Genomic DNA, 72,089 nt, shown 5'->3' with positions numbered 1-72,089 from the left:
ATACTAGAATATATAATGTATGTACTGGATACTAGAATATATAATGTAGGTGCTGAATACTAGAATATATAATGTATGTGCTGAATACTAGAATATATAATGTATGTGCTGAATACTAGAATATATAATGTATGTACTGGATACTAGAATATATAATGTAGGTGCTGAATACTAGAATATATAATGTATGTGCTGAATACTAGAATATAAAATGTATGTGCTGAATACTAGAATATATAATGTATGTACTGAATACTAGAATATATAATGTATGTGCTGAATACTAGAATATATAATGTACGTGCTGAATATTAGAATATATAATGTATGTGCTGAATACTAGAATATATAATGTATGTACTGAATACTAGAATATATAAAGTATGTGCTGAATACTAGAATATATAATGTATGTACTAAATACTAGAATATATAATGTATGTACTGGATACTAGAATATATAATGTATGTGCTGAATACTAGAATATATATTGTATGTGCTGAATACTAGAATATAAAATGTATGTGCTGAATACTAGAATATATAATATATGTACTGGATACTAGAATATATAATGTATGTGCTGAATATTAGTATATATAATGTAGGTGCTGAATACTAGAATATAAAATGTATGTGCTGAATACTAGAATATATAATGTATGTGCTGAATACTAGAATATATAATGTATGTGCTGAATACTAGAATATATAATGTATGTACTGAATACTAGAACATAAAATTATGTGCTGAATATTAGAATATAAAATGTATGTGCTGAATACTAGAACATATAATGCATGTGCTGAATATTAGAATATAAAATGTATGTGCTGAATACTAGAATATATAATGTATGTGCTGAATACTAGAATATAAAATGTATGTGCTGAATACTAGAATATATAATGTATGTGCTGAATACTAGAATATATAATGTATGTGCTGAATACTAGAATATATAATGTATGTACTGAATACTAGAACATAAAATTATGTGCTGAATATTAGAATATAAAAAGTATGTGCTGAATACTAGAATATAAAATGTATGTGCTGAATACTAGAATATATAATATATGTTTTGAATACTACAATATATAATGTATGTGTTATAAACTTATGTATTTCTCTATATGGATAAAATTACCTGACCGCATACCTGCAAACAAATGTGTAATAGTATAGATACATCCATATTAATAGACCCCATCCCCCGTCCACATGAAATATAGATTTTAAGTACTTAGTTAATAATAATCTAAAAACGATTTGTTTTTATTTCAATTATTTTCTATTTTATTAGTCTCTTATTCAATACTTGAACAGATAATATTATGCATAATACATTATATAATGTAATATATGCTATATAACATATATTCTGTAAACTTATGTATTTCCTATGGGGATAGAATTACCTGACTACATATTCGTAAACAAATACACAATAGTATAGATACGTCCATATTAGTAGATATTCCCAGTTCACATGAAACATCGAATAGAAGTACCTAATTAAAGCGCGAAATTAGTCATGCGCTTAGCTTCATTATGCACCGCTGTTTTACGATAACTATTCTCGTTAGTATATATCAACGTTTAATATTTTATTTATAAACATACAGGGTGACCCAGAAAAAAACAAAAGAGGCTATCTAGAAGTACGTCCAATGGTGGAATACTGTTGCCACATCTGGGCAGGAGCTGCTAGAAGCAGCTTATCCTGCCTTGACAGAGTTCAAAATAGACTTTGTAGCTTAGTGGATGGGGTGACCTTTTCTCTTCCCTGCAACCTCTTTAGCACAGAAGAGACGTTGCGAGCCTGTCTCTTCTGTATCGTTATTTCCATGGCAAGTGCTCGTCTGAGCTCCAATCTATGTCCCCCTTGTCAATCTTTCACGAAAAACACCCGTCTAGCTAAAACCATTGTCAATAATTTCCCCTACTCTTTATCTGTGCCTAAACCGAAACGTAGATTCCATGGACAAAGCTTCTTTCTCAGAACTACACGCCTGTGGAACTCTCTTCCGTAAGTCTGTTTTCCAACTGACTACAATTTGGTTATCTTCGAGTTCAACGTAACCAAATTCTTGATGAACCGTCCCATTAAATAATCCAATTTACCAATTTTCTACTAGTAAGAATTACTAAGAAATTATCCCATTATCTACTGTACGCTCAATAACCTTTATCCTCGAGGGGCTCCGGGCCTTGATAAGTAGTGACCCATTTGTAAAAAAATAAATAAACAAATGGACGAAAACGATTTTATATAGATCAATAAAAAGAGATTATTTATTATGTTTCTAAGATTTTGAGGTGAGGATTTGTATTATTTAGATTATTTAAACTACTGTTCTCATCTTGAGTGTTATTCTCACAACGTTTCGGTTGATGTAACATTGACAAGGTCTCGTGGCGTAACGGATAAAGTACTAAGTCCAATTTGGTTCTAAGTGACCCTCTTTTGGTTCAAGCGGGCGATACTAAAAATATAATTGCGAATTGCTTAAAAGATCTACTCGGTCATGGCTGGCGGAACGAGAGATGCTATTTTCGTGGATTAAATAAAGGGTTCCGTTCTAAATTCCGTGCATATTACCGAGTTTGACTGAATGATTCCCGAGTTCGATAGGGTACATCTGAATAAGGTCAGACGTTACATCGACCGAAACTTTGTACGAATAATGCTCAACATAAAAACGGTAGTTCAAATAATCCAAATACATTAGTTACTAACAATTTATAACTGAAAAAAAATTGTTATGAAAATGAGGCAAGTCATACGCGTCTCCATTGAATTTCCCTGTTTGTTGTCGCCCGGCCAAATCAGTAGTAGATAACCCATGCTTCAAATGCTTGGCAAGGGAGATAACTTCAGCAATTTTCCTTTAAACATTAATTTTTTTTTTTCTTAAAAGGATTTTGTTAACCATCTAATACTCCTAATTGAAAAAAAAATGCACAAAAATCAAATAATTTTTAGTATTTATTATTCAATAAATGAATGTTCATATAAATTACCGGTTTTGTTTATTTTTCATTACAAATGTTAAGTTCGCTGAAATTATGTTACGGCCGCCTTTCATTTCAAAGACGAAATGCTACTATCCTACTATACTATACCCATAGTTAAAACTCAGTGACCACCTAAAGCGATAACAGCCTTCAAGTGGAAACAAAGAAAAGTAATTTATGGCAGGTAGAAAATGATTATATATATATTATATTATATATATACGGTAGTGTTTAATGATATCTATCTATCTATTTCTCTCTCTCTTTCTCTTTCTCTCTCTCTCTCTCTCTCTCTCTCTCTCTCTCTATATATATATATATATATATATATATATATATATATATATATATATATGTTTACCTAACATTATTTACCATTTACCATTAACTGGTTCCCCCTTATGTTGGGCTTGAAACCGACGGTACCAATGTTTTTCTGGTTTTCTGATCTTCTGTACATTCATATATATATATATATATATATATATATATATATATATATATATATATATATATATTAAATTTGTCTTTACATAAGAAGTAGTTTGTTGTTACACAGTCATGAGCATGTTTCGGTCTACTAGTATCTATTAACTAGAGACTTCTTCAGGCAACAACCATTATTTTCGAAAACGGAATTCTAAATGAGGAGCAAAAATTAACTTTCAACAAAAGAAGGCTTTTTTTTAACGGGTTATGAGGGCGATGATTCAGCTTCGCGGAGAACAGGGTTGAATTGGGTGCGAATTTGTTAGTTTATTAAAAATATTATAAAAATAAACTAACAAATTCGCATCCAATTCAACCCTGTTCTCCGCGAAGCTGAATCTTCACCCTCATGACCCGTTTTAAAAAAAAAAAGCCTTCTTTTGCTGAAAGTTAATTTTCGCTCTTCATTTTCCGTTTTCGAAAATAAAGGTTGTTGCCTGAAGAGGTCTCTAGTTAGTAAATACTAGTAGACCAAAACATGCTCATGACTGTGTAGCAACAAACTACTGCTTATGTAAAGACAAATTTACTTTATTTCTTCCTTTGCAAGAGTAGTGTAGTATATTTCTATCCATTAAATTACATCCCTACTAGGCAATACCTCCTCTTTGAGGAAGAGGGCAAGTATAGTATATGTTCGTTCCTCACAAAACACTCCTCCCAGAACTACCTTCTCCTTTTGTTTGGCGAGGATAATGTATTAACTATTCTTTTGTCATGATATCATCCTCCCAGGCACTAACTCCTTCTTTGCGAGGTTGTCATATTTGTTCATCCTCTCAGCTTAGCAAAACTATGCTCTCCCTAAAGTGCTCTCCGTAACCATGGTTATTTGTCTTTCTAGCTTTTGATTCCAACTTTAATCATAACCAGATTGCGTAAGTGCAATATCTATTGTTGTTTATATAATTGCACTGTTATTTGTGTCATTAACTGCATTATTCGTCGATTGAGATTATCAGTTTCAACGTTCTTTTCGTTGGTTGTCTTACGTTTCAATTAGACGTATATTTACGTCACTCGCGGACAGCCACAGTCGCCCACGCAATGAGTCTCGATGTACAAATCTAAAGGGGGCATGGATGAATGTTTCATGCGAAGTAAAGCAATTTGTCTTTTTAGAAGCCAAGCTGGTTTAGAATCAGCGTGGAAGCTCATTTGATCAGCGCCCGATATTGGAATTTCCAGAAGGAACCCTGCAGAGAAACTGAAAATTCCCAGAAACGATTCTTATAATATAAATAAGAAACGCGGAAATATCCCGCCATCTTAATGCAATCAAAAGATCTTCATACGCATCGCATCGCCTTCTGCTAATGATTTTCTCTTAAATCATCCCTTATTTCTTTGCCAACTACAGAGTGATTCCAAAATAAATGCTGTTCATTGAATTGTTAATAAAATCCACAATTTCTACTTTGATTCAATCAAATTTGGTACAATTAACTTTCAGTCTATGCCTGACTTGCCTGCCAAGTTTCAGATAGGAATATTCAACAGTCATTGTTTTATTGTCGTTCAATTGCAAGCATACCTGTATCCGACATGCAAAATTGTCAAAAGCTGATACGCGTTTCTTTTGACACTGCTTTCATTTTGGCTATGATCGCCCTTGTGGCTTGTTTTGATAAATATTATATTTAAGATAACATGATTTCCAGACACCCTTGAATTCAGTTTGCTACTGGAATCAGATAGCGCTGACTCACTGCGCAATCTGTGCTTCACGATTACACTTGCAGGTGTCCTTTTTAAATCCTCTCATAATAGCATTCATGATTCAACTGACGATCTATTCATCTCCTTAATCCTTATCCTTCAGTAATTTTGTTACATAGCAGGGGAATGATATCTATGGAAAAAGAATAAGAATATATACTTCATACTTTTTTTTTATCCAGGAGTTTTCACTGCTGGACTCTGTGATGAAACATGCAACGACCAACACCATAACCGATTGAGACACCTGTTTTTTTTCTTTTGTGAAACCACTGAACAACATTTCATATTTTCAAAATATAAATTTATTTCAGCTGTCGTAATGGTAATCACCAGGAGTCTGCATTACGTGTCTACATGCTTGTTCCTTCCAGTCCCGCTTCCCAGCTTTAAAGTACGTCTGTTCACTGTGGTGACCAAACTCAAACTCCTCAATCTAATCTTCTTGACCTCTTGACCGGTCAGTTCCGTTCCGTCATCATCAAAAGCACTCGTCTCCTAACGTTTGACCACTATCGCGTACGCAACTGTTGAAGGTCATTTTGTTTATATTTAACTAAGCTAATTTACGTAAACATCTTCAGCTAGGGCCCATTGTTACATTCCAGACCAATTCTATTCTCTAAACAATAAATAACTTCTAATATAAGCTATTTTAACGATATCACTGGATAGCTAGATAAATAGATAGATAGACAGATAGATCGATAATTGGTAATTTAACTTTTAACCATGTTATTATCTAACGACTTTTGATTACTAGTTAATAAAATATATGTCGGTAAATCCTGGGTGCCTAAAATGGACAAAAATAGGTTTTCAAAATGTTCTGCGCTAGATGTCTCAGAATTTTTGTAGGAATTTTTGACACCCCTAACACAAAACAGCGAATAAAATATAAAAAAAAAAAACTCGTAATTTCTCTTTTAAAAGTGGGTTGTTTATTTTCTTTATGGATTATACTTCCAAAATAAACTATTAAAGTTGTATAAAAAGTGATAGAAATATTATTTTTTTTATTTTTTAAAAAACAGTAATGAAATTAATTCAATTTTACGAGTCCAGTATTTTTCAATTTATAAAATTTAAAAATCTATCAAAATTTTTCTATTGACTCTATTTTTACGATATTTTCAGGGTCAGTGTGAAATTTTATGTTCTTTTCAATAAAACTAATATAATATTTTAGACAAACGTTTATTTTTAAATTCACGCCTCCCCCCCCCCATTTTCAAATGTCTATTAAAAAGTAAATAATTAATTTACTCACCAAAGTTTTATATATCACAAATTGAAGATAAAAGATCGATAAATAATATATTCAAATTTAAAACAAAAAAAGTAGTGTTTTTTTTTTAAATTTACCTGTAAAGTCCGAAGTTTAAAACGTTTTTTTTAAACCACGTTGTTTGTTTGTTTTTGTTTTGTTTTGTTTTTTTGTTTGTTTTTGTTTTTTCTTAAATGAAACCTTGATCCTTGCTCCTTTAATTGAAAAAAATTAGGATTTGAATTACATTTTTCGAGTAGTTATAAGCTTGGAAAGACAGGGGGTCGAATTAATTCACCCCCTCCCCATTTTGAAATGTCTATTAAAAAGTAAATAATTAATTTACTCACCAAAGTTTTATATATCACAAATTGAAGATAAAAGATTTTTCTAAGCAAAGTGTAACACAAGGTCGTTTAAATGTGGGGAAAAACAGCTCCCTGAAAAGGGGCATTCTGGAAATAGGCAAAAATAAAATTGCCTTAGCATAGAAAGGTTTCCCCTTCCAATTGACTAAGGACAACTTAACTTGGGTGTAACATCAGAACATGTACTACTTTCAACCTGGCCTGTGCCAGGTAAGTATCATTTTCAGTCTTTGCTTTGACTCGACTGAGTATGGAATCCCAGTCTCCCGGCCCATTTTTTTTGCCAAATGGGTCGCTTATGAGACACAAACAGATGAAACCATTCTTAGGAGGTCAACAGTTTTAACTGATTTATTTAAATAATTTACAATTAATTATCCAGCTATGATGACATTAAATTTTATTTGTGTGACTAGACCGTGATCGTTAGCTTCCATCTTGTATGTATGTATCACGTATATATATATGCGTATGTATGTATCACGTATATATATATGCGTGTGTATGTATCACGTATATATATGCGTATGTATGTATCACGTATATATATATATGCGTATGTATGTATCACGTATATATATATATGCGTGTGTATGTATCACGTATATATATATGCGTGTGTATGTATCACGTATATATATATGCGTATGTATGTATCACGTATATATATATGCGTGTGTATCGTGTATATATATGCGTGTGTATGTATGCATCATGTATATATGCGTGTGTATATATGTATCATGTATGTGTATATGTGTGTGTATATATATATATATATGTATCATGTATATATGTATATGTGTGTATCATGTATGCATATATTTGTATATGTATGTATCATGCATTTATATATATGTGTATCATGTATATATATATATGTATTATGTGTGTTTATATATGTATGTACATATATATGCATATGCAAAGGGCGAATGAACCCTTTTTCGGGGTCAACAGCCAACTAGCACCGTGTGTGTTTGTGTGTATGTATGCGTGTGTTGGGGTGGAGAGGGCTCCCATAAGCCGTGGTGAAGACAACCTTTCGAGGAGAAGCAAATCTCTGATTTAAAAAAAAAACAAAGAAGGAGACCAGTACCTGAATTAAGCTGGTCTACAGTATAACTTGTTCCTGGCTACCTTGCTATTGCTTGTTGCTGGATCTCAACATTTTGAACCGAGAGAGAGAGATATATCTGTCGTACAAAGCTAAGACTCTGTAACATCATCTATGTATAGATACTCCCTCAGGTATTTGTCTATTAAAATGGTCCTGTGGCGATGGAAGTCATTTTGGGGGGCTCGTGGACTTTTAAGTGTCTGAGGGAGTGGTACTCGTCTGACAAGACGTAACAATAATCATATGGATATACATCTCTCTCTCTCTCTCTCTCTCTCTCTCTCTATATATATATATATATATATATATATATATATATATATAATCCTCTTTAAAAGTGCCATGTTTCTGGGGTAGATAATTTTAAAGCACAAGAAGAATTAGCTCCTTTGTTGTATTTGTATTATGGCGATGAATGAGTGTGGATTATGTAAAAGGAGGACTCATACACAGGAATCCGCAGGGTCATTTTCTCAGACCAGATCACCAATTCCTTATCGATCTCAGTTTTGTTTTAGTTTTTATAATAATTTGTGACATCCATACTTCCGCTTATAAGTGCTTATTACAGGATTCCGTCTCTGCTGTCAATGTAGCCACGCATATGTCTGCTGCATTTTCGTCAGTCTTATTCTCAATTCCTTATCCATTTAATGTTTTATCCTGCCACTCTGGAATACAGGGTGTAACCCTAAAATTGTCGCCCCAGAAAAGACAACATGATTCCATTTCCTATTTGATAAAACTGGTTTTCTTTTCTTTTTCTTTTTTGTTGCAGACCATCTACTAGTAAGGCAGTTGTGTACGACATCGAAGAGTGATAGGAGCCTTCTATCACGTCTGAAGGGGATACAATGTTCAACGAGCGAGATCGGAGATGCACCGCTGTACAACACATGCTCTCTACCGATCCGAGTTATGACAACAAGATCATTGCCGGCACTCTCAAAATGCATCGCTGGATTGCCACGAATAACAGGTACGTGCGCAGAGTGATGAAAACAAAGTTTCCGGTCAAGGTTATGATCTTTCGAGTGGTTTCAAGTGAGTGCCACATTAGGCCACTTCACATCTTCAAAGTCGGCTTGAAAATCAACACCCAAGTGAACCTGGATGTGTTGAAGAGTGTAGTGATCCCCTGGTGCAATCAGGTCGCTGTTTGTAGACCCTGGGTGTGGCAGTAGGATTTGGTGCTGGCCCGTCTTTTTCGTATGCTTATTCTTTATTTTGTGGCCCACAAGTCCAAAGAGATCCAGGCTTGGCTACGACTTTGTACTCTTCTCTCACTGGTCCCTCCTCCTCCCCAGACCTGAACCCACTGGACTACTTTGTTTGGGTATACGTTAAGAACATCACCAACATGACCTCTCACAACACTAAAGCCAGCCTGATCACTGCCATCTGCCGAGAATTCAACAAGCTCCCGCCTGCGCTTATGGAAAAGGCATGCTCCTATTTCTGGACTCGTATCGAGGTGGTGATTGAGGTTGAAGGTGGCTACATTAAATAGATGTCAGCTCTGCCCAGAATCAAGTTACCCGATTTGATTTTTTGATAAAAGTTTCGAAATAAAGCTGTAGTGTTGTTTTCTTTAGGCCGACAACTTTATCGTTCCGACCTGTAGTCTCCATGCAAAGATATCTATAATCGCATTCGATTTCCAGATACAATAAATGATGAGTGATTGTTCTCATTTAATAGAACATTTGTATTTTCATCCTTAGATAACGGAGCTGTTATAGTGATGTGGGATAAGAGGGAGAAAGTAGCAACCCTAGTTGAAGTAAGTGTCCTTAACGATGTTGGCCTTAATAGAGCTGAGGAACAGAAGATGACGATATACAAAGGCCTGATGTACGATATGAAAAGAAACTGGAATCTTAAGAAGATTTCCATCATTCAAATAATTATAGGAGCAACCGGACTCATGAAAAAGAATTTAAAAAACTATGTGTCCAATATACCCGGTGAACCAAGTGCAAGAGAAATACAAACAATTGCTCTCAAGGGAACGGTTAGAATCTTAAAAAGATCTCTCGCTTGGGGTGACCTAAATTGTGGGTGATTGTCTGGCATTTATGGGGATGCTCCATCCCCACGAAAAACAAAATGATAAGAAAATTAAAACAAGAGGGAAACATTAACTTTACCATTTCTACACAATGTTTGTTATCCTTACTATTGTTATCTGTCTGCGTCTTATTATACATGCATATTTGTACATGGCATTTGGGATCATACTTCGTTACTGTTGTGGTGGCACCCACTCATTTACATATGTGGATAATATTACACATAAATAACAAGACTCGGTTAGTCTGAGTGTGTGTTAACCAGAAGCCACCGAAGGCCGAGCCGAGAGCAGATATGTTCTCCAGCCAAGACTCTCTTACCTGACATTATGTAAATATACTGTAAATATACTTTTCCTAATACACTTCTTATTCATCTACCTTTGTTTTGTTGAGTCTTCATTTGTATTGCCTTATACGTCATTTGCAAACATAACAGTTACTAACAAGTTAAATACAAGTCCTATGGAAAATGTTTTGTTAAAATTAGGAACATTTTTTTGTGAAATGAGATTTCATAATTGTTTTGTCTCTAAATCCAAAGATACCCCCAATTTTCTATATCACATCTTTTAGCTTCTCTTTGCTCAAGTGCAAGGGACTCTACTACTCCTATGATGAAAATATATTGAGTGTTATTTTTTTTATATATTAATGACATAAGCAGATTTTTATTTTAAGGCGATTGGTGAAGATTGTTCCCATAATATCCGTTCTCTGGGCTGGGATGAAAATTGTTTGAACCAAGTTGTAGCAAAGTACATTGTTTTATTGCCAATAACATAGTAGAACGATAACAAATAAAAATTTGTTTGTAGAATCTAAATTTGATTTATCACGTGACTATTATTTAGGTTCAGCTTTTAATATCTGATATAATAACTTTATATGTTAGACTAGACTGTGTGCCCAGTGTTGCCTGGGTGTTTGAAGGTGTGTGTTGAGCAAAAAAATTAAAAAAGTAGTTTTTTGGGGGATTTTTTGAAGGTGTGTGTTGAGCAAAAAAATTAAAAAAGTAGTTTTGGGGGGGATTTTTTGAAGGTGTGTGTTGAGCAAAAAAATTAAAAAAGTAGTTTTTTGGGGGATTTTTTGAAGGTGTGTGTTGAGCAAAAAAAAAAAAAAGTAGTAGTTTTTCTTTGGGTTTTTTTTTTACATTTTCACCCCAAACAAGGCACATTGCCACTTTGGTGTAGCGGGCTACTATCAGGGGCAATAACTACTGGGGTACTATTTTGGGATTTGGGCAACAAGATGTCGGTTCACGTTACACTTGAACTTCTGCATGTCAGTACAGTTGGGGAAGTCTAACAGTTCTGAGGAACAAACTACTGGAGTAGAAAGATCTTTTACATCTAGGGAGCTCTACTGTGTGGGGGTGGGATTTAGCTGCCTGTCCGGTTTGTCGAGGGTGTCTACATCATGGGGCCACAAGTGTCTGCAGTTCGCCAGAGCATTCACCATTAAAATACTTGTAGAACAGGCAGAGGGATGCAACATTTCGTCGATGGGACAAAGGCTGAAGCTTAAATGCCAGTTCAGGGCCTATCAGATTGGCGAATCTCTTTTGAACCTTGTCTAGGAGCAAGAGACTAGTAGCAGATGCACCAGCCCAAATAAGGCGAATGGTGGCCTTATAGAGGTACAGGATACTTTCAGGTGTTAGTAATTTTCTAGCACGTTAGAGAGAGCCTACCTTCTTCGCAGCGGCCCTGGCTATGCTTTCAATGTAATTGTTCAAACTCATGTTTCCTGTGAACGTTAGGCCAAGCAGTTTGAAAGATGTACTCTCACATAAAGAGTCACTGGCCATTGCTATTGGTGGCAGAGAAGGTTTCTTGTAATTATTGAAGGAAACCAGTTTAGTCTTGGCAGCATTGAATGTGACCAGTAGACAGGCTCAAACCCATACCACGAATGAGAAAAAGAACATGAAAAAATAAGGCTAGACAATCGAAAAGAGGAGATGACTTTCGAAAATATTGGCGCAAAAAGCGACCCCTCCCTGTAGAAAAGTGCCCAGTTGAGAGTGAAAGAATGAATGTTTTAGCTAATAGTTCGATATTTATTGTTCGAAGAGTCGAGCTTCAAAATGATACCGATCTCGTGAAAATCCGTCGCCTCTGTCGAGAGTTTTAGGCAGACATACATACATACATTTAAACAGACAGGTGAGATTTATATTATAGCCTAGCGGGAGTACCCGGCGTTGCCCGGGTGTTTGGAGGTGTGGGGACGTAAATCAAAACAAAATGGAAATTAAAGAATAAGCGAACGTAATAACTCTGTAAAATATTATAACTTTTTTAAATCAAGAGGAACAAAAACAAAACAAAAAAACAATGAACGTGATGCAAAATAAAGAATAAGCATACGAAAAAAGAAATAGCATAAATAACCCTGTTATATATATATATATATATATATATATATATATATATATTTTTAATATTAAATTAATTAAAACTTTTTTTAAAAATCGGAAAAAACAAAAAACAGCAAACGTGATGGAAAAAACGAAGGTAAAAATGGCATAAATAACCCTATTTCAATATTAAGGTTTTAAAAATCGAAATATATATATATAGAGAGAGAGAGAGAGAGATATAGATATATATATGATATCTAGGCTCGAACGTGCAATCTTAAGATAACGACGCTGCCACTATAATGACTGATCTATGATCGTGTGAGTTAAGTTAAGTCGTTTTTTTATAGTTAAATTAATTCAAGAAAGAACTTTTTTGTGTATGCATGTTTGGCTAAATTGTCATGAAGGAACGATTTTTTGCTACCCTTCCTGTAAAAAAGTGCCCAGTTGAGGATGAAGGAATTACTGTTTTTACCTAAGTTTTCGATATTTGTCGTCCGAAGGGTCGTGCTTCAAAACGATACCGATCTTGTGAAAATCCGTCGCCTCGGTCGAAAGTTTTAGGCAGACATGCAAACATACATACATTTAAACGGATATTTGCTCTTTATATTATAGATGAAAGAAGTTAGACAAGATATATGTTTGTGTGTGTGTTTGTTTATTGTTTGTTTATTGTTTGTTTATTGAATATGTAATATTCTCATGTACATAATCCAAAGCTGCACCATGAAATTCATTTTTTTATCAAGTTGTCCATTAGCTATGGCGGTCACATTAAAGCAGTTTTAAAATAATTGCAAAGACTTAGATAATCTTCCACATGAGATACGAAACATTTTACTGATGTGATTTTCAGTGAATGATTCCACACAGAAGATGATGTCCGTTGGTATTATTTCAACTTTGATCTATGTACTTGCAAACATGACCAAGATGGTTATATTGCTAATAACATGGTAGAACAATAACAAATGAAAATTGGTTTCTCTAAAACAAAGTTTTACTTATCACCCAAATTTTATTAAGACCCAATTTTTATTTAACTTTTTTCAAGTTGCATTTATTTGAATCCGACAAGATAGCTATATATGTTAGACAAAAGACGTTAGATTATGTATATGTGTGTGTGTGTGTGTGTGTGTGTGTGTGTGTGTGTGTGTGTGTGTGTGTGTGTTTCCTGGATATGTCGTATTCGCATGCACGTTAAGAATGCAAATGTGCTTATCACAAAGACGTGCATGTCAATTATTCTAGTCATCATTGCTAATGGATTTACAGGATGGAGGTGGGGTCTTGGGTTTTTGAGGAGTGCCTCGGCTAACCGAGATAGACAGTGTCCGAGTTCCTGAAGCAAATGTCATAACGAGGCAGGTTTCAACTGTCACACTGATTAAACGGTGCGTCCAAATGTGAAGAGCTGCACCAGTCACCAATACAACAACATCTGCATTTTTATGACCTCTGACCGCCATCAATGCAGCCTCCCTTTCTTTCCAAAGACAATTTATGCTTCCATAGTTTACAATATATGGAAGTGAAGCATCTCTATCATCATCATCTTTATCATTATCATCATCATGAGCAGCAGTAGCAGCAGCAGCTCTTTCTCACATACATACAGGGTGAGTCACGGGAAACGGATATTTGTAAGGAAAACAAAACTCTGCAAATATTTCAACAAAAGTTTTATAATGTACATAAAAACATTTATAACAATAAATAACTAAAACCAAATATAACGTAAAAGATAAACAAATAACAACAAACTAAACGGCATCTTAAGCAGGGTAAAAGAGTACCTTTCTCATATTCGAAATGTTATGATCACATTAAAATTAGTGATATTTTTTGCGATACAGATACACTTACCGATTTAGTTTTAAATTCTCGATTCCGATACAGTAAACGATTCCGATGCTTTTAAAACCTCTAAATAGTTAATAATAGAGATTTTTTTTCGTTTTTCGGATTATCGTAAAAATCCATGTGGTGTATACATAATATTTTTGCAAATACAAAACGAGTCACGAGAAAAGGATGTTTTTAATGAATAACAACAAACTAAACAGCATCTTAAGTAGGTTTAAAGACTACCTTCTTCACTCCCCATCCCTTACTCCAGGAGAGCAAGGAGCATTCTAAAAACATCCGTTTTCCGTGACTCACCCTGAATTAATACTTATTGTACCCTATGGAAATTCCATGGTGCTTTCTATATTAACCTATATAATAATGTACTGTTTACAATAATAATCCATTAAAAATGATAAATGTCTGTAAAGGTTAAATTCTGTTATAAAGCATTGATTCCTTTTTTTCATAAAAATAAGTCATCATTGTCGGCTAAATTGTCTTCAAATAATAAAACGTATGTGTCTCTTCTTTATAAATGTAAAACTTGTAGCAACTTGATTCTTTTTAAAACATTGAATATTTAATCGTTCTTAAAATAATAAATATTTTCTGTCTTCTTACCATAAAAATAACTGCCCCCCCCCCCGATTAGACACGATCCCAAATAGTAGCCCCTTACGTTCCAAGGTGCAATATGACTTGTTTGGAGTCAAAAAGACAAAAAAGATATGATACATCTGAACAACATAAACATTTTGATAGATATTTACCTCCTTTTCACTGCGGGAAGGTGTGACACAAGGTTAGAAGATGCGGATTAAAATAACATGCATAAGTATAACAGAGTGCAGACGTGCGTATGGTAGCTATATGCAAACGAAAACCTTTATTTAAACTACGGGGAGGTTAGCACGCTCCTGTTCGGACAGCTATGAGAAAGTAGTAGACTTAAGTAATTCACAATTACATTCTTAATATTACCTGAGAATTGAACCTTCAGCCTCCAGAAGTGTGCCACCAAGAATTGAATTTTACCTAGTACATTATCTGTTATGCCGTAGGTCATTACAGAAAATACTTATATAAGTTTGGTGGGGAAGAAGCCTTAAACCTATTCTTGTTTTTAGATATACAATCTTACTTCCAAAATGCATATTAGAATGATCTGCAAGACCGGTGCTGTAACAGATAAAGTACTTGGTAAAATTCAGTTTATATATATATATATATATATATATATATATATATATATATAAAATAAATATATAAAAATATATATATAAATATATATAAAATCCCACAAATTTATTGGAGTGTGTATATATATATATATATATATATATATATATATATATATATATATATACACACTCCAATAAATTTGTGGGATTTTTTTTTTTTTTTTTTTTGTGTATTGATATTCATATTAAAAACCATTTTTTCTATTTATTTAAAAAGAAAATACAACTTTATTATATAAGGGTCATGGAATTACATTCACTAGCAAAAGATCTATTTGTATATTCTTTTAAACATTCATTTTAATTAATTCCCTATTAGTTTTTTTCGCTTTTCTTATGGGACTAGCCTGGGTGCCCGGCGTTGCCCGGGTGTTTGGAGGTGGGTTTTGAGAAAAAAAAAAAGTGGTAGTATGCAAGCAGGTTCGAATATGTACCGTGAAGGGGGAAAAGAACATGAAAAAAAACGTGACGTCTTTGCTGTTACGACTACTGCCAAACCGGAAGTGACATAGGTTTAAATTAAGGCTAGTCAATCAAAAAGAGAGGATGACTTTCGAAAATATCGGCTAAAATAATGACTTCTCCCTATAGAAAAGTGTCAAGTTGAGGGTGAAGGAATTAATGTTTTTAGCCAATTTTTTTATATTTGTCATCCAAAGGGTCGAGCTTCAAAACGATACTGATCTTGTGAAAATTCGTAGTCTCTGTCAAAAGTTTTAGGCATACAAACAGACATACATACATACATACATTTAAACAGACAGGTGATATTTATATTACCCAGGATAGTTAAACAAAAATTATTTGATCTCTCAACTGCTCAAAATATCCTCTTTCAACATTTCAACATTCTTCAAATCTCATCAGGACACATTGACACAGTGTGGCACAAATTTCCATTTTTATCAATTTTTGTGAATGTATCATAAATGCAATCTTTTAATTCATCTCCTGTTTTTAGTTTCTTCTTATAGACTTTGTTTTCTACAACACCTCCAAAAAAGAGACTCATTGGTCAGGTGAATATGGTGGCCATTCAATGCTGCCTCTTTTTCCTGATCAACCATGTGCCAAAAACCTTGTTAAGGTAGTCTCTTACTCTAAACACATTACATGATGGTGCTCAATTCAACTTAGATTTATACTAATTAGGAATGTTTTATAATAGCTGTACTTAAGAAGTAACTTCAAGGATATAAACAATAGTTTAATAACCGTAAACCTACTGTTGAGTCATCACATATATATATATATATATATATATATATATATATATATATATATATTAGACAATAAAAAGAACATATTAATCTGATAATGAAGACAGGGCCTTGTTAATTTCACTTTTCCCAAGAAATTGGGAAATAAAAATTGGTTGACGTTTTGATTAAAAAAAAAAAGTAATGGCGTTTATCCAGGTGGGTTAAATATTTTTCACTGAGGGTGGTCATATCAGAGATTCATTGGACAAGACCTTTTAACACCCAGGGTGTTTGCCAGTGTGACCAGCAAGTACCAAGTAACCAACCGGGACCCAGAACAGACTAATTTTGTGACGCCATCATTGGACATTGTTGGAGGTTAGGGGAGAAAGAGATACAGTAGCAGGACCAACCAAATATCAACAGTTCACATATTAAAACCAGAAAAAAAATAAAAACAACTTAATTCTTGAATTACAGATTTTTGATTTTTGATTTTTCTTCACTCATGTGTCTTAATCGAAAAAAAAATGGCGAAGCAAAATTATGCAAGTCCTCACAATAACTCAATCCAAAAAGCAAGAGAGACTAATCTTTTTTTTTTTTTTTGTTGACGAGAGTTACTTTCTGTTATTTGACACCAATTCCTGAAAAACAACTTACAAATATTCTAGGTAAAATGATTAAATTTGTGTTAAGATCTAATTTTCTTTGTCGCATAAAAGAAATCAGCAGCAAGACCCTTCACTTGTTCAAAATCTGCAAACACATTGTAAACATGCACTAGATGGTCGCATGTTTAGTGGGCTGAAATGCATATAGAATAACAGACTTGTTGCATATATATATTATTCCTTAATTGGAATTCATTTTTGAGATGAGCATTATATATATTAATTTATTTTTATTTCGGACTATTAGTCTCATCTTTATTAGTTGTTGTTTTTTATCTTTTTATTGGATTGTTTATTCACAGCGTTTCGGCCATCTAATTCCTCTGGCCTTCGTCAGGTGGTAACCGCGACGGATAGGAACTTCGAATATCCTAACTGCATTCTCAGCCATCACTGCCATTGTCTGAAGATAGCGGTTTCAATCCCACCCAAAGCGTGCCAGAGGTTAATTGGCAAAAAATGTGGTGAGACGACAACAACTACGGATGGCAGTGATGGCTGAGAATGCAGTTAGGAGATGATAAAGATGAGATTAATAGTCCGAAATAAAAATAAATTAATAGACTTGTTGCAATTGAAAACTATTTGTCTAAGAAGCCAGTTAAGGAAACATATCTGATTTAGGAGTGGAGCACTTAGAACTCAATTCGTCTACTTGAGAAAATAATGTTTCTTCAGATATTAGGTTTCCTGCTGTGGTTCATAACTAGGGCTATGACCACAGCATATTCTTTTCATTGTTTTAACTCTCGAGTATATATCCGACACAGTTAGACAAATTTAATCAATCGAGAACCTCATCACTCTATATAAAAGCATATAAGATATCAACGGTTGGTTGGTTGTTTTTGTTTTACGGCATATCAACCTTTTTCGGGTTATTTAATGCCGAATCTAGTTATTTTGAGGAAAGATTTTTAATGGAGTATATTTTTTTTTACGTCAGATTCTATTTAACCCATAGTTGGGACCCTAACAGGTACTACCACTCCGGGTCAGAGTGGACCTGGAAGCAATGACAATTAAAGGGTGGCTCCACACTCCCCAAAGCCCACAAGGTGGGGCCTCACCATCAGATATAGTTTTAGGTCATATCCAGGACTAAGATATCAACGGATACACACTCAGGAGTCAAAACAATAAAAAGAACATGCTGTTGTCCTAGCCCTAATTATGACCGACTTCGTTTTTTGCCAAGTAATTGTCAAAAGATATATAACATTGTCAGCATTAGATTTTTGATATTCATAAATTAGAAGCAAATTAGCATTTCCAAATGGATATCTGTGTGGTTTACTCTAAATGACACGAATATCTCTACATATTCCAGTAAATTTTCCGTGATCTAGCAAACCTTCTGGCCTTCTGATAGGCAATTAGGGTTATGTGCCCCTCAGAGAGAGATGAGCCATTAAGCTCTGAGGTATTGGATTTGTGTTTTGAATAAGTCGGCCTAAGAATTCTCATTTGCAAATCTGTTATTTAGTCGGGGAAAATGAATCATTATAACCTTTCAAAAAAAATAAACCTGTTTTTACTTATTTGAAACTGAAGTTGTGATTTTTATTTGGAGGAAGAATTCTTCCGTTACAGAACTGACATAAACCAAATTGACACTGCGACCAATGTCAGAATTAACACAAGTAAGTTAGAGAGTTTGTTTGTTTAGTTTAATGGCTTTTCAACATCTGTGGGTCATTTAATGCCAAGAAAAAGCCGTTTTATTTTAGGCTATGGGTTTTTTTTTATCTAGTATATCTATAAAAGTGAGAATATGTGTGTGAGAACAATTCTTAACCTATATGCTCAACAAATCTATCTACAGACTTGAAATTTAGTATATAGGGTACTCAGACATGTGGAAAACTTTTTAATCAGTTTTTATCCAGATAAAAGGGCTGCTAAGGGGTTAAAATTGAAAAATTGGTATGTGGAGGTCATCTGATTTTTATCTGTTTGCTGTTTCATGATTGAGCATGCATGAATGGTTCATTTACAGATTCCTTATGTTAAGAATCAGTAGGTTTGAAAACACTTGTTAAAGATTGTGTCAAGCTGGCCTAATGATTATCACTGTCTTTAGGTTTTGGTTTCCATCTCAGCTTGAGCTTTTTTTTTTTTTTTACTTACAAAAAGTGAACTGTTTAGAAAAAATGTAATACTCACATATACGTCTCAGTTTCTGTATGAATTAAAATATAATATTTATGCGTATTTTATGACCAGGCAATGCCAAGCAGCCTGCTAGTCTTCTATATAAACAGAATAGAAAGAATTATTCCCATCTATACAAAACACATTATAGCAAAAGAAACACTGGGTCCTCACATCAATTTTAAACCGCAGTGCTCAATATCTATATCCGATGTGTGTTTTCCAACTACTACCTACCGCCTTTATTTTTTCTAATTAATTCCTACAAAACGTTTGAGAAGAAACACTCTTCCAAACACGTATGATGATGAGGTGCTAGCATAATACTTCCCCACTCACTTTCATCTATTTCCACCCCCAGCTAACATTGCTACCAAATATTTCTTAGGGTCCAGCTTGTTTACCAGATTTTGTTGAGGAGGTTAGGAAACTTATTATTTCTTTTTGCCTTGAAAAGGTTTTTAAGTTACTTGCCTGGTCGTATTTGAGGCTTATTTGTTTGAATTTGGCAGATTTTGTTTCACTGTAATGGGATCTTTATATGTTGGACATTTTGGAGACAGGGAGGACTGATGTGAATAAGTAATGTATGTGTGTGTGTGTGTGTGTGTGTATGTGTCTCTAATATCCCATCTTCGATGGCATTTTAGCTTCCGTTTTTTTTTTTTTTTTTTTTTTTTGACATAGGCGTCACCACTTATCAAGGCCGATAGGCCACTCAAGGATAAGGGTTAAAGAGTGTAGAGTAGTCAAAAGGACAATATAGTAATCGATAGTAATGGAAGTTCGGTAAATTTGTTAACTAAAGTGGAACGGCTCATCAGAAACTTGTTCACGTTGGACTTGAAGACAACCATATTATAGACAGCTGGAAAGCAGGAAAACGGAAGACAATTCTACAGGCGTGCAGTTCTAAGAAAGAAGCTTTGATCATGGAATCTATGTTTAGGTTTAGGTACAGATAAAGAGTGGGGAAAATTATTGATAATGTTTTCATGTTGGTGCTTGTAGGTTTATTAATGTAGTCATCCATAGGCAGTAGTCAGAAACTCATAGTTTTAATGCTGACGTGCCTCACAGGTTTATCCTAGGCCGAACTCTCTTCATTATACGGCATAATCACATTGACATACCAATTCTCGTTAGAACACCACCGTTAAGCAACGTTGAGCCTGGTGAGTACCATTTAAAAATAGGCACTGTATGTAGGACGTTGACACTTCTGTGCAAGAGTTGCAAAAACCTAACATAATCATCTCCCTTAATAGGGATACACATGCAACCAGGGACTGTTTATAAATTTCACACACCCATGAAACTTCCTCCTGTAAAGGAAGCCAGTTCAACCCACCTACAGTGAGCGCTGCTTTAGTATAGTAGTACAACTCTCTTCCTGATCTTCATCAACGATCTCCAAAAGCATAGTCTAAGATCATTTATAAACATTTATGCAAACGACACTAGACTGGTAGACAGCACAAGAGAATGGCAACAGACAGAAGTTAGAAGTCATTTACGGAACTTCTAACCTCAGAATGAAGTAAGATAAAAAATAATAATAAATAGAATATGCATAATAAAAATAATGATACCATGGAACATTTCATAAGTAATCAAATTTCACTTCATAGCATAGCTTTTCTTCATCTTCTGGCTGGCAATCATTCAAGTTTCATTAACCCTTATTCTCAAGTGTCTTTTGGCCTTGATATGTAATCTTAATAGTAAAAAGTAAAAAGATGTGAAAAACTAAATGAACATTGGAATACTGACAGTCACAAACCAAAAAGAGCTCCTCGATCTTTTATCTAAGAGCAAAGTGTCTTGGTTCTGGTGTGGCACACATCCTGGGCAGGCTCAGCTAGATTCCTCCGAAGGAAGAAGTTTCTAGTTAATGTTCATTTTTGCAGTTGTTTGCTGCCCTTCCACATACAGCACCTGGTATTCTGTTCTATAATTACACTTCATTTTTTCTGTCTTCGGTCAATGAAGGAGAAATCCTTCTAGAATGAAGTAATTTTAATTCTTGTTCCAATCCAGAATTACCCTTTCTGGGCAGCTGCATTAAAAACTGACCTTTTTGTGTTCAACTCTACCCTCATAGGCGAGCAAGTAAACAATCCGAATAAAGACAATTTAATTTTACTTTTCTTTTTTTTTTTAAATATTTTATTTCGATAAAACATTGGATCATTCATGACATGTACAAAAAAAATGGTTTGGTTAATGCCGCCTTTGTCATCCATCAATGTAATATCACACTTTATGACATAAAACCTTAGCTAGGATTCTTTTTCTGTGTCTGCAGATGCTGGCTCACAATCTGACTGCTTTTTACCGTCTGCAAATGCCTCTAGATTATGACTGTAAACGCAACTGTCTCCGTGTTCGCAATGGCCAGCTTTGAACTGCTTACACGGATACATCTTTAAATCACGATCATTCTGAAATATCAAGAAAAATAAACGATTAAGCAACAGACATTGAACGCTACAAAGATATGTATTGGGAGTCATTACTAATACTAGTAACTATTATACTATAGGGATGTTAGTACTGGTTCACATTGTGAACCAGACGTATCTCACCATTCGCTCGGTTTTGGCTGGAACATGATGTCAACAGCCAGATTATGCAGAGTGTTGACAATAAAATCATAACAACGCTACAGAAAAGAAAAAATAGCGAAATAAATAAATGTAAAATGTAGTAATCAAATTAAAAAAAAATCGACCTCCCATAATTTGATGTTTTATTATTTTTTTTTTTTTTAATAATAATAATAACTGTCAAGAAAAGGTTAGAAGTAAAAGTTAATTTTTGGGGGACCAAATAATTTTAAGGGAATGTTTTTAAAAAAAGGGTTCAAAAGAAAATTTTTTTTTTTTGTTTTTCCAAATATATTTTGCCATTTCTTTTTATGTTTTAAAGTTCGTTTTTGTCAAGCAAAACTGGAAACAAAATTTTTTGCTTTTTTTTTTTTCCAAGTATTATTTTAAGTATGTTTTGTAAAAAATATTTTCTTTTTGTTTTTTTTTTTTTAAATTGAAAGAGGTTTTAAAGATTCATTATGTTGGTATTGTTCATAATTTGCATGTAACAACTGTTTTTTTTTTCTTCTTCCAATATTTATCTAAAAGTCGTCTGCTAGGCGTGCATGTAATTGACTGATCAGCATGTTACATCAGATAGTAGTTAAGCCTGAGCTGTTACTCAGCATAATCCAACTGTTGATGTCATGTTCCGGCCAAAACCGAGCGAACGCTGAGACACATCTGGTTCACAATATGCACCAGTACTGAGATATCTATAGGGAGTCATTGTTAATACTAGTAACAATATTACACTGCAACTCCCCCACTCGTCCAAGGAGGAGGTTATGCCTGGGAGAATGTTACCATAATGAACAAATAGATATACCAACACTAGAAAAAAAGAGAATGCAATCCCTAGGAGGATAGTCTTATGACAACGGAACAGATATTACACTAACTCTCATTCCAACAAAGAAAGGAAATAATGCTTGGGAGAACAGTATCGTAATGAACAAACAAATACATCAACACCCCACCCACAAAAAAAAAAAAAAAAAATGCAATATGAGAATGTCTCATGACAACAAAACAGATGTTATACTATCTTCTCTCCTGAACTGAACACTGAAACTAATTATATTAGGCTGAAACGGTATAGTAATTTCTGGCCTTTGGGCTGAGATCCAAATGTAGTATCTGTTCTGATGCTACATTTAAGTTAATTTGTCCTTAGTTAATGTAGGGGAAACCCTTCTATACTAAGGCAATTTTTATTTTTGCCTATTGCCAGAATGCCCCTTTTAGGGGAGCTGGTGTTCCCCCACATTAAAAACGACCTTATTTCACATATTGCTCTTGTGGGGAAACAATTAAATGCCAACAGTATGTGTGTGAAACGGCACTAACACTATTTGGGTTTAACCGACTTCCTCTAAAGGAGGAAGTTCCATGAGAGTATGAAATTCACAAGCAATCTCCAGTCGCATGTATATCCTAGTCAGGCGAGATGACAACGTTACGTTTTTGCAACTCTTGCTGGGGGGGTGTTGACGTCCTCCTACATACAGCGCCTGGAATTCCAAAATTGGTCACCCATTTTAGTAATGACCAGGCTCAGTGTTGCTTAACTTCAATGACCTGACGGGAACCGGTGTGGTCAACATAATTATGCCATATACAACAGTATACTAAACTAAATTGAACATTAAAAGATAGTAATAGTTTAGTTTGCCTTCAGAGTGATACAAATTCTTCATTATTATCTGATGTAATTGTATAGTTCAGCTTCTGACAGATACATAATCTCCATTATCAATAGATAATTATTTGGAGAGAAAGGATCAAATGGCACAATGATACATATTATATTTTTTTCCTTCATGGTACGAAAACAAATCTCTGTTTATTGTTATTGTTATTATCGTCTAACTCCAAAGAAAGAAAAGAAAATAAAGTTGTTTCATTGTTTTATTTATGTAAACTGGAACAGAAAAATTATTCTCCCAGTTCATTCATGCCTTAGTGTAAAGTCTGTTGCACGCTATGTCTATCTCAATACCTGGCTGATGTATAAATTCATCTATCCTGACATTCTCTCTCCAGGTTTTGTTTCTCTCACTTTCTGTCTGTCTTTTCTTCCGTTTATAAGTAAAAGAAAAAAAAAAACTCACTTGATCCATTTTTGACAAACTTATTTGTTTACTAGGTTCTAATTGTTCATTGCCCATTGACTGGTGTCATTAACATTCCAGCTATGCTTAGATGTTGCAACAAAAAAAAAACAATCCTAAATGAATTTTGTTTTAACTATTATTTCAACATTTAATCTTTTAATGATTTTGAGTGTTCATCAGAGATTTATTTTACATTATCTATCTCTCGTTTCAATCTTGTTACACAAATATGTGTTAGTTAACAAATAAATTTTCATACAAACTACCAAAGACAAATGAAACCAATAATCAAACTGTTAGGTTAAAAATAAAATTTTTAAATTTCGGGTTCTTCATTATTTTAGCAAAGTTTAAAAAATCAAAATGTTGAATTTTAAGTGAAACCAATGATATCTACTGAATTGTCATGTTGCAGTAATAAACATATCCAAAAATTATGAGAAACGATAAGGTAGAAAATTAATTATGAATGAAAATAGTTTTTGAAGACAATTAGCAAAAATTGAATTTAAAAAAAAAAAAAATAAATAAACCGGACAGTTCTAATTGTAACAAAAAGGAGGTAAATATTTTCTTAAAACTGAAAATATTCAGCAAAACTTAATTTTCACTAATTGTCTACGAAAACTGTTTTCATTAATAATTAATCATCATGTCACACTAATTGTCATGCCGCACTAATGAAAATATCTAAAAATTAGGAGAAATGATAAGGTAGAAACCTCGTTTTTCGTAATTTTTAGATATTTGCATTAGTGCGGCATGACAATTCAGTAGAGACTATTGGTTTCACTTGAAAATCAATATTTAATTTATGAATTTGGATCAAGTAAAGATTAGATACCCCATAGCAGAAGATGAATACTCGCGAACATTTCAAGTGACACCGGTTGTTCAATATTGACATTGCCGTTCGTTGTTTGTAAACACGTCAAATAGCAGACATGTTTGAATGTTCGCGAGCAAGATTTTTTAAAAAATATATTTACAAAACTTTTTAAGATTTAAAAGAAAAAATATATATTTACAAACATTTTCTTTAATATTAAATATTTACAAAACTTTTAAGTATTTAAAAAAAAACTTTTTTTCTATTTACACAAAACTTTTTAATGTAAGTAAAAAAATGAACGTAAATTTTACAAAATATCTTTAAATAAATGGGTGTCTCTCTGAGTGTGTTTTTTAATATATTTACAGAACGTTTTAATAAAACTAATAATTATTATAACAAAAATTAAAAAAATAAAATAAAAAGAATGAACTATATCAATTACAAAACATTAGAAACTGAGAATTTCAGACGCTAAACAACTTGTATTTAATTTGCCCTTGTGGAGAAGTAAGCAAATAGCAAGTTTTTTTTGGGGGGGGGAGTTTGGTTTTAAATAAAAATCAAAATTATAAAAAGATTTGTATCTTGTGATACTACACTTCATCGTTGCAAAAATAAAAGTTATAAAAGATATGTAGATAAAATATATTTTTTAAATCTCGATTGTTTATACTTGTTGCTTATACTTGTGATTTTATTATGCAAAAAAATTGCCTCGGTCTAGAAGGATTTCTCCTTCAATGACCACCTACATACATCGCACTTTTAAATATTGAATTGTATTAAAAACGCACAAAGAAAGATTTAAAAAAAAAAAAAAATTTAAAAAAAAACACACTGTACATAAAATTAATCTTGGTCGCAAAAGTCCGAACAAGTCAGTTATTTTATATTTGTTTCTGCCATTAAAAAGTTTGGTTATAAAAATTTTATTTAAATTTTTTTTTTAATTATGTATTTTTTAATTGACATCATCCGAAATTCTCCGTTATAATGTCGGTTTATTTATTTGTTTGGTATTATTTTACGACCTGCCCCAGCATAGTATAAACACCCCCAACCACCCCATGTTAAGAACAGCTTTTGAGGTTGGGAGTGTTTATTCTGAAAGCCGTTCTTAACATAGGGAGGTTAGGATGTTTATAATACGCTGGGGCACATTGTAAAAATTTGTCATTTATATTATTATCATTATCATTATTAGTTTTATTAAAAAGTCCTGTAAATTTAAAAAAAAAAGACACCCATTTATTTAAACATATTTTGTTTAAATACGTTTGTTTTATGACTTACATTAAAAAGTTTTGTGTAAATAGAAAAAGGGTTTTTTTTTTAATCCTTAAAAGTTTTGTAAATATTTAATATTAAAAAACATGTTTTGTAAATATATATTTTTCCTTTTAAATCTTAAAAAGTTTTGTAAATATATTTTCAAAAACTCTTGCTCGCGAACATGCGACCATGTCTGCTATTTGACATGTTTACAAACAACCAATGGCAATGTCAAGGTCAAACAACTGGTGTCACTTGAAATGTTCGCCAGTATTCATCTTCTGCTACAGAGCATCTAATCTTTACTTGATCCATGAATTTGACTAACGAAGAAGAACTAAAATCGATTCAGGATGGGAGGTAAATCTTTTATTTAGCTTGTGTCTTTAACATGTATTCCACTAGGTGTGTCAAAAATTTCGTGAAAAATATTGAATAATTCCATCCCCTGTCTTTCCAAGCTTATAACTCCTCGAAAAATGTAATTCAAGCCCTAATTCTTTTTAATTAAAGGAGCAAGGACCAAGGTTTCATTTAAAAAAAAAAAAAAAAAAAAAAAAACGTGTTTTTTAAAAAAAAAAGGTTTTAAACTTCGGACTTTACGGGTAAATTTCTAAAAAAACACTACTTTTTTTTTGCTTTAAATTTAAATATATTATTTATTGATCTTTTATCCTCAATTTGTGATACATAACACTTTGTTGAGTAAATTAATTATTTACTTTTTAATAGACATTTCAAAATGGGAGGCGTGAATTAATTCAACGGCCCTCTTTCATTTTAAGTAAATGGAAATTAGGAAGATAAAAAAGGAACAGCAGTCGTTTGACACCAGTTGAAAGAATGCAATTTGATTGGATAGAGAAATATTGACGTCAATACTATGAAATATTGATAAAATTGAAATTGTTGAAAAAGAATTGGAAAAGAATTTAATAACTAAGTATTTAATAATTAATAGTATTTTTAGAATTAAATTTTTTAAGTTAAGATAAATTTAATTGAAATTATTGTAAAAGAATTTAATAAGTATTTAATGATAGTATAAAAATAATTAATGTAGAAGCATTTTTAAAAGAGTTAAAGTCATTTAAGTAACAATTCAATCGCTGATTTATAGTGAACTATTTTACTTTTATTTTAAATTAAAAAATGTTGCGTAAACAGTTTTCTTTTAATGGTTGCTTCCTGAAATGCGCAAAAAAATTTTTTCACTTTCTTCATATTTATCTCATGGACCTTTTTTTTATCATCTGTGTATTTATTTATTTCTAAAATAATCATTTATTAAAAAAAAAATTTGTTTTCTAATATTGTCAATTTCAATATCGTTTCTTTTTATTATTTCTAATTAATTAAAATTATGCTTAAAAAATTGTTTTTAAAAAATCCTGCATTAATAAAAATCATCTATTAAAAAAAAATTCTGTTTTCTAATATTGTCAATCCATTTTATTTATAAAATGACGTCATAATTTCTCTATCCAATCAATGGCATTCTTTCAATTGGTGTAAGACGACTGCTGTTCCTTTTTTATCTTCCTAATTTCCATTTACTTAAAGTGCAGGAGGGCTAATTCGACCCCCTGTCTTTCCAAGCTTATAACTACTCGAAAAATGTAATTCAAACCCTAATATTTTTTTTTTAAATTTAAGGAGCAAGGACCAAGGTTTCATTTAAAAAAAAAAAACAAAAAAAACAAACATGGTTTTTTAAATAAAAAGGTTTTAAACTTCGGACTTCACAGGTAAATTTCTAAAAAACACTACTTTTTTTTGTTTTAAATTTGAATATATTATTTATTGATCTTCTATCTTCAATTTGTGATATATAAAACTTTGGTGAGTAAATTAATTATTTACTTTTTAATAGACATTTGAAAATGGGAGGCATGGATTTAAAAAAAAAAACGTTTGTCTAAAATATTATATATTCAGTTTATTGGGAAGAGCATAAAATTTCACATTGACCCTGAAAATATCGTATAGAATCAATAGAAAAATTTTGATAGATTTTTAAAGTTTAAAAATTGAAAAATACTGAGCTCGTAAAATTCAATTAATTTCATTACTGTTTTTTTTTTTAAATAAAAAAATAATATTTCTATTACTTTTATACAACTTTAATAGTTTATTTTGGAAGTATAATCCATAAAGAAAATAAACAACCCACTTTTAAAAGAGAAATTATGAGTTTTTTATATTTTATTCGCAGTTTCGTGTTAGGGGTGTCAAAAATTCCTACAAAAATTCTGATACACCTAGTATTCCACTAAGAAACAAGAACATAAATCAGTCATGAGTCGGTATACCTCTCCTAAGAACGTAAGGATTATCCAAAGTATTATCTGGGCTTTACTTTTCCATAGTGTATGAAATAAAGTTATTTGATGGAAATATAGATAACTCGAAAACAATTTATCTTATGCTTAAATTTTGCATAGTGGTTTCTGTCACCAAAGCACATCAGATTTATACATTAAATTTGGAAAAATCAGAGACTGAAATTCAGTCAACATTTTGATCGTGTCTAAAAATTTCAAAGTTATGGTCATATAAAATGCAAAACTTCATTTGCTACAATATGGACCAAGCCACGAATCTACACAATGCAAGAACTGAAGTTCTTGCTGAAAATTACTTTCACTTTTTGTGAACTTGACTTTTGAAAAATCGAAAATTAAAATTTTGACTATGACCAAACTTTTCAAAATCAAGAATCATGGTTATATATGATGTGGAAATTCATTGGTTATAATACGTGGACTAATTTGCAAGTCCCTGTGATGAACAGAAATGAAGTTTAACTTTCATCTTTTCCATGACTTGTACCTAAACATTCCAAAATTAAATCAGTTCTAAGTTAGACCAGAAGTGATATTTTGGCCAAATTTGGTGACAATTTCTTAAGTGATGTGGACACTAGGCTGTATACAAACAGTGACAAGCAAACTCAACCAAGATAAAACCTGTAAAACCAGAGAAATCAAAAAAAGGAACTGAAGAATGCAATCTTGGAAATTGAATTCGATGATACAACAATTATATTTAAAATAAATACGTTGAATTTGATAATATTTAATGACTTTGATGATATTTAAAATAAATATGTTGAATTTGATGAGATTTAATGAATTTGATGATATTTAAAATAAATACGTTGAATTTGATAATCTTTAATGAATTTGATGATATTTAAAATAAATATGTTGAATTTGATATTTAATGAATTTGATGATATTTAAAATAAATACATTGAATTTGATAATATTTAATGAATTTGATGATATTTAAAATAAATACGTTGAATTTGATGATATTTAATGAATTTGATGATATTTAAAATAAATATGTTGAATTTGATGATATTTAATGAATTTGATAATATTTAATGAATTTGATGATATTTAAAATAAATACGTTGAATTTGATGATACAACAATTATATTTAAAATAAATATGTTTTAGATACGTTTGAAGCCAAAACAACGCATTATTACAAAATAAACAAATATTTATTTTGTTTGAAATTCATACTGAAATTTATAAATATATTTCAAAGATACACTTCATCGTCAGTATTTTTTTTTTTTTTGCCATGTTGTTGTTGGAGCATAGAATCAGTAGAATTCCGTTTGTTGTTTTTCCGGCATTTGAAAAGATTACCATAAAAACAACAAACAGACTTCTACTGATTCTATGCTCCAACAACAACACGGCAAAAAAAAAGAAAGACAGACATACTGATGATGAAGTGTATCTTCGAAATATATTTATAAATTTCAATATAAATTTCAAACAAAATAAATGTTTATGTTGTAATAATGCATTGTTTTGGCTTCAAACGTATCTAAAACATATTTATTTTATTCAAACTCAACCAGCGCTTCTATAAAGGAACATAAACCCTAACAATTATATTTGTTGTCTCAAGAGAAAATGGAATGATTGTGTGGATGATGAGAAATATTATTTTAAAGGAATTGAATGTTTTAAGGCCTCGTATTAAGTATTGCACCAAAGTGTTTGCTATAATATGTTGATATGGAAATAATGAGATTGAAAAGATAAATAGTGACAAAATTAGTAAAAAGAGTAAAATAGTGTTACAGCAAAAACTAGAAAAATTAATATTTACTTTTATTAGAAATGAATTACTTGGAAATTTTTTAAATAATGACATTTTTAACTATGGTCCACATTTCTTTCAATATTTCGATTGATCCATCCATCCAGCGCACCCATAGCCGAGATTGAACTCACTACACGAGTTTGTAGCACAATTCAAATCTTGTCGGTAGCTGAATACTTGATGCTTTACTAGGGCTATTAAGGGTATTTTTTTTATGGTAACACGATCACTAGACAGGGTGCCTACCACAGCTTAAGAGAAGGATAGACTACACCAGTTTCTGAACCTGGTATTTTACCTTGCGGTACATACAGCACCTCACCTTCCCGAATGGTCACCTATCTGGTACTGGCCAGGCTCAACATTGCTTAACTTTGGTGATCTGGCAAGAACCGGTGTGTCAACATGATTGTGGCATATAATATTTTGATACATGTTGAAAATACAATTGAATCATTGAAAAAATGAAAATATCAAAATTGAGAAACATTTTTGTGGTATATGTACCTATAATGGAAAGAAAATATCATACACCAAAAATCACATAAATTGATGAAGTCGCTTTATTTTAAGAAAAGGGACATCTATTTTCATGGTTAAATAACAATTTCTTTCTTCTGCCATATTTTGCAAGACAAGGGAGATAATTTCAAATAATTCAAAGATATTATTAATATCGGGGGTGGAGGCGCTACGAATTCTTATTAATTACTTAATGATGTTTTTATTTATAAAAATAAAACTACTTGATCCATTCACTTGATTTTTATGCACAATGTTTTCTTTAGATATCGGGTATGTAAATACTAAAGATTTTGATTTTGATTAGGGGTAGCATGGGGGTGGGGGGTATGGATGAGCACCAATAGATAAGATCCTAGATTTGGATGTGTATTTCCAAGACAGATTTCAAAACAATTCTATTAAGTTTCAGAATTTTTTAGATGATAATTCATAATTTGTATCATTCGAGTTATTTGGACTGCTATTTATATTATGGTTGTTATTTTCACGTTTCAGTTTATATAACCCGCCCCCCCCCCAACTTTCTTCGGGTGCACATTTTCAAAATTGGGAATCTTTGCTTTTGAACTGAACCTTTTACTCAATTCACAAAAGGTAGATTCTTCTCTTTCCATCAGTCATGAACAGGTAGATATTTTTTTTTAGATTAGACTAATTTGTTTTAGGGCATATCAACTGTTTTGGGTTATTTTAATACTGACACCATTAGTTTTTTTTTTTTTTTTGGTAAATGGTTTTTGTATTTGAGGTTCTTGACATTTCCAAATATTTAATAAATACTACTTTTTATATAAATTACTTGACTGAAAACCTGGGTGTGCCAAGTTTGAATCCAGTTTGTTCCACAGTAACACCAAAATACCATCCTGGTTCAACACATTACATCAGTAAATAAATAATTTATAATGCTTGATAACTTTTATTACTTCAAGTTATTTTGCTTGTTATGTTTATTCTATATTACATTCATTTACCTTGTCTTGAATTCAACAGTGTTTTTCTACAAAACTGCATTGCCATGATTTTCAAACAAAACTTGTCAATTATTAATTGCTTGAGAAAATCATTGATAACAGACATATAATACTTAAGACATGGGTCATCCCCTCATCGTATCACAGTGCCAGATATCTCACATTAAATGTATGCAGTGTCAAATTTGCTCTCAAAGATGAGAAAAAAATAACTAAAACCGATTAACAAATTTGAAAATAATTTTTCTAATAGGGGCAGATAACTCTTTTTTATTCAATTTATTTTCCTTATTATATTTATTACTTGCTTAATTTTAATTAACGATGCTTTTTAATAAGAATAACCATCCCAGAAATGGTTTGGCAATACTTTTGTGTCTCCTTATGAAAATTAAAATCAATGAATGATGAAAATGAAGCTTGAGCTTAAAATCTTTATTCCAATTTCAATCAAAATCCATGATCTGGATTTTAGAAAATATCTGAAATTTAAGGCTTTAAACTCAAATTGTCCTAAGATGAAATTGAAATTCAATAAGTTTTATTTATAGGTATTTAATGACTATAGATCAAAATCAATACAAAGCTGAATTTTCACAGAGTGAAACATTCCAATATTATGCCCTTCTCACTAAGAACCCTTTAAAATACTCTAAAGAAACTGAATTTAGGGGAATATTTATTAATTGATGTCTAATACCTATCGTTAAAATTTTAGAAACATCAGGTCTCTGAATTTTCATTAAGAGTTTCCATTCCGTTTTTATCTCTTTGCAGAAAACTAAATTAACTAAATATAGCCCACATTACCATTTCTTATGCCTAAATATGTTCCAAAATTTCATAATGATCAGTTAATTAGTTTAGAAATTAATCCAGTATATATAAATACATAAACATACTTAACCCTTTATGACCTGGTGGTACTAATTTGTTCAGTCGTAAATAAATGAATATAACAGCATAAAGTGGAAATTGAATCAAACACGCCTTGTATATATTAGTTCAGTATCTGGGTAGATGCCAGATACCTCCAGATTACAACTGTCCATTGCTTATATTCAGTATGCAGCCATCTAAAATTAACAATAAATATATTTTTAATCATCTACATCGTAATTCAGGCCATAAAGGCTTAACTATATACAAATAGAAGTCATTGCAGAAATTTAATAGCAACAAAGACAATGCTTAACTTTGTTTTATTTATAACTTATAAAATTATAAAAATTAAAAATAATGTTATGTTGTGGTCATGTTATGTTCCTGGTCACGGCACCAAAAAGATGTATGTACGTTGTGAGGTGGTGTTCATATATGTTGTGACTGTATGTCGTTTTACTAAATGTCTATATAGTAGTGGCTTCTTCACTATCTGAACTCTGTTATCGTCTTGCAGTCTATGTCCAGTAATCGTCTAATTGTGTTGCGTGCATGTGTGCATGTTGCATAACAAACACATGTATTTCGACATACCTCAACTTTTTAAGTGCGTCATTGTTCTTTTGATCCACCTGGGAATTTCACCCTTCTTAGAAGGAGGCTGAAAACTGAACGAATGCATTTCAACTCCAGGACAATAGTTGGTTTTATATAGTTTTTTTTTATAACTTCCAAGGTGTCGATCACAGAAGAATGGAAAGTGAATATCTTTGCTTGAGTGGTTAATTCTTGTCTCCAATTTTGAGACATGTCAGTTCCCTCCCAAGAGGAAGGGAAGGAGACAACCATTAACCCATCCGCTCTTCTCAACGCCCGAATTCCAACTTGACTATGTCCAGCCAACCTGAAGACGTAATAATAAACACATCCTTCTGGTCAGCTATTTTTAGAGCTTCTGGTGCAACTTGTCTATTTTACACCTCAATATGTTTTGACAACTTTTATCAAAATATAGCTCCACATCTCATCTCGTTTACCTCGCCAGTTAGATAGATAGCTAGATTGAGATAAATAGATAGATAGCTACATCGATAAATAGACATGCAACAGATAATTTCTCTTCTGTTCAACAACTATATAACAATAATATAAATGTTAATATGTAGATATCCTCATTCATTCCCAGATAACATTGGATGTGTTTGCTAGTTCATACATTTACTGAAGGTTTCAAAAAGATGTAGACAAACTTTGAACAATTGTACAATTATATAATAATCATAAGTATATACATTCACTACATTCATTGCTCAACACAATTTTGAGGAGATTATGCTTACATCTGTAGTACAAATGTAAACAAAGATCTATCATAAAGTTGAAGAATGAATTATTTGTCCAAATTCAGCTTTCTCTAACTGTACAGCTCAGTAGTCAAAGACAAAACCCACACTAAAGGGATCCTCTTTTGGAGATACCAGTTTGAATTTAGCATGAGACCCATTTTCCCTTTGTGGTTTTCTTTCTTTATTCTCAGCTGCATACATTAAATCAGTGTTTTCCAAAATGAATGACATTGCTTTGGTTTGGAGGTGAGTGGGGAAGAGCAGTGTAGTGTTAAGAGAATTTCAAGTTCTCTTCGGGAAAATTTCAAAAAACAAAAAGAATTTTTAAGATAATGATATACATACGTCTTGTTTTTTCTACCTACAAACTCTAATAACATAAGCTTTATTAATAAACTAATACCTTAATATAATAAATGGCATTTATTAAAAAGGTATGAATACATTAATAATTGTAAGTACCTACTTTAATCTTTAATTTATAAATAGCTTTTCAGAAATTTTACCCAACTTAATCAGCTTTATTTCTTAGAAATTACAGTTATTTCCCTTAGACTTTTGTTTCCTCACATCAGTTAAACTTAATAGATGATGAGATGTTGATGTAATTATCTCCCCTTGAATTAGAATCTCTTCAAACAATGAAACAATTTGGAAAATTCCGAAATCATTTTATTCACTGGAAAGTTGTTGAAAGATATGAATTTTGATTTTCCTTAAATATACCTTCACTCATTTATTTTGCTTAATCCCAGCAAATTTATTCAATTGACAAACTTTTGGGCATTTTTTTTTAAATCTATTTTAAATGTGCTTTCCTGGTGAGAGGGAAACTGTATTTCTTTCTTTAATCTGCTTTATTATTGAGAGCAGGTTAATTTGCTTTTTGTCGACCCATTGAAATAGTTGTAAAGATCAGGTTTCATTGGAAGCATTTACTTTTAAAGTTTGGCTTAAATATTATTTAAATATTTGACTTCATATAGATATTGTAGTGAAACTAAACCATAATAGTGAAATTCGAAATTTATTAATATTGAATTTCAAGGCAAACCAATGGTCTCTACATAATTGTTATGTTACAGTAATTAACATATTCAAAAATTACCAAAAAATGATAACATAGAAAAAAAAAATTATTAAAGAAAACATTTTTTGAAGAAAATTAGCGAAAATAAAATATTTGGTTAAAAAGAAATCACCAGAAATTTCAAAAGGGAGGTAAGTAGCTATTGCGAATTTTGTAATAAATTATGCATTTTGCCTTGTTTTTAATATAACTGAGTTACTTACCTTGTTATTATGTCACATCTTCTTAAAGAAATATGGTGACGGGTTTTTACGATTAAAATTGAAAGCTCATGATTTTTGTTTTAATAATGTGGTAATATTTAAATACTTCTGACATGCCATTTGGGTAGACATCATTGCTTTTAAATGAACTTTTAAATGAACTTAACAAAAAAAATCAGGAGATAGCATCATTTTTGTTAAATCAAATTTTTTTTTTCCAAATTTCTCTATTATAGTGTAGTTTCGCCGATATTGCTTACCTTTTCTCGTTTACGTTTTTTGTTCTTCTCTTTCTTCGATTCTGGAGATGACTCCTTGGTTTGCACAGCTCGGGCTCGAGGCCGCGGACCCCAACATGGTTCAGGATTGATTTGCCAACGAAGCATACCTTGCTTACGAGAAGGAGGGTTGGCATCTGGATGAATCTCAAACGAAATGTTATGTTTCGGTTCTCGGGCTATTATGGCTTTGACGACACTCCCTTCCTGCAAACGGGATTCCTTCAGCGGGTGATCTTTAATCCATGCACGCATAACATCCTGTGGAAAAAAGACGGATACCAAATCTCCATCAGTAATAGAAGTACAAATAGTCTATTAATAAAAGTAATAGTATAGTTTTGAGTTTCGGCTTTAGGCAAACGTGCCAATTCTTCAAAAGTAATAGAGTTGTTTGTTATGCTTTTTCTGAACTCTCTTTTTTTCCTATCTTGTCAATTTCATCATTAAAAAAACAAATCAAACTTATATTTCATCATTAGACAAAACAAAATACAAAAAGTATTTTTTAAATATTTCTCCTTGGAAGTGGTTACTTTATCATTAAGTTATAATTTTTTAAGTTTTTAACTACTAGACTGCCCAATCTTGCCCAGTCATAAAATATGCTTAAATATATTTTAATTCATGCACATTTATTATTTACTAGCTGGACCCGTAAAAATTTCACGTTTTCTTTTCTTTTTTTTTTTTCATACACATTATCCCATCACATATCCGTACCTTGAAACATTTACATTAACCCTTTACTGCCCTGGCCGACGAATTCACCCTGTGTACTATTTTTTTAAAATAGTAAATGAAGAGTACGGTAGGTAAAATGTATGTAAATATGTATATACCAAAATCACGATATTAGTGCTCCAAATATTCTCAATAAATACATCTTACATTGGGGACAAAAATTGAACATTTATTTGTTTTTTTTCATTGTTTATTTTTCTTTACATTTGTTTGAGAGAGAGAGAGAGAGAGGATAGATAGATAGATAGATAGATAGACACACAGAGTGTGAGAGAGATAGAGAGAGAGAGAGGGAGAGAGAGAGAGAAACGCAGTTTTCGTTAATTAAAAATATTCTCGCAACTACGACTGATTGCTGTTAGATATAAACAAAGCCAAGAGGATAGAGAGGGAGGGGGAGAGAGGGGGGAGATAGAGGAGTGAGAGGGGAAGAGAGAGAGAGGGGGGAGATAGATGGGGGGAGGGAAGAGAAAAAAAAAAAAAAAGTAGTTTGGCCATCAGAGTTTCTGTTTGGCTTTTTTTTTCAAGTTCGGCCCTTTTCTGTACGCACGCTCAGGCAGAGAGAGAGATAGATAGATAGATAGATAGAGAGAGAGAGAGAGAGAGAGAGAGAGAGAGAAACGCGGTCTTCGTTAATTAAAAATATTTTAAAATCTGTTTACACAGTTACTTACTAAATGTTTATATTTGAAAGTCAACAACTTCGATATAGTCAATTTTCCTTTAATTTCCAATTTGGCTTTTTGTTAGCCTTTTTTACTTCAAAAATGTGCCTGCGCTTTTAAATTTGGCCTTCTTTGCTTTTTTTTCTGAAAAATTTGGCTTCAAATAATTATAATAATAATAATAAGAGAGAGAGACAGCAGACAGAGAGAGAGGGGGAGAAAGAGAGACCGCCGTATGCTACTACTAAATTTTCATTTGTGTATGTGCTTATACATTTGTTTAATGATATAGAGGGAGACAGAGACAGCGAGCGAGAGAGAGAGCGAATGATGGTTTCACAATATATCTTTACTCCTACTACATTTAACGTTTTTCTTTTTTTCTCTCTCTCCCTTGAGCGTTCTCTTTTTTTCTCTGCCTGCCTTCAGCGTTTTACATTAGCCTTCGTTTGATGTGTATTCCGCTAATCCAGGAACGAAACATGAAATATTTTTCTAAAAATATATGTTTACTCCTACAACATTAAATTTCATGAAAAAAAACCTCCCACTCTCTCCTCTAGGCGTTGTTTATATTTAAGAGAGAGACAGACAGAGAGAGAATGATGGTTTCGCAATATATTTGTACTACTACTACTACAGTAAATTTCATGAAAAAAAGTTTTAATAGGAGAAAGGTATATATTTACATGTGTGGTTAAATTATCTCCACCGGCACGGTTTTCGGCGGATCTAGGTGGACCCGTGTAAATTTCACGGTTTTTTTGTTTCTTTTGTTTTTCTCTCTCTCCCTTGAGCGTTCACTTTTTTTCTCTCTCTGCCTTGAGGGTTCCATTTTTCTCTCTCTGCCAGGGTTGGCAGACGATAATAATTATTCGAAGCCAAATTTTTTCAGAAAAAAAAGCCAAAAAGGCCAAATCCAAAAGCGCAGGCACATTTTTTTAAGTAAAAAAGGCCAACAGAAAGCCAAATTGAAAACTACAGAAAAATTGACTATATTGAAGTTGTTGACTTTTAAATATAAACATTTAGTAAATAACTGTGGAAACAGATTTTTAAATATTTTTAATTAACGAAGACTCTCTAAGTATGAGGATCGAACCCAAATCGTTGAGGCAAAGTTGTAAATTAAAGTGTGAAAAAAAAAAAGTGCAACGTTAACGATTGCCCCACCGCGAGATGCTAACGGAAACACGTTTGAATTTATTTAATTACTTGGATTTAGCAGGTGCCCGTTTTAAGGAGTTAATGAGGTCAAGTTTGACTGCGGGATAGTATTCATTTACTGCTGAACGCTCCCCCCCCCCAAGATGTTATAGGAAAAAGACTAACCCACATGCGGCGAGCGACAAATATTGAATATTTATCTTCCCAAAATCGAGCAAATTAAATAGACAGGCGAGCTTCGTTGTTAACTGTGAGATATTACGATTTATATGTGATATATAAAGTTTTAAAAAGTCATGAAGCGAGCGACCGCTTCTCTGAAAAAAGCCTTTTGTTGACATACAGAAAAAGCAGACACACACACATACATACATTTTCGCTTTTATATTTATAGATCACACTCCACTTCTTATGGTTCAGTCTTTTCAATCTGTGCAGACTTATCTATTCACTTTTTTCTTAAAATTTAAGGCATCTATGTTTCTGCAATGGTTTATCCACATGACCATACCAGTGTAATTGATTCATTCGTATGATAAACTATGCTGGAGAAGTGTTTCAGCAAATCCTCTATACTGATGTGTTGGGTTTGGTCAGCTTTCACAGTGCTGATCTATCTGATCATGGATATGTAGGTTAGGCAAGAGAAGGCTGAGTGAGAGCTCAGCATACACAAGCACATATCATGACACAATACTTACCCAAATGAATTCAGCTGGGGCATCAGTCTTGTGAGAGTTTTTAGCGCAATGCGACAAGGAAACTCTGTAGCCTCCATTTAGAATTGCTGACCTGAAAACAAGAAACAAACATTTTTTTTTTTAATAAATTTTCATATAAACAGTGTAAAAAGTTAATCCAAGAAAAGTTATAAAGTCATCCCTTTTTTTTTTTTGTTTGCTTGTTTTTTTTTTATTTTCATTTTTAAAATTAAACTTGAGGCATGCTTCTTTTTCTCATATCAACCCTTTGTGGGTTATTTAATGCCGAATCCAGTTATTTTGGGAATAGTATCGATGTTGTATCCAGTAATTTTATAAGATTTTTATTCTTCAAGCTCCTTGTATTTTCAATCATTAGTTCGTAGCTTTTGATTTGGTTGTTTTATAGTGGATTTTGTCATTTTTATTCTCTGCCTTGCAGAATATAATTGGGTTTTGCAATGGGAGGGGGAAAAGGGTTACAGTATTATTAAGTCCTGTATTATGAATGTAGTTATATTGTTGATAGTGTTTTATATTCAAATTGTCCTCATTCTTAAGGAAGGTTTCTTGGAGATAAATAACCAAAGGATTAAATTTGATTTGCAATAATAAAATTTCATTGTAATTTGCCTTCAAACCACTGCAATTCCATTGGATTTTCTTGTAATTCATGAGGATTTTTTTTTTGGTTTGAGGAGTAATTTCAGTTTCCATGCCTTCTAATTCCGTAAATCTATTTGTAGTAGTATGAGTGGCTTCTGTTTGTGGTAATTTCTTTATATTATTTTGTTTTTTGGTAGATGTATTTTTTGTTTGTTTTTCAAGTGTTTGCTTTTCAAATGGTGACCTGTGTGGTCTTTCTTTTAACTGATTTTGTTTTACCTTAGTTTCATCTTTTTCAGCATCTGCATGACGTACTGGTGATTTTTGTGGTCTTTCTTTTGATCGACTTTATTTTCTTGGATGTTCTGATTTTGGTTGAGAATTTGTTTTATTGGTAACATTAGTTGATGATTTAATGGGATGATTAATTTTTGATGATATGTTCAGTTTGATTTCATTTATAAATTTGGGCCAGTCGTTTGGTCCCAATTGTAACAATTTGTTTATTAGTATTTCATATTTGGAGTCTTAGTGATGTTGGATGATATAAAACTTGAGGTGATATGAGAGTACGTCTTTTCCTTCATGTATCCCTCTACTATTTTCCTGGCTTCGAGGAAGGAGATGTTTTTGGTATGTTTTATTGACACTACTTCCTTTTCTTTCTTCCAGATTCAGTATGCTCTAGCATAAGCAGGATGTTTTTTTCCACAATTTGCACATTTGCAATCAAGATTGCAGTCATTGACAGTGTGGTCTGGATCTTTCTGGCCACATCTGCCGCACACTGCTCTTCCCCTACATGCATCCTCATGGTGCCCAAACTTCTGGCATTTAAAGTACCAAAGTGGGTTTGGTATAAATGGTTCTACTTTTTCAACGTTGAACCCAATTTTGATTTCTTTGGAGATAGTGGCTCTATCGAACTGCATAATATAAGTGTTCGTATGTATAGTCTGATTCTCTTTTTTTTATTGTAATTCTTTTAACGTTTATTACTCCTTGGTTTTTAAGTTCTTTTGTTATCTCTTCAGTAGTGCACATTGATAGGTCTTTCGATTTTACTACACCTTTGAATGTATTCAGATTCTTGTGTGGATAAGTTTTGATATTTATGTTGTGGAAAGTTTTCATTCCTAGGAGAAAAGTGGCATGTTTTTCTCTTTCTACTTCCACCAGTAGGGTTTTATTTTTTAAAGTTTTTACATTTTTGGGGGTAATACATGCTGATATAATTTTATGTATATTAAACGGTGATAAGTCAGTTATTTTGGTTTCTTTGGTGGATTCCAATACAATAAATTTTGAGGATGTTTGATGTAGTTCATTATCTGAACTATCCGAATTGACGTGTTGGCGCTTGGAGTTTTTATACTTGGCCATATATATATATATATATATATATTATATTAAATTCATTGTTTATGCTCCTCACCCACCTCGGAGTCCAATATTGGGGCATGTTAAGGGGGAAACCCATTCGCCTTGTCATGCCAGGGCTACATAAACAGTATACATGTTCCAAATGGGAGCCCTGAGCACCCATAATTCTTTAGTTACACAATCCAAGTCATCTGTGGTATCTTCCGGCACTATACAGCCATGTCATGACTTTAATCATTTGGCACATTTGACCCTAGCCACCGCCTTCTAATACATGGAAAAGAGGGGAAAATATGCATATAGTTTATAGTGGTACAGGGTAGAACTGTATTTGTTACGATTTAGAGGAAATTGATAGAAAAGTAGATGTGTTAGGGCTTGACGTAACTAGCTGATTGATTGGATCAAGCCCCTCCGACCGCCCATCTAGCCTTGTACGAGGCCAAAGTGGAGTGTTGCAACTGATATCTTTAATTTCCCTAGATATCAGTTGCTCAGCCACCAGGATCCTTTTTCGAGTCATTACAGGTCGCCACCCATGGTCAACAGGTGGCCACTTTGAGAGGCTTTTACTCTCTGCAGGGGGACAGTCGGTGTATTTTAATGCCCCACTGACGGGGTTGGGAAGTAGGGAAGGGAAAAAAAAAAAGGAAACGGAAGGAGAAAGGGGAAGGGGGCTGTTGTTTTTGTTTTTTGGTTTATGCAGAACATAATTAAGTTACAAAAGAGAATAGAAAACAAAAACAAAACTTTAATGTAGGTGCATTTCGTCTCAGGAAGCCAATAGACAGCCTGATCTGGTAGCACCAGAGTCGTGATTTCAAAAGTAAAAAAAAAGTATTTGGGTGCCATCAGCTAGAATCAAAACTGGAAGCAAAACTGTAGCATTCAAAGTTGGTGACGTTACCACTGTATCAACGTGACATGCATATGAACTGATTAAAAATAAACTCAGATAAATGTACAAAATATATAACGATTTTTTTCAATTTTAACCCAACTTGGACCCCTCAAAAACTATTTTAACCAGCTAAAGACACAGAAAAGAACGGTCTATAAAAAAAAAAAAAACAATTATTTGAGGCCCCTAGCGCCTCTGCAACTTTTAATCTCGGAAGTGATAGAGTTTGAAAATATGGAGACAGACAGACATAGCAAGTTTTATAAATTAGATTAAGCCCTTACAAAATTGCTTCCCTGTGAGCTACAGCAGGGTGAGTTTTAAATTAAAGGCCAACAAATACTTTTCCTAATAAATAATCAAATTTTGTTCATTCCATTCATTATTTTTCAATCCTTTCATCATATTCTTCCTCGCTCAACTGACAATCAATTCATCTCATCAACCCTTATTCTCGAGTAATAATAATAATAATAATAATATAACCCATTTAATATAAAAAATTTAAAAATAAAAAGTAATAGATTTCTAAGATAACATTTATGTCAAAGATATTGTCAATCATTCAGCTATGATGTTGATGCACTAGTTTTCATAAAATAACCAATTGGAGTCGGGAAAGTATTTATGTGATTAACCATTTGATGGTTGGTTGGTTGGTTGTTTTACGGCATATCAACCCTTTTCGGGTTATTTAATGCCGAATCCAAAGATTTTGAAGAAAATTTTTTTTAATAGAATATATTTGTTGTTTTCATGTCGGTTTCTATTATAACCCATAGTTGGGACCCTAACAGGTACTACCACTCCGGGTCAGAGTGGACCTGGGAGCAATGGTAATTAAAGGGTGGCTCCACACTCCCCAAAGCCCACAAGCTGGGGCCCTCACCACTGGATATAGTTTAAGGTCATATCCAGGACCCCCATTGAGGGACTTTTACCCTCTGCAGGGGGGCAGTCGGCGTATTCTAATGCCCCACCGACAGGGCCATTAACCATTTGAGAATACCAGGTGATGTATGTAAAAACCGGTCCTTATGATCTTGAAAGTTGAGGACAGACTAGCAACCTGAAAGTATAACAAAGAGTACTGTGGCATTTACTGTAATGTGCACTAACAAGACACTGACCGGTGATGACAGATTGATTTCATATTTCCAGAGTTCATGCAGATTTTCAATGTTCATTTTCAAGGACTTTTCAAGTCTTTTTTCAAACAAAATTCAAGTTTCAAAAACAAAATTTGATACATAAAGAATAACATAATAAATAAAAATACTAATATTTTAATTAATATTTAAAAATTATTTTAATAGTATTTACTTTGATTTTGAATTTAAGTTCAGCTCTATCCTTAAAATACATGAATAATGTCGAGTAGTTGTATGATAAAAGGGCGTAACTCTTGTACCGACAATACCGGAAATAATAATATGCAATTTCAGAATTATTTTGATTTTATTCTTAATTTTTAATATAGGGTGACTCCTAAAAAAACGGGCCCCAACTCTAATTAGGCCCCGTTTCTTAGTGTTTTGTCTGAATGAAATAAAACTTTGGTCATAACTAGTTTATTATATTCAAAACATCACATCAAAACACTAGGGTCTTTGGCCTTTTTTTCCCCCGTTAACTGTAAAATACTCACAAAAACAATTGAATGTCCTGTTTTTTTTGGGGTCACCCTGTATTAAAAAACAATATTTTTATAGTATTCTAATTAATATTTTAAAAATAATAATTTAATAGTATTTATTTCAATTTTATTATTTAATTTTTTTAAATTTTATTATTTATTAATTTTTTTTTTGTTTGTTTAAATTTTATGGCATCCGACTTATTCACTTCTTCAATTTGCATGGACATTTTGAACATCTGCGAGTGCATTATAATAATTAATCTTTTAAAAATTTATTGTAACGTAGTACACATGCTTACACATGAAGACCCAACACGTTGTAGCAGAGTATGTAACAAGGAACAACGGACAAGTAATAACTTCTTTTTTATTTTTTGGAACAATGACATTTATTTTCTTATTCTCCCGCCATGTGCGACTTCCCGTTATGTGACTGACATTTTTTTTTTTTTTTTTTTCTTACACAGTGATCACCACTTATCAAGGCCCGGAAGCCACTCAGGGATAAGGGTTATTGCAAGTACATTATGTTAGTGTGAAGATTTGATGAAGTGTTTACTTAAGGGGGCGGTTCATTAGGAATTTGTTAACGTTTTTCATCACCCACGTATCCTCTAATGTGCTCTCTCTTCTTTTTATAATCTTTTTCTTTATCCTTACGGCGACGTCATTTCACATTTTGTATGCATTTGCACATCCGCACACTCTTGCATATGAAAGTTATTCTTTGTAAAAAATAAATCACCATTTGACAATTTTCTCATTTTCTAGCGACCACCCTAGAATATATCAACAGACGTAATAATTAAGGCTAGGACAACAGCATATTCTTTTCATTGTTTTGACCCTCGAGTGTGTATCCGTTGATATCGTATATGCTTTTATATAGAGTGATGTGGTTCTCGATTGATTAACTGTGCCGGATATATAATCGTGAGTCAAAACAATGAAAAGAATATGCTGTTGTCATAGCCCTAGTGATACTACAGTTTAAGCTTCAGACACACAGATACCAAATCTCCATTAAAAATAGAGATGCTCATAAGATGAAAGATAAAAGATCAGCTACATATATTTATTTTTGCACTGGAATAAGATTAGACATTCTTATGAGTAGATAACATATCAGTGTAGTAGTTTAAAAAAAGGGAGCCTTTGGGTTGCCTTTCACTATGATTTAACTTACTTTCTGCTATGACTAAAGAAGAATTCAAGGGAAAAGAAACTATATCTTTGGTCGTTAAGTAGCATCTGTTAAGAACAATTTACCATATAATTTCTGTGTTCGCCAATGAGGCAAACAGGTTTTAAATGAGCCTCAGCTTGGTGTCATGACAACAGAAAAAAATACCATACTACTTTCTCCTCCTCCTTAAAACCGAGCATTGAAAGATAGCACAATAGTACATTTACAGAAGTCATAGTATAGTTCGGCTTCAGACAGATGCCAAACCTCCATTAGTAATCGCTATTTATATAAAGTTAGGTATCTGTAAATGTGCTATGTAGGGTGGAAAGATAAAATTGTCGCCATAGAAAAGACTACATGATTCCATTTCCATTTGATGAAAACCGGTTTTCTGTTTTTGTTGCAGACCATCTACTAGTTGGCCAGTTGTGTACAAATCCCAACAGCAATAGGAACCTTCTATCATATCTGAAAGTGACACAATGTTCAACAAGAAAGATCGGAAATACGCCACTGAAAACAGGCGTTGTAACTCATGCTTCCTAACGATCCAAGTTATGACAACAGGACCATTGCCAGCACCCTCAAAATGTATCACTGGATTGCCACAAATAACAGGGACATGCCCAAGATGATGAAAACAAAGTTACCGGTCTTGAGTGTGGTTTCAAGTGAGGGTCACATCACGCCACCTCACATCTTCAAAGTCGGCTTGAAAGTCAACACCAAAATGTATCTGGATGTGCTAAAGAGTGTGATGATTCCTTATTGTAATCAGGTGTCCGCTGGCAGATTCTGGGTGTGGCAGCAGAACTCAGTGCTAGCCTACAAGTCCAAAGAGACCCAGGCTTGGATTCAGTAGGAGTGATAAGATATTGTACCCTTCTCTCACTGCCCCCCCCCCTTACTCCCCCGATCCAAACCCACTGAACTACTTTGTTTGGTCATACTTCACCAACATGACCTCCCACAACACCAAAGCCATCCTGATCGCAGCCATCCGCCAAGTATTTGCATAGCTTCCACCAGCACTTGCGGAAAAGGCACACTCCCAGTTCCATACCTGTATCAAGGCAGTGATTGAGTCTGAAGGCGGCTACATTGAATAAATGTCAGCTCTACTACATAATCAAGTTACACGAATTAATTTTTTTCAATAAAAACTTTAAAATAAAGCTGTAGTGTTGTTTTCTTTAGAGCGACAACTTTATCGTTCCACCCTGTATGTACTAAACGAATTGGTCATTAAAGATTTTTGAACAAAACTAGACAAACGTACTAAATAAGCACATGAATATTATAAACAACCTACCTTAATTGCAGCAAACTTGGTGCAACACAATGAAGTCTATCACAAATCCCATCACCAATATAGTAGAGCGGAACGTCAGGGAGTTCTTCGTAAGCCATAGAGAGCATACCCAAGAGGCGGTCCTTTGTGTTCAGTTTCAAATCCTCATTCTCCAGCGATGAAATAACTTTATGCAAGAAATCCTTATCATGTAATGAATCAGCCCAAATTGGTCCCCCAACATTGAGACGCGACCCACAGTGATCACACACTTGCCCAACAGGGGGACCTGTTGCTGGTACATATTTGAAATTATTTCCCTTTGTTGGCACTTTTTCTCCAAGTGGCTGCAGAGAGAAGCTGCCGCAGCCAACACAATGGTAGACGAGTGCTAGCTTTGTAACAGACTCCTTCACCTTGCTCTGACCCTTAAAGATGCGTACGAAGACACGCATGTAAAAGTCTGCACTGATCGAGACGAGGGGCTGGATGTAGCGAGAATAGGCATTGGCATGCGTCTCGATGGCCTGAAGAATAATCCGAAGGCCCATCTCATGGCAGAAGTTAGCCCGTAGAGACATACCCCGATATTTGGAGAAACAGGTTTCGGGAGCATTGCCGCAGAGGATGGCAGTGTCGGTACAGGTGATACATAAAAGGCCTCCATCCGACACCGACTGAACAGCCCCATCAAGAAATCGGGCGGGGCTTCCGTAAGGGTCAAGATCAATCACATCAAACCGATCTTCATAGTTACGATTTGAGTACATTACCATTGATACATCACCATAATTAGCCGTCACCAAACCTTCCAATTTGTTCTTTTCAATGTTTTTCTGAATATACATGACAGCATTTCTATCAAAATCGTTGGCAATTATCTCCCTTACACCAGGAACTTCCAATCCAAAACGGACAGAGCGGAGACCGGATGCTGACAAGCCTTCAAGAATACGAATACCATTCTTACACATCTTTCCAGCTTCCAGGGTCACCGGTTCTTCAGTAAAACCGTTTTCAACTGGAAGCTGATTAGAAACAGTGTTGGGAGGATTGGTGCTATCGTCTTTGATATCTTCTGGGGCAGTGTCAGCACTAGCCGTAGTCGTATCTTTCTGGAGACGAAGATGCACAGCCCGAACCTGTTTCTGGTGCAGCGGTTCATGATAGTACTGTCGGGAAAATTCAGATATCACAGCAACAGTCAAGTCTCTGTTGAATTCTTGGACTGGATTATAGAAAACCGATTTGGGTTGTAAGACTTGAGCTTTTCCTTCCAATACAATATTAACGTCTTGTGGGGATTCCTCACAAGCCTGGGCTGACATGCACTCTTGTGGTGTGACAGGAGTTAAGGATGATGATGCCATTCTATACAATTTTGGTAAAAACACAATGAGGTTGGTAATGCGATGATGAGGACTACTAGATGCTAATTGGAATAATCTGTACAAGGCAACCATCAAACTGAAATACATAGAAAAAAAAAGAGAGAGAATTGTTATTAATATCTATAATGTTTTTCAAAATCTTTTTTTTTTTTCTTACAAACTTGAACCTACATTTAAATCTTTGTGGCACATTTAATTATCTATATACTACAGAGTAGTACGTAGAAAAGCAGGAAATTTGATGGTAACAAATTTTAGGTTATCTGGCATATTTCTCAAGGCATTTCATTGTTGCATTACTTCCGTCATTTTCCAGACAGTGACAGCTGATTTAGTGTCCCCGACGAAACATATTTCAACAGGTATTTTAATTAAAGGAATTTATCACATATTTAATTATGGAGACATTCTTAGACGAATTATTAGTACCAGTATATTTTCATATGTTTTCGTATTTACAAAATTTTATTGGAGGAGGGGTTGTATTTGGAGAGTCTTGTCCGTACAAAGATAGTTTTTTTTTTTTATGACAATCCCCTTCATCTAGCACTATAAATAAATAACTTTTCTTGTGCGGACGGGACTATTCAATGGCGATCCTTCACCTCCCAAAATATAAATAAAAAAATAAGGTTGACTTTTCAAAAACGAGGCAGGATGGACTTGTTTTTCTTGTAAACAACAATATTCAAAAGTGAATTTCTAAGCAAAACATCAGAAAATGAAGGTCTCAATATGAGACAATTTACCGGCGACAATTTTAAATGTTACATTCATTCAAAACAGACCCGAATACCACTAAAGATCAATTTTTTAATTGTAAGTCTTCATTTGGTCTGCTAGGCCACAAATACATATTTTGGTTTATAGAAGAACCAAATTGAATAATATGGGGATGAACTTATGGATACTAAAGTGTATCAGTACTTATTCACTTTTGATTACTGTACTGAAGTAATAACGTTATTTTGAAAGCCATTCTTAATATGGAGAGGGGAGGGTGTTTTGTAACTATTGTGCTTCCACCTAATAATTTAATTTTAAAAAAGGGGGGAAATGCATTGGGGGGGGCAAGACAGTCAATGTGCCCTGGTTGTCTAACCTGCAAAGGGTATTTATTCCGAAAGCCGTTCTTAACATGGGGAGGTTGGGGGGTGTTTATTCCGAAAGGCTTTTTTTTATTATTTTCAACCTCCTCGTAATCTAAGTCTTTGGGTGGTCCCCCAGTGCACTTTCACAAAAAAAGGGGGGGGGGGGTACTTGTGCACTTTTGCCACCATGCTGAAATAATAACGTTGTTATCTTGAAAGTCATTTTTAACATGGGAGGGGAGGATGTTTTGTAACTATCGTGCTTCCATCTAACAATTTAATAGAAAAAAGATCGTGAAACTTGAATTCAATCTGAAAAAAAAAAAAAACTATTTAAAAATAGCGCGGTAACAAAAGTGCATAAGCACCAGTATATCGTGACCAACAAATTGACTGGGTCGAGTCTTAGTCCAGTTTTGCAACGGAAGAAATCTTCCTTGAAATAAAATCTCAACTCCAGTTTAAAAACAATATAGGTTTATTTTTTACCCTTGTAAGGTTAAGCCGTAGCGAAATACAGATAGTAGTCATAAAAAAGATAATATCTGTCATTAAAAGAGCCCTTGGATATAAATTTAAATCGAAATGAAATCAAGTCTTCAAAAATAAGAAACCAAACATGGACAAACAGATCAAATATATAATGCTGTCATATATCGAAGAAGCGATAACCAGTTTGATGATTAATATAAAATAATAATGAGAATAAAAACAAGACAAATGGTGGGGAGGGAGCAAACGATATGAAAATAAAAGAAATTAAATAAAGATTACCTCGTTCATAATTCAGTAAACACATGGCGTATTCGATCGGTGCCATGATATTAAGTAGCCGGTGTAAAGCCAAAACAGTTATCCTAGATTTGTTATTCCGTATTCACTAGCGAACAAGGATTATAAATGTTAGTAGAAAAAATACAAAATTGAAATTTCTCTTTATTAATGACTAGACCACCTGTGACCCGTTGAGTCAGTATATGTTATAGCTAGCTATGGAATAATTAGTATACGGAATTAATGTATAAGCGTGATACTTGTGATGGAAAGAAAATATTTGGTGCACGTAGCACGTTCACGAGCAATATCCCCCCGATATTTTTATTTTTGTTTTTTTTGGGGGGGGAGGTCAATTTTTTCTGCGGATTATTATCGAATAGACACTAACCTACCCGATTATAAAAAAAAAGTCAATGTTAAAATATTTGTAGAAGGTGCTCAGTTCCTAATGCAACTTACAAGTAAATTGGTTGGATGGTTTTATTTTTATTTGTTTTTTGTTTTTTCTTCCTTTGAAGATTGTAATGCTGGGTATGGGGCAGCCAAACCAGCTGCCAACATTGCCCCGCTTTTTTATTGAAACCAACCGAGAGCTCTTTTTAATATCTTCGCTGTTCCCTTAAGTGCAATTGTCTGAATCTGTTTTGCACTTGGTTCACCAGGAATATTAGTTAGGTAGGACTTCAGGTTCTTCTTTGTAAGTCCTGTGGCACCTATAACAACTGGTATGATTGATATCCCTTTTAGGTTCCAGTTTCTTTTCATATCATACATGAGACATTGGTATTTGGCCTGTTTCTCTCTTTCAGCTCTGTTAAGACCGCCATCATTAGGAACACTCACTTCAATCAAGGTTGCAACTCTCTCTGACTTATTCCATATAACTATGTCAGGTTTCACAGCAGCATTTTCAAGGTAGGGATTACATGGTCGTAATGTATGGTATATAAGTCATTTCCAACTGTTCTTTAAGGTTGATGTTCCCAGGACTTGCTGCTACACTGGATGTTTAAATTTTTACAGATGGTCCAGTGGAGGTACTTGCATACTCCATCATGTCTCGCTGTATAGTAGCCGTCCCCTAGAAGAACTTTGCAACTTGATATCAGATGACCAACACTTTCCAATTCTGTATGGCAGAACCTGCATTTATTGTCATTACTGATCCCTGCCATCTTCTTGAATGCATTGGTCATCAATCCCTGGTCTTGGGCAGCCATTGTGACCCTTTCCTGATCGTGGTGGAGGGATCCTCTTTTGAGCCAGTCCAAAGAACCTTCTTTATCTATGTATTCCTGAGAGAGTTCCCCCAGAAAATACTTTGCACGCTGATGTTGTTCCCATTCTTTAAGGTTCATCTGTTGAAAGGTTTCAGCATATTTCTGCCGGCTCTTTCTTGCTATTTCTGTGGCACACTTGTTTGGTGTTTTACAGTATATCAACCTTAGTGGTCATTTAATGAGGAAATCTTTTTTTTTTAATTTTGTTTATATAACTATATGCATTATAAATTATAAGTTTTATGCATCCAGGTATATGGGGTTAAGTGTCTATGTTTATATGGTTAAATAGGATACTTTTTAAAAATTTTATTGAGTAACCCCGTTATCTTCAGATATTTGAGGAGAGTAGTTGGGTCTACAGAAGTGAATATGTCCTTTAAAGTTGTTTTCGTTCTATAGATTTAGGCGGCTTATTTTCAGGTCTTCACATCTTGTCAGTATGTGATTGACTGTCTATGACTCCTGTCAGAATATGCAAGGTGGGGCTTCCCCTATTTTGAGTAGGTGACTGCTTGTTTTCAGTTTCCATCAAGCCAGAAAACAGTGGATCATCTACCATTAAGGAAAGGTTAGAAGAGTCTTACTAACATCTGTTTGTATTTTGTTTGTTTGTCTGTATTTTGTTTGTTTGTTTGTTTGTTTGTTCATATTTAATTTTAAAAAAAAGTATTTAAAAATCTTAAGTAGGACGACCCCAGGAATGAATATAGTATTAGGGTGATTGAAGATTTTAGCTAGGAAAATGGTAGACATATGTAAGGTACAGTGACAAGGATTACTATAGACTCTACTCTTCAACACTTTTGAATAGCTTAGTGCCTAATTTATTTTTTGCATTTTTCAGAAATAAATAAATTTTTCAAAGATATTTTTCAAAGATATTTGTGATTCGTGTTCAATTTGCCAAAGACTTAGAAGACACCTCCCCTCCTCAATCAGTTGTAGGATTGAATATTGGTAACAGGTTTCATTAGATTGTATGTTTTGATTTAAAAAAACATTATCAATCATAATCAATCATAATCAATGCTGGATTCTGCACATAAATGATACATCCACTAGATTATCTGCTGCCAGATTTATTAAAACCAAAAAGATCAAAGAAATTATTCGCAACATATTTTTAATGTGGATGGCTTTTTTTTTCTTTTTTTTTTTTTTTTTTTTTTTGAGCTCACAAGCGACTTTTAAATGAAAATGAAGGAGAGTTTAATAATGAGGGTCACTGAAAAAGGAACGAAAAGATGAATATCGAAACATGCATCACAGCTGCAGAAAATCCATTCAGCAATTATTATATTGTGGAATGCCACAAATATAATAATTGCTGACACAATGGAAAAACATTATGTGATGAAAAAAGAAATACCAGAAATAGTTTGGGCTTGGACTAGTAACAAAAATGCATTTCAGAATTATTTTGAAAATAGTTCAAATGAGCTTCTTTTTGGGGCCAAATATTAACACCTCTACAGTTTTGAATGTTCAATTACCATCATTAAAAACCACAACAACCAGTGATATGATTAAAATAAATTTAAATACCTACAGTTTTTCCCAGATGTGATGACAATACTTCATCCTTGGACGTACCTGGCTCTTATATAGGTAGAGAATTGCAGCAGCAGGTAGATATCTACTGGATCGATAGAAGGATCCCACCATTTTTCCAGCAACCTTGGCAACGGATTTGATGTACGTGTTCCAGTTTAGATCAGGAGTAAAGGTCAATCCCAGAAGTTTGTCAAAACATGGAGCCTCTCCAAGACGAAAGCCATTCATTTCAATTGATACCAGATGGGGATCAGGGCATTGATAGAAGCTTGATTTTAGATGCCTTAAAAATAACCAGCCACTTTTTTCTCCATTGTACCACATGCTCAAGATAAGAGTAGAGAGAATCACAGAAAACTTGGTCGTTTACAGCCTTTGATGTGCTGCCATAGATGGTAGTGTCATCAGCATAAATGTCTGCAAATGATCTAAGGATGTGGTTTGGAAGATCATTGATGTAGATCAGGAAGAGGACACATTCTTTTTGAACATGGAACGCAGAGGTAGATCTGATACAAATGTACAGAAACTATCCTAGCCAGTCCTAGAGTACGATGGAGAGGTACGTCTGAGGACTTATTACATTTATTTTCCCGTTTTAATTTGTTACTATTATTTGGGCGATAATTTTAACTTTGTCATTCCATTCGATAGAATTAATTCTTTAATAGTCTCTCAACTAGAGCTCCTTTTTTTTTTTATTTATTTTCTTTTTTTTTTATCTTTTTGCAATTCATACTTAAAGTCAAATTTTAACTCTTTCTTTGGGAAATAAAAGCAATTCAGCATTTTATTTCTTTTAATAAAACTTGACTAAATTGAAATGCTTTTTTGGATCTGGCTTTCGTTTGCCCCTTTTGTTTGTTGTTACTTTGTTTTTATACATGAGCCTTTGCTTTATTTCTTTTCTTATATTTTTTATATTTGTTTTGACAAAAAACATATTTTGGTAACCACATTACAAAATATGTCAACTTTTTATTTGTTTTACATAAGCATTTATATGGCACTACACATTCATGATGTGCGAGCCTTTCCTAGTCTTACACACAAACACGTTCACATTTCAAGCTATATTACTTGTCGCATACATACAGGCACACAAACATACGCACCCACGTCCACACACGTACATATAATCACGTTCGCGTACATACACTCACATTCATGTGTATATACACACACGCTAACGTACACACGTGCTCACACACGCGCACACATACACACACACATGGACGACGTCCCTTCCAATCTAAGGAAATACACACATGTGCAAAAGACCACCGAAAACGAGTATAAAAGAGAGAGCAATAAACGGCTTCTTCCTTTTAGGACCAACTCTCGGGCTGAGAGGTTCGACGAACCGTCGCCTCCCTTTCGGGAGGCGCGTATCTCACACCACTTGCTACTATGTGGGACAAAAAGCTAACAGACCGTATGTACACATTTACATTATTTCTCTCTCTATCTACTACTGGTCCCTGAGAACACCTTCGCGTAGCTGATTGCTAACTGACGTCAACCCTCTATCCTCTTCTTTGTCTACATGCTGGACTATCATTCCAATTTCCACTACATCACTCACTTCTTTTCCCACACGCAAACAAACGATAGTGACCCGAACGTGAGATGAAAACACATTTCCTTTTTCCTTCTATAATACCAATCCCGCAACAAACGATGGCTACACCCGCGCGGACATGACCACGTTATATTTAAAACATTCTTTCAACAGTAAATAAACGACGTTTATTTTATCCAACAATTGAGTTTTTGTTTCCTTCAATTCCATTCATTTCATTATTCTTTTGTAATGGGATTAGGATTTATATATCCTAGTCCCCTACAATGAGCATGTTCCGATCAGTCAATTACAAGTAACTAGACATCTCTTCAGGTGACATTGCTTATACAAAAGTAAAGTCTTAAGTATATTGCTGATCTTGTGTAGTTCTAGGAGGTTTGCCTTCTCCCTTTGAAAAGGAGTTAGTTCATTGCTAATCACCTGAGACTTCCCTACTGAAGAATACCCAGGCATTTTTGCAGGCCAGCCTGCTCTTCCTCTAAAGTGCTGGCTCTTAAATCCCATTTTCTGACTCTTGTGTCACTTCATCCCGCCGTGGGAGAGAGAGAGATAAATAAGTCAATATTTCAACTAAAGTATCAGAATAGCTACTACACTTTATTGCTAAGCAAAAGTATTGTTATCACCCTTGAAAATTATACAAATCATGATTTTAATATAAGTGTTTGGGAGTCATGCCGAACCGCATTTCATTGTAAATAATTAATGATTTTCGACTAGTAAATTATCTTTTGTTTTTTCATCGTAACATTATCGCCTAAAAAAAGGGGGGGGGGAAAGACAATTTGCCGCAAGACACAAATGCGGGTTAAAATCGGCAGGGAATTATTTGGTGAACACCGTTAAAAATGATTTTCTATTTCAAACCTTCAAACATCGGAGAGTTACGTTTCTCTCATGGCCGCTTCTCCGGAGTTTGTTTTTGTTTTTAGCGGCAAACGAAAATCAGGAAAAGACTATGTCGCTAATTTACTACAACAAAAGTAAGAAGGGCCGTTTCTCCATCTTCCTTGTCTTCTATTTAAGATATATTTACATAATACAACCTAAGTAGGTTTTGTTGATATCAGTCGAGGATACGTCCTCGACAGTCAAATGGACTGAGTTTATTAGTTTGATGTCACTACTAGAGCATTCGGGGATTTAGCAAAGAAACTAACAAGCGAAAAAAAAGGGGTGGGCGGAGACAATCTTGACTAAAGTCATACGCAAGATGGCGGACGGGTGTAAAAATGGAGCGGAACGTAAATTTTAGCGAAACGAAATTAACAAGTCGACTGTACAGCCTGGAAAAAAAAAACAATAACTCGACTGCTGATGTCAACATTAATAAGCATAGTTACTGGGTTAAAGTTCACCGTTACGTCAACTGAAGACGCCTCCACATTTTTTTTTTTTTTTTGATAAATCGATAACTTATATAGGTTTTCGGCTATGCTGAACACGACTATCGCAGGGAAAATTAGCGCGGTGCAAGTCTATAAATGGTCCACAAGTAATATTTTTTACTATAAAGATCTGAAAAAAAATCTTTATAATGTACGTACTTGTCACTGCATGAAAATGTCATATTCCAAAAATTATGTAAATCGATCAAGTAGTTTTTTTTTTATTTAAGAAAATCAAATATGAGACATTTTATCGAAGAAAAACTTCATGCCATCTTGTTTTTGAATGATACTGCTAGCGACACCTGTTGGCAATGTTTGGAAGATAAGACCAGAAGGGGGCAGACAATCGACTTTTCACACTATAGGAAAAAAACTTGGAAAATTAAGACATAAGTTTTTGAGGATATTGAAAACGAAAATAATTTTAAAATTCCAGCAAACGAGTAGTTTCCAAGATATGAAGAAATGTTGGTTTAAAGAAAGTGGGGTATCACTTTTCTATAATAATTTAACGTATAATGATCACCCACTTTATGGCCACCACTAGTGTAAAACTTGAATTTACGCCACTGGGATACACATTCGCCGAATTTTTGTTGGAGGAGCGTCAACGTGTGGGTGCTCAATTTACGTAAAATTCTTCATATCTTGGAAACTACTCATTTGCTGTAATTTTAAACGTTATTTTCGTTTTCAATATCCTCAAAAACTTATAAATGTCTTAATTTTCCAAGTTTTTTTTTCTACAGTGTGGAAAGTCGATTGTCTGCCCCTTTCTGGTCTTATATTCCAAACATTCCCAATAAGTGTCGCTAGCAGTGAATCATTCAAAAACAAGATGGCGTGAAGTTTTTCTTTGATATAATGTCTCATAATATTTGATTTTCTTAAATAAAAAAAAACTACTTGATCGATTTATGTGATTTTTGGAATATGACATCTTCATGCAGTGACAAGTACGTACATTATAAAGATTTTTTTCAGATTTTTATAGTAAAAAAGATTACTTGTGGACCATTAGCGCTGACAAATAGTTTTCGAGATATAAATACCTGTATTATACATGGTAATTTCTAGTAGTTTGAATTGGCCGCCATCTTTGTTGTTTCAATGAAATGGAATAGTGAGCATGCGATGTGTGTAGTTAAGTCTACAAGATGCAAACGTTTATTAAATGTCATTTCTTTTGGAATAAACACCCTCCCCATGTTAAGAACAGCTTTCGGAATAAATATCTCCTCATATTAAGAATGGCTTTCGGAATTGCGTTAACTACACAGATCGTTTGCTCACTGCAGCGTGAGCGCGCACGCTCAGTATACCATTTCATTGAAACAACGATGGCGGCCAAATAAAGCTACTAGAAATTACATAACAAAATACAGTTATTTATATCTCGAACTTTTTATCTGCGTTAATTTTCCTTACAATATTTGTTTTCAGCATAATCGAAAACCTTATGAAGTCATCTTTTTTTTAAGAAATTGTTTAGGCGTCTTCAGTTGGCGTAACGGTAGCAGTGTCAGATGTCACCATTAAAAATAAGTGTTAAAAATTTTAATAATTATACTCACTGTCTTTCAAAGCTTATAACTACTTAAAAATGTAATTTAAACCCTAATATTTTTTTCAATAAAAGGAGCAAAGACCAAATTTTAAAATCATAAAAGGTTTAATAGAAAAATATACAATGTTTTTTTTTTTAATCGATTTTCTTTAAAAAAAGATTTCAAGAAAATCAACGAATTTTAACTTACTTCGAATATAAAAAAATATATAAATTCCAAAAAATCACTTACCTATAAAAAATAATCAATGGGTGCTTCCATTCTTCATTGTTAAGAATTTGTCCATATTTATATTTTATATTCCATGTACTTTTTAATAAAAGAATTTTTTAAGCAAGCATCCGAAAAGACCGCGATTTTAAAATCTAATAACAAGTGCTTACAGAGCGGAGTTGCCTCCCTTTCTTCCAGTTGAGAAATACAGAGGCTGAAAAGCGCCATAATTAATTATTTAAAAAAAAAAAACAACACATTAGACTAAATACATTTCCCAGTAGTAACTATATAAAGAAACAAACATTTGAAGTGCTGATATGTGTCTTCTCTCCCTTTTGGATTTCTGACATGTGTTTGCTGTCAACAATCAAATTAGTCAATGATGGGTCACCATATTCAAAAAATGATCATATTTCACTCATCAAAGTTTACTTTTTAAAAAAAAAAAACGTAGACAAATTTCACCTATTTTTTATTCTCTTAAATAATTACATGAGGTTTTGATTTAAAATATTTTATTTCTTCTTTATGCAATGAATTTCTTTTTCAAAAATCTAAAAAGAACAACATTGAATGAAATAGAAAAAATTAATGTAGGTGTCCAATTTTTTCAGGATAATATTTTCAAAATGTGAGGTTTAACTTTTAAAAAAATAAAAAAAAATCAACATGTTTTTTTTTTAAAAGGTTTTAAACTTTTGACTTAACAGGTAAATTTTCACATAACTATTCTTTTGTTTTTGTTTTAAATTAGATTATTTTATTTATTGATCTTTTATCTTCAATTTGTGATATATAAACCTTAGGTGAGAAATTAGTTATTTTCTTTTTAATAGACATTTCAAAATGGGGGAGGGGTGAATTTTAAAAACACGTTTGTCTAGAATATTATATTCGGTTTATTGTAAAGAGCATAAAATTTCACATTAAACCTGAAAATATCTTAAAAATTGAACCAATAGAAAAATTTTGATAGATTTTTAAATCGAAAAAATTGAAAAAAATTTAACTCATAAAATTCAATTCATTTCATCGCATAGAAAAAATGGCTGCATCAGCGCGCTCATGCCTTTTGTAAACACATTTTCTTTTTTTTTTTTTAAATAAAAAATAATATTTCTATTATTTTTTAAAACACTTTATTTTATTTTGGAAGTATATAAAGAAATTAAACAACCCACTTTAAAAAAAGAAATTACGAGTTTTGTATATTTTATTCGCAGTTTTGTGTTAAGGGTGTCAAAAATTCTGACACACCTAGCGTTATGGTGAACATTGATCTGTTTTTTTTTAACTAGATTGTAGTTTCACCTAACATTTTAATAAACAAAAGATACCATAAAAATTGAATTTCATGGTCCTTTCTCTGCATAATTACCAAAACAAAACAATGGTGAAAGTGCAATGAGGGACCACCCGACAACTTTCAATGTAAACTGGTTGTCTAACCTGCACAGGGTGTTTATTCCGAAAGGCATTTTTAATATGGGGAGATTGTGGGTGTTTATTCCGAAAGGTATTTTCTTATTTTCAACCTCTCCGTAATTAATTTCGTAAGGGTAAGTCTTCGGGTGGTCCCCCAGTGCATTTTCACCAAAACAATGAAATAAAAAAAAGTAAGAAACATTTTTTGGTATTTTTTTACAACCTGTCCCAGCATAGTATAAACACCCCCAACCACCCCATGTTAAAAACAGCTTTCGGAATACCCCCCCCCAACCTCCCCATGTTAACAACGGCTTTTGAGGTTGGGGGGTGGGGGGGTTATTCCGAAAGTCATTCTTAACATGGGAAGGTTGGAGTGTTTATAATATGCTGGGCATGTAAAAATTTACCCATTTTTTTCATTTATTTTTTCAAATAGAACTGTAGTTTCACATAACAATTTCATAAACAAAAGATACCGTATATATATGTGTGTGCGTATGTCTGCCAAAAATTTGACACATGCAACGGATCCTGATGAAGTTGGTATCATTACAGAGCTCCATCTACCGGGCGACAAATATGTACAAAAATTGGCCAAATGCATTAATTCCTTCACCCTTAACTGGACTGTTTTTTTTTTTTTTTTTTTGTTTTTACAAGGAGAAGTCGGTTTTTGCGTCGACATTTTCGCAAGCCATGATCTCCTTTGGATTGACTACCCTTAATTCCAACGCTCACAACTTCCGGTTTTGCGATGGACGTATTAGCTAAGATGTTAGGTTTTTTTCACCTTTTACATGTTATGGATTCAAGCCTGCCTGCACTGATATTTTGATTCTACCCCCCCCCCCACGAGCAACGCTGGGGACACCCCGCTATTACCACTTTTTTTAACACCTCTTCACCCTGGGCTGCCTCCTGTTATTTTGACACCCCCCCCCACCCCTATCAGGGGTTCCTTACTCACCATCTCTCCATACCCGGGCAATGAAAAATGTGAAAAATAAAACAAAAACAATTAAATGAAATAACTAAAAAATAAGGTAATCTTCCAGAGTAACAAACAAATCAATTTTAATGTTTTTTTTTTTGTTTTTTTTTTAGTTAAGAATAAAAGTAATGTGAAAAAAATGTAAATAAATAAATTAAAACACAAAACTTATCTAGTTAGGTTAAAAAAAAAAGTAACTTAGCTTGCCTTGTTATTTATTCACCCATTTTTTTTTTGTTTTTGTTTTTGCATTTAGTTGTTATTCTGAAAAATTACCAAAAATAAATGTGTAAGTATTGTGTAATTATTTAAAGAAACTATTTTATTTATTCAATAAATATATATTTTTATATCCTTGCTAGGCTGCACAGTCGACTCGCTAATTTCGTTTCACTAAAATTTGCATTCCGTTCCATTTTATTACATCTGTTCTTGACCGCCATCTTGCTTACAACTTTAATCAAGATTGCCAAAAAAAAAAACAAATAAAGGTATTATTTTACTTTCTTCCAACCTCAATACTCACCTTTAATTGAGAACTTTTGAAGATTTTGGGGTATGCTGAAAACGAATATCGCATTTAAATTTAGTGCAGACAAGTAGTTTTCTGGATATTAAGGCCTTTATTATCCAATGTAATCCATTATGTTTTTACTGGAGGCCATGTTTTTTTTCCCCAACTGAAAATTACTAATACTCATGCATGTTACAAAACACTTTCTATGTTAAGAATGGCGAATGCCACTAACATTTATTAACAAATACATTGGAAAAAGACATCTTCCTATCTAGAACACGACTTGTCTGCACTAAACTTGAACGTGATATTCGTTTTCAGCATATTCGAAAAGCTATAAAAGGCGTAATTTTAAAGGTGAGGGTTAAGGTGGAAAGAAAGTAGAAATTTATCCAAATCTTAGCAAAGGTAAGTTACTCTTCTACCTACCTGGATAAGTTTTGTGTGTTTTAATGTAGTTTAACGCATCTAATTAATTCAAAACAAGTAATACCGAGTTAGTAAATTAATACGACGACAAAACGGCTGACATCAGACTGCAGCTGGGAATTAATGGGTGGATTATGTTTATTTTTTTACTGATACTGCGAAGACAGCATGTTTTCGGTTTGATTTATCAACTCGTCACTACTTGTTTTTTGAACCGAATCAAAGCTTTAAAAGATGTTAAAACACAGAAAAACAACTGAGCTGCTCAGGCAGCTTTCACAGCCAGAGTGCACATTATGTATTACGGTACAGTAGAACAACATAAGCTCTTTTTGGCATTTTTTACTTATAGACAACAAACCGAAAAAGTGGTCCAAAAACAAATATGTCACAAATGTTATCAACGGCAAGATAAGTTACTCTTCTACCTACAAGTTATAAATTTTTGATGTTTTAATTTATTTTAAAAGCCTTTATTTAAATTTGGAACGAAAGTAGTGCCGAGTATTTAAGTTAAAACAACAAAATGGCAGGTATGAGACTGCCATCTGTACAGTTTCGACAATCGCTCAAAACTTTTAAATGAAGAAATGAGAGAAATCAAGCCAATAAATATCACTGTGATATTTATTCGTATTTTTATCACTTTTTCGTTTTTACTTTGTCCATAGTAAAACATGCGTGATCAAGGTTGACTAGTGCTTCACCTGAATATACAGTCCAATATTTAATGGGAATTTTGACCTGATAGCGTTTTAAGGACCTTTTAACTAATTTTTAATTTTAATTATTTTTTTACCATTTTCTTAATTTCTTGGAAATTAATCGCCACGACCTCCTTTCATAAATCGAAGGTATTATAATCTAGGGAGTATATAAAATGTTCTGAGACATGGTACCCCCCCCAAGCACCCCCCCCATCCTTAAAAAGCCTTTGCTGGACATACAAAAAAAGTGCACACACTAACACACATTTTTGCTTTTATATTATAGATGACATTACATTTGTAAGAATGTTTCACTTTATTTTTACTTGGGGGGGGGTCACTGTTTATCAAGGCCTAGAAGCCAATAAGCCACTCTAGGATAAGGATTGATGTTTTTCATGTAAATAGTGAGACAACACCATAATTATCAGTAATAATGGAACTCGGGTAGGGCTTATTAAAGAGGATGGCTCAACAAGCACTTATTTGCTAGACTTGAAAACGATCATGTTATAGTCAGCTGGGAAGCAGTCATGCGGTATTGTGTTCAACAGACAGGCAGTTTTAGGAAAGGAACTTTGCCCATAGAATTTCCATTTAGTTTTAGGCACAGATAGAGAGTGAAGGAAGAAATTATTGACGGTTGTTGTAACTAGACAAGTATTTGTTGCGAACGTTTTACAGAAGGGAGGGAACCATAGATTGAAGTTTCGTCAAGCACCTGCCATGAAAATAACAATAGAGTTGTTCAAATGTTGCATTTTTTTGTTATTCACTGCAAATTGGCTTCTGGACCAATAGAAAACAAGTTAGCAAATTTTGGAATTTCCAACAAACATTAAACAGTTATAATTTAGTGGCTAATTCAATTGTCAAAATAAATTTGGGTTGGGTTTTAAATATAATGAAAATAAAAATTTAATATTTGTATGTGTTCTGTTTCCGGTTGTTATTTTTGTTTTTTTGTTTTTTACTTATATTTATTCAATTTAATTTTATTTGTAATATTGTGGTTGTTTCCACTTCAGAATCTCTGAAACAAAGTGTGGGATTTTGCGACTCTCATCACCGCTGAAGAAACAATATGCATTGGTAAGTCATTTGTGTTTGTTTGGCATAAATATCTACGAAATTCAACTTGGTCAGGCTTAAGGCCACCATAAAAGGGTGCTCATCTATTTCATATTATATTCTGTAGTGATTTGAAAAATTCTGTTTGCTATCTTTGAACTGGTACGGTCTGCTACTTCAAAGAGAATTTATGAAACCATGATATGTGTCATTCAGTAACTGATAGTTGAACCCTGTTTGAAATTCCCTAATACGTCAATCCATATGCATGGGTTAAAAGTTTATACTCGTGAGATTGAGTGTCATAGCAGGGTACATGTTTGTAGTGTTGATTTTGGATTTGTAAATTTTCAAGTAAGTTAAGCGTATATAACCCCCTACTATTTTTATCGTTTTAATGTTTAGTTATTTGTCCAACGTGGGGTATGGGTGTTTCTTTTTGTATTGGAGAGATTTTTTTTTTTTGTTATGAGGTTAATAAAATCAATATTCCTTGTATTATAGATGACATTACATTTGTAAGAATGTTTCACTTTATTTTTACTTGGGGGTGGGGGGGGGTCACTGTTTATCAAGGCCTAGAAGCCAATAAGCCACTCTAGGATAAGGATTGATGTTTTTCATGTAAATAGTGGGACAACACCCTAATTATCAGTAATAATGGTACTCGGGTAGGGCTTATTAAAGAGGATGGCTCAACAAGCACTTATTTGCTAGACTTGAAAACGATCATGTTATAGTCAGCTGGGAAGCCGATGATAAAGAAATGGAAATGCATTGTGGTCGATTTAATGTTATATTTATTATTTTTTTTTTTAAAACAGGATTTTGTCAAATTTTGTTCTAGTACTTCATGCTATTGCCTTTTTTCATTTAATAAATTTGAAACTAAGTCACATGCGGGTGAGAAACACATGCAGAGAGGCTGAAAGTTGTAATCATTTGATCTTTTTACTGTTCCAGAGAGTATCTTACTCCTGATTTACTTCCTCCATTTACATATGAGCTGGATACATTCAAAAAACAAGTGCTGTTGCTCCATCTGGAGAGGTGCTGCTCCGAGTACAAAACTGTCTTTTCCCTACTACGCCTTTCTCTACTATCATTATTTTCATGGTAGGCGCTCGACTGAGCTCCAATGTATGATTTCACTCTGTCAAACATTTTACAACAACTCGTCTAGCTACAACTGTAAATAATTTTCCTTTCTTCTTCTGTCCCTACGCGTAAACAGAATTTCCATGAGCAAAGTTTCTTCCCGAGAATCATCCGTCTGCAGAACACAATAGCATGAGTCTGCTTTCAAGCTGACTATAGCATGATCGTTTTCAAGTCTGATGTTAACAAATTCTTGTTGAGTTGTCCTCTTTAATAATCTAATTTCTGACCAGTCTTAACTATTCTCACCAATCTTTGCATTGTTGTTTCACTTTGATCCTGACAAATTCATTATCCCTTATCCTTGAGTGGCCATTAGACCTTGATAAGTGATAATTTGTTAATATATGAAAAAACATAATTTAACACTCAGTGACCCTCCCCTACCAAATCTTGATAGGTTCACATATTTAGGTTAATGGGTTATACACCAAAAGTTCCTGGCTTTTTCAGTGTCAGTTTTGATTTTTTAAATATTTTTTAAAAATTAATTCCTCTGTCCACAGTCAACTAATCAATCTATCTATCGTCTATAATGTAAATCTCACCTCTGTTTAAATATATGTATGCATGTATGTCTGCCTAAAACTTTCGACAGAGGCGACGGATTTTCATGCGATCAGTATCGTTTTGAAGCTCAACCTTTCGGACGAAAAATATCGAAAAATTTGCTAAAAGCAATAATTCCTTCATCTTCAACTGGGCATTTTTCTACAAGGAGGGAGAGAGGGAGGGAGGGGGCGCTTTTTTTGCTGATATTTTCGAAAGTCATCCCCTCTTTGCAATTGACTAGCCTTAATTTAAACCTTCGTCACTTCCAGTTTAGCGATGGACGCAACAGCAAAGAGGTCACTTTTTTTTTGCGTTCTTTTCCTCCTTAGCGGTACGGGTTCGAGCCTGCCTGCCTACTACCACTTTTTTTTTTTTTTTTTTTTTTTTGCTCAACACACACCTCCAAACACCCGGGCAATGCTGGGCTAGTTATATATAAAAAAAACTTTGTGTGTGTTTGTTCCTATGGATTCCAAAACGGCTGGATCAATTTTTATGGAATTTCATGCAAAGGTAGTTTATGGGCCTAGCTGTGTTCTTAAATAGGTTCCGTATTGGAATGTTTTCGATAAGTATCGATAATCAAAATAATCCAATGAAAGAAGTAACAAGCAGTTTTCACCAAAGTTAACACCTTACATAGCCTAATATCATGAGTGCATTTGAGAAATTTTATTACCATTTATAAATATAAAAGCGAAAATGTGTGTATGTATGTATGTGTGTTTGTTTGTATGTATGTGTGTTTGTATGTCTCGCAAAAACTTTCCATACGGGTCACGGATTTTCGCCAGATCGGAATCATTTTAAACTTCCAACCTTCGCCCAACAAATACAAAACATTGGCCAAAAACGTTAATTTCTTCACCTTGAAATCAGAAGTTTTCTACATTGGGGTCAGCAGAAACCATCCTCTCATGCAAACGACGTTGCAACCTGATTTAATTTAAAGATTTGAAAAACTGACACAATTTCGGCAACATCGTATTAGCTCAGTTGCTTAGAGCGCGGCCTCATTAGCTAAAGGTTTTGGGTTTGAATCATGGTGTGAGATGGCTTTTTTGTTTTTTTTTATTTTTTAAATTTTAATATTGAAGCAGGGTTATTTAAGCCATTTTTCACGTAACATTAGTTTTTTTTTTTACTTCGCTTATTCTAAGGTTTTCATTAACACCTTCCACCCCCGCACGACCACACACACCGAAAAACATCCGGGCAACGCCGGGTAGCCCCCGAAGCCATTTTTCACATGTTGTTTGGGGAGGGGGGGGGGTATTTTTCAGATTTTTTAAAGAAGTTTTAACGTTCGTTTTTGTGTCTTCTTTTTCCATCACATTTTCTTTTCTTGTTTTTCAGATTTTTACATTTAACATCGTTCGTTAGCCTTACGTTAGTTTTTGATTTTTTTTTTTTTTGATTTTGAGCAAAACCATCCTCTCATGACGAGATCAGTTCTACGCATGCGTCAGACGACGTCATAATCTGTTTTAGTTTAAACATTTGAATAACTGAGACAATTTCATGTACGTCATGTCAGGTCAGTTGGTTAGAGCGTTGGGTCATTATCTAAACGTTTTGGGTTCGAATCGTGGTGTGAGATGTCTTCTTTTTTTTTTTCGATTTTGAAACAGGATTATTTAAGCCATTTTTCACGTAACGTTCGTTTTTCTGTTTTTTTTATTTTACTTCGCTTATTCTTAGGTTTTCATTAACACACCCCACCCCCGACCAACCACACACACCCAAAAACACCCGGCCAACGCCGGGTACCCACCAATTTTTTAAATTTTAATATCAAAACAGGCCATTTTTCACGTGTTTTTTTTTTTGGGGGGGGGTTATTTTTCAGATTCTTTAAAGAAGTTTTAACGTTCATTTTTCTGTTTTCTTTTTTGTTTTTGTTTTTTCCTTGTGTTAGTTTTTTGTGTTTTTTTTTATTTTTTTTAAGTTTTAAAAATATTTACTTTGCTTATTCTTATGTTTTGATTACCTCCCCCCCCCCCGCTTTATTTTTCAGATAAGTTTTAACATTCGTTTATCTGTTTTTTTTTTGTTTTTTTTTACTTCGCTTATTCTTATGTTTTCATTAACACCCCCCACCCCGACCGACCACACACACCTCCAAACACTTGGGCAACGCCGGGTACCCACCCCGCTAGTCTATATATATAAAGGCAAAATGTGTGTGACCATTTCATGTATGTCTCGCAAAGACTTTTTTTGCCGTCGCTCCCGGGAGGGTTACTATTGCTTAGAATGTTTATATACCCCCTATATAATAATATCTAGGATTTGGGAATGCGGGTCGCCTTTAGATTTATTTACGTCAATTTTTACAAAATTATTGCTGTTTCAGCCCTTCTTCGTTCAGTTCATTTGTTCGTTCAGCTTTTTTGTATAAAAAGCGAAACTAATTCAAAGCTACCATTCCCGGCAATCGCACTGGGAAACGTCCAGAAGCAATCAGCTTTGATCAATGTGGGGCCAAACCCCATTATATCAGACAATTGCTATTCAATCTGGACAATGGGGAGCTGGTTTCCCCCTCCCCAACATCTTGGGGAATTGGGTAAACAAACCCAAACGTTGCCCTAGAAAAATCAACCACGCGGCTTCTATTTGACCTCATTAATGAGGTCAAATAGAAGCAGCAAAGTTAACTTTTATTGTGGCCATGTGTCAATTCTGTTTTTAATACTTAAATAAATAAATTCAAACGTGTTTCCGTTGTATGTCGCGGTGGCCCAGTGATTAACGTCGCACAATTTTTTTTCACACTTTAATTTCCAACTTTGCCTCAAAGGTTCGGGTTCGATCCTCATACTCACCTACCAAAACTTTTTTTTTAATTTTAACACCCCCCAACCCCCGGAAGTTTGATTTACCCAAAACCACACACACCTCCAAACACCCGGGCAACGCCGGGTACCCCCCGCTAGTCTATATATATAAAATATATATATATAAAAGCGAAAATGTATGTATGTGTGTTCGCTTTTTCTGTATGTCTACAAAGGCTTTTTTGGCTGTCATTTTCGGTTGGCTCGCTCCTTCTTAAACTTTTTATATGCTGTTTAAATAATAATATCTACGACTAAGGAACTCTGGTCGCAGCTATCTTTAATTTACCCGACTTTTACAAGCTATTTTCAAGGTATTTTTTGATCGCCGCGTAGCGGGGAAAACAGAAACTGGCTTCCAGGTCAAACATCACGCAACTTGACGTTCTCGCACCTGCTAATTTCGGTTTATAAACGTCAACTTAACACACTTATCAATTCATCTGTTCCCGTGGTCAAGATGATTCGAGTTGCGGGGTTTTTTTCCATTTCCTTTCCACCTCCGCCTCAAAGGTTCGGGGTTCAAGCCTACCTTTCTACTAAAACTTTTTTTTCTTTTACACCACCAAACACCCGGCCAACATTTTTTTTTAACGACGGGTACTTTTGCTAGTCTATATATATAAAAGCGAAAATGTATGTTCGCTTTTTGTGTATGTCCAAGAAAGGCTTTTTTCAGAGAAGCGGTCAGTCGGTTCACAACTTTTTAATAGGGGTAGGCTATAGAAACAAAATTTTTCAAATAAATGCCAAAAGTGGCTTATTACCTTCATTTATATGTAAATAGATGGGAACAAGTGATTTTTTTCAAAACGGGTCAAACAATGTTTTAATTAAGCAGGGGGGGGGTAATCAAAACATCGAAAAAAACACAAAAAGAAAAACTAAACGTAAGGCAAACGAAAACCACAAAAAAAACTAACGTAAGGCAAACGAACGATGAAGACAGAAAAACGACCACGTGAAAAATGGCTTAAATAAGCCTGTTTCGATATTAAAATTTAAAAATTTTGGGTACGTGGTCGGGAGTGGATAAGCGAAGTAAAAAAAAAAAAAGAAAAACGAACGTTACGTGAAAAATGGCTTAAATAACACTGGTTCAATATTTAAATTTAAAAAATCGAAAAAAAAAAAAAAGAAAGACATCTCACACCACGATTCGAACCCAAAACCTTTAGATAATGAACCAACGCGCTAATCAACTGAGCTAACGCGACGTACATGAAATTTGTTCAGCTTTTCAACTATTTAAAGTAAATCAGGTCATGACGTCATCTGGCGCATGCGTAGAACTGGCCGTCGTCACGAGAAGACCGTTTTTGTTGACCCCCTCCCCCCATCGAAAATTGTCGATTTCGGGGTGAAAAAGTGAATGTTTTTGGCCAATTTTTCGATATTTTTCGAGTGAAGGATGGAGCTTCGATATGATACTGAGTTTGTGAATTTTCGTTGTGTCTGTCAAAAGTTTTTAGCAGACACACAAACATACACACATACATTTTCGCTTTTATATATACAAACTAGCGAGGGGTACCCAGCGTTGACCGGGTGTTTGGAGGTGTGTGTGTGGAAACTCCGGGGGGGGGGGTTAAAATTTAAAAAAAAATGTTTTGGTAGGTAAGTATGAGGATCGAACCCGAACCCGAACCCTTGAGGCAAAGTTGTAAATTAAAGTGTGAAAAAAAAAAAGTGCAACGTTAACCATTGCGCCACCGCGAGATGCTAACGGAAACACGTTTGAATTTATTTAATTACTTAAATTAGCAGGTGCACGTTTTAATGACTTAATGAGGTCAACTTTTGACTGTGGAGTAGCATTTCATTTAGTGCGGGAATGCTTTTTTTTTTTTTTCCCCCAAGACGTTGGGGGTAGGGGGAAACATTATAGGAAAAGGCCTAACCTACATGCGGTGAGCGAAAACTGTTGAATATTTATCTTCCCGAAGTCAAGCAAATTAAATAGACAGGCGAGCTCCGTTGTTAACTGTGAGATATTACGATTTACATGTGATATAAAAAGTTTTAAAAATGGGGGTAGGCTATAGAAACAAAATTTTTCAAATAAATGCCAAAAGTGGCTTATTACCTTCATTTATATGTAAATAGATGGGAACAAGTGATTTTTTTCAAAACGGGTCAAAATTGGAGGGTCGCTGGCCCCAAACGTGATTTGACCGCGTCAACGCGTGAAAATGGCCCAAATTTCGCCCCCGAACACACCTAATCACTTATTGAAAGCCATAGGGTGCAAAATTAGCCAAAAATGGTCGGAAATCACGGATTTTCCAAAATGCACCTCCCATGGGCCCAAAAACACCTCTACATGGCAGAAACTGTTGGGAAATGCTTGAAGCAGGCACTCTCCTAACTTTTGCACTGTTAATGATGGGTATAAGGACCTTTAAAAGGGGCTAAATATGGCCGATTTAGCCAAAGAGAGTCAAAAAGTCCCTAAGAATCAACATAGGTTGTCAAAAAGGGGCTTAATTTGAGTTATAGATGGAAAATTACCAAATAAGGAAATGTTTTCTTTCTCTAACAATGCAATGGCATCTTTAAATAGACACGATAACATTGCATTGCATTAATTGTGAATTTGATTGAACTTTGCTTTCTTTTTCAGTTAGTAAAATGCAATGAACATGGCTGGTATAGCAGGGCAGATTGACGAAGATTATAATTACGACGATTGGACTTATCTTCTGCTTGATTCTCTTCCAACTGAGGCTGAATGTGTTCAAGCTGTGCAACATCATGCTGCCAAATATGATACCACGACACAGAAAAATCATATTCACCAGTTCTCCTTGCGATTACTACAATTGTGGCAGAAAGCCTTTGGAAGTGATGTTCGTTATGTTACGTTATGTTATGGGATAAAACATAAACTTGATCGATCGCTAAAAATTTACGACAAAGATGTCTACAAAGCAAAGGGTTCCAGACGTGTGAATATGATTAAATGGAAACGAGAGCACCATGTCCTTCTCAATATACTTTCAAAAGATGTGAATCCTGATGAATTTGATGTACATGAACAAAGATTCTTTGTCGATCAAAAGTCTCTCTCTCGCAAATGGCTCATTGACACTTTCCACGTCGATATGGAACATGAACGGTTTCTGGCAGAGCAAGAACTGCACAATCGTTTGGATTTGGACGATGATCAATTTGAAGTGGAGGATATGTGCTAGAGAATAATGATGTGATTGACGAGCTCTTTAATGCATTATATTGATATTTTACTGTTGAATGATTTTAAAGTAATGTGAAGTGAAGCTGTGTCTTGAAATAACAAAATAATTCCTTTGCTAATTACTCATACCTTTTATCAAGTTATTCAATATATTGGTTACAAATCGAGAAATAGCTAATCGAGGGCCATTTTCATCAATTTTGGGGTAACTATGAGAACAATATGAATTCAGACTCTTCTTGGACAGTATTTTATTGACATTCAATGTTCAATTTACAATTAATTACTTTCTGAGAAGTTGATGTAGTAAAGTTACGATGTTTCTAAAAAGTATCATTGATGAATGAACTAATGATTCATATGTTATGTACCGTAAAACGTAATTTTGTCATTTTTGGATTGTTTTGACCCTTTTTACATCCCCCAAAGATCTCTAAATACCCTAAATACAAATGGATAAGATAACAGGGTGGTTATTTCAGTCTTCCAACTGTAAAAAGCCATACAGGAGTGTTTATAGGAGCCCGATGAGATATAATACCTGCATCTTGAGGATTATCCGTGATTTTCGTTCATTTTTGGCTAATTTTTGGGTAAATTTGACCCATTTTGGACTCTTAAGATACCTTGAAAAGCCCTATATAGGTGGGATAGCCAGTGAGAATGTTAGATTTAATGATATAGAGCCATTTATGGTCAAAAATTGCACCCTGCGTGGCTTGGGAGGTGCATTTTGGAAAATCCATGATTTCCGACCATTTTTGGCTAATTTTGGGGTAATTTTGACCCATTTTGGACTCTGAGATACCCTAAAAATCCCTGTGGGATAGCCAATGGGAATGTTACATTTAATGATACAAATGCATTTATAGTCAAAAAATGCACCCTGTGGCTTTCAATAAGTGATTAGGTGTGTTCGGGGGCGAAATTTGGGCCATTTTCACGCGTTGACGCAGTCAAATCACGTTTGGGGCCAGCGACCCTCCAATTTTGACCCGTTTTGAAAAAAATCACTTGTTCCCATCTATTTACATATAAATGAAGGTAATAAGCCACTTTTGGCATTTATTTGAAAAATTTTGTTTCTATAGCCTACCCCTATTTTTAAAACTTTTTATATCACATGTAAATCGTAATATCTCACAGTTAACAACGGAGCTCGCCTGTCTATTTAATTTGCTTGACTTCGGGAAGATAAATATTCAACAGTTTTCGCTCACCGCATGTAGGTTAGGCCTTTTCCTATAATGTTTCCCCCTACCCCCAACGTCTTGGGGGAAAAAAAAAAAAAAGCATTCCCGCACTAAATGAAATGCTACCCCACAGTCAAAAGTTGACCTCATTAAGTCATTAAAACGTGCACCTGCTAATTTAAGTAATTAAATAAATTCAAACGTGTTTCCGTTAGCATCTCGCGGTGGCGCAATGGTTAACGTTGCATGTTTTTTTTTTTCACACTTTAATTTACAACTTTGCCTCAAGGGTTCGGGTTCGGGTTCGATCCTCATACTTACCTACCAAAACATTTTTTTTTTAATTTTAACCCCCCCCCCCGGAGTTTCCACACACACACCTCCAAACACCCGGTCAACGCTGGGTACCCCTCGCTAGTCTGTATATATAAAAGCGAAAATGTATGTGTGTATGTTTGTGTGTCTGCTAAAAACTTTTGACAGACACAACGAAAATTCACAAACTCAGTATCATATCGAAGCTCCATCCTTCACTCGAAAAATATCGAAAAATTGGCCAAAAACATTCACTTTTTCACCCCGAAATCGACAATTTTCGATGGGGGGAGGGGGTCAACAAAAACGGTCTTCTCGTGACGACGGCCAGTTCTACGCATGCGCCAGATGACGTCATGACCTGATTTACTTTAAATAGTTGAAAAGCTGAACGAATTTCATGTACGTCGCGTTAGCTCAGTTGATTAGCGCGTTGGTTCATTATCTAAAGGTTTTGGGTTCGAATCGTGGTGTGAGATGTCTTTCTTTTTTTTTTTTTTTGATTTTTTAAATTTAAATATTGAACCAGTGTTATTTAAGCCATTTTTCACGTAACGTTCGTTTTTCTGTTTTTTTTTTTTACTTCGCTTATCCACTCCCGACCACGTACCCAAAATTTTTAAATTTTAATATCGAAACAGGCTTATTTAAGCCATTTTTCACGTGTTCGTTTTTCTGTCTTCATCGTTCATTTGCCTTACGTTAGTTTTTTTTTTTTTGGTTTTCGTTTGCCTTACGTTTAGTTTTTCTT

At 33.7% G+C, this 72,089-nt stretch overlaps 2 protein-coding genes across 2 annotated transcripts in view; one reads left to right on the top strand and one right to left on the bottom strand.

Moving 5' to 3' along the window:
• Positions 1-21,689: 21,689 nt before the first annotated feature.
• On the bottom strand, positions 21,690-49,459 carry LOC145292073 (tRNA (guanine(26)-N(2))-dimethyltransferase-like). Its single transcript, XM_080138128.1, has 5 exons — positions 49,342-49,459; positions 46,107-47,552; positions 39,077-39,167; positions 35,782-36,060; positions 21,690-21,998 (listed from the first exon to the last, which is right to left on the bottom strand). Exons 2-5 carry the CDS (start codon positions 47,546-47,548, stop codon positions 21,837-21,839), a joined length of 1,974 nt encoding a protein of 657 aa, XP_079994254.1. The 5' UTR covers positions 47,549-47,552; positions 49,342-49,459; the 3' UTR covers positions 21,690-21,836.
• A 5,151-nt stretch (positions 49,460-54,610) lies between these two features.
• The window catches only part of LOC145292072 (phosphomevalonate kinase-like), a 27,959-nt gene continuing 10,480 nt past the window's right edge, over positions 54,611-72,089 (top strand). The window contains exons 1-2 of the mRNA XM_080138127.1: positions 54,611-54,749; positions 62,042-62,105. Of these exons, the coding sequence (XP_079994253.1) occupies positions 54,664-54,749; positions 62,042-62,105 (150 nt within the window). The 5' untranslated portion in view covers positions 54,611-54,663. The remainder of the gene's footprint in view (positions 54,750-62,041; positions 62,106-72,089) is intronic.

This window comes from Euprymna scolopes, chromosome 13 (assembly GCF_053919585.1).
Source record: "Euprymna scolopes isolate OS-2025 chromosome 13, ASM5391958v1, whole genome shotgun sequence".
Classification (NCBI taxonomy): domain Eukaryota; kingdom Metazoa; phylum Mollusca; class Cephalopoda; order Sepiida; family Sepiolidae; genus Euprymna; species Euprymna scolopes.
This window is presented reverse-complemented; position numbering and strand designations above follow the sequence as displayed.

Coding starts and splice junctions, on each gene's coding strand:
- LOC145292073 (XM_080138128.1), bottom strand. CDS start 47,548: ATGGTTGCCTTGTACAGATTATTCCAATTAGCATCTAGTAGTCCTCAT. Junction 39,168..46,106: donor CCAAGTTTGCTGCAATTAAG/GTAGGTTGTTTA, acceptor TCTTGTTTTCAG/GTCAGCAATTCTAAATGGAG. Junction 36,061..39,076: donor CCCCAGCTGAATTCATTTGG/GTAAGTATTGTG, acceptor TTTTTTCCACAG/GATGTTATGCGTGCATGGAT.